The sequence below is a fragment of the Trachemys scripta genome, chromosome 1 (assembly GCF_013100865.1).
Source record: "Trachemys scripta elegans isolate TJP31775 chromosome 1, CAS_Tse_1.0, whole genome shotgun sequence".
NCBI classification, from domain to species: Eukaryota; Metazoa; Chordata; order Testudines; family Emydidae; genus Trachemys; species Trachemys scripta.
Genome location: NC_048298.1, coordinates 343,872,264 through 343,935,532, shown reverse-complemented (window position 1 = coordinate 343,935,532; position 63,269 = coordinate 343,872,264). Strand labels below are relative to the sequence as shown.

The 63,269-nt window shown below is 44.7% G+C and overlaps 2 protein-coding genes across 2 annotated transcripts; both read left to right on the top strand.

Annotated features, from left to right (window-relative positions):
• Positions 1-2,766: 2,766 nt before the first annotated feature.
• Positions 2,767-3,714, top strand: LOC117873163 (olfactory receptor 52E4-like). The gene has a single exon (XM_034762246.1). It carries the CDS (start codon positions 2,767-2,769, stop codon positions 3,712-3,714), a length of 948 nt encoding a protein of 315 aa, XP_034618137.1.
• A 26,490-nt stretch (positions 3,715-30,204) lies between these two features.
• Positions 30,205-31,152, top strand: LOC117873156 (olfactory receptor 52E4-like). Its single transcript, XM_034762233.1, has one exon. The coding sequence runs from the start codon at positions 30,205-30,207 to the stop codon at positions 31,150-31,152; it is 948 nt and encodes a 315-aa protein (XP_034618124.1).
• The last annotated feature ends 32,117 nt before the right edge of the window (positions 31,153-63,269 follow it).

The window sequence follows — 63,269 nt, the reverse complement described above, 5'->3', positions numbered from 1 at the left end:
TGTGCAAAGGTAAAATCCTTCCCCTGCTCCAACTCACCAACTCAGTATTTTCCACTACTAAATCAAATGCCTCTGAGAAATCAAGGTTCGTTGCATCTGCGTGGTTCCCTTGATCCACCAAATGTGTACCCTTGATCAACCAATGTGTACTCTCATAAAAGGATGAAATCAGGTTTATTTGACAAGATCTGTTTTTCATAAACCCTGTTGGTGAATAGCATTACTTACATATCTATACTTTTTTTAACTAATCCCATACCCGCTTTTCCATTGTTTCTTAACCTTGTGAATTCTTTTATAAAAAGAACTTTCCTTTTATATTTCAGTACTTTACATATAACACAGGGATTGACATAAATATTTTCGAGGATTTATCTTATTTAATAAACTTCTTTTTGTGATCCATAGCCCTGCAATACATGGCATTTCCCCTGTTGTCTTAAAGTTCCTTATCAATTTTCTTAACTTTCGATTTCTATTGTTGGCTCGCTATTTTCCCTTTTTCCTCTGTTACATATTGCTTCCCTCCCTCTAATTGTTGCCTTCACTTTACCACAAAACTGAGTTTTTACCCAAAGTTGTTCACTTTGTTGACTCTGGAATCGTGAGTTTTCTGATATCTAATAAATTGTTATCAAAGATTTACCAATAATCATTCATATTTTTCTGTCTAAATTTTTCCTCCCAATCAGTTTTGCTAACAATTTTCCTCAGCTTTAGGGAATTAGTCCTCTTGGAGCACTAAGTGTGTATAGATAGTACTGGTTGGGAACTGTCCATTTGAATGTAAATCAGTTTCCTTGTTTATTTTCCTGTCCTATATCATGTGGTCTCTTCTTTGTCTCTTGTATACACTAAAGAGTCCCAGACTTTTAGCTCCTTAATAGAGACTGGGTGACCAAAACTGAATACATTCCCAAACATGTTATGCTCCATCCCATATCTTACGGATCTGAACATTTCTTTTATTTTGTCCACTACTGTGAATGAGCAGGTGTTTTTCTTGAGCTGCTATCAGTGGTGTCCAGGTCTTTTCCCTCAGGTATGTTCTAGTTGGGATGTTTCTCTCCGCACATATCTCTGCAAAATTTAGTTTTTTTCCCCTCTCTGATTTTAGCAACTGGAAGAATGGGGTCAAGTATCAGAGGGGTAGCTGTGTTAGTCTGAATCTGTAAAAAGCAACAGAAGGGCCTGTGGTACCTTTAAGACTAAGGGTACATCTACACTACAGGGGGGAGTCGATTTAAGATACACAAATTCAGCTACGTGAATAGCGTAGCTGAATTCGACGTATCGCAGCCGACTTACCCCGCTGTGAGGACGGCGGCAAAATCGACTTCTGCGGCTTCCTGTTGATGGCGCTTACTCCCACCTCCGCTGGTGGAGTAAGAGCGTCGATTCGGTTATCGATTGTCGTGTCCCGATGGGACGCGATAAATCGATCCCCGAGAGGTCGATTTCTACCCGCCGATTCAGGCGGGTAGTTAAGACCTAGCCTAACAGAAGTATTGGGAGCATAAGCTTTTGTGGGTAAAAACATCACTTCTTCAGATGCAAGTAATGGAAATTTCCAGAGGCAGGTATAAATCAGTATGGAGATAATGAGGTTAATTCAATCAGGGAGGGTGAGGTGCTCTGCTAGCAGTTGAGGTGTGAACACCAAGGGAGGAGAAACTTTTGTAGTTGGCTAGCCATTCACAGTCTTTGTTTAATCCTGAGCTGATGGTGTCAAATTTGCAAATGAACTGGAGCTCAGCAGTTTCTCTTTGGAGTCTGGTCCTGAAGTTTTTTTGCTGCAGGATAGCTACCTTTACATCTGCTATTGTGTGGCCAGGGAGGTTGAAGTGTTCTCCTACACGTTTTTGTATATTGCCATTCCTGATATCTGACTTGTGTCCATTTATCCTTTTGTGTACTGACTGTCCAGTTTGGCCAATTTGCATAGCAGAGGGGCATTGCTGGCACATGATGGCATATATAACATTGGTGGACGTGCAGGTGAATGAGCCGGTGATGTTGTAGCTGATCTGCTAAAGGTTGCCATCTTACAGCAAAAAACTTCAGACCAGACTCCAAAAAGAAACTGCTGAGCTCCAGTTCATTTGCAAATTTGACACCATCAGCTCAGGATTAAACAAAGACTGTGAATGGCTATCCAACTACAGAAGCAGTTTCTCCTCCCTTGGTGTTCACACCTCAACGGCTAGCAGAGCACCTCACCCTCCCTGATTGCACTAACCTCATTATCTCCACACTGATATATACCTGCCTCTGGAAATTTCCATTACTTGCATCTGAAGAAGTGAGGTTTTTAGCCACTGGATGAATGGGGGAACTCCCTTCATTATGGACTCGCTATCCTGATTCTAATTGCATTAAGGAACAATGATGGATAACCAGTATCCACACTTGTGTTTTCTGTTGGTGCCTTTTAAGGTTCCCCCACCACAACGTGTATGAATTATTAATGCAGGGAGAACAATACAAATATGGAATTGGATTTAGTAGGGTAATTATTTATAGTTACTTTCTCTGAATAATGAAAATGTCATATTCAGTGTGTGAAGAGTGATCAATCTGCTTCTACCATGAGAACAGCCTCCACTACCGCATGCAGTGTCTCATATTAACGTTGTCTCTCCATTCAGGCATTTCTACTGTGACCATCACCCGAGATCCTGGGAACACACAGAAAGTCAGGGGAGCATATGGTAAATGCAGAAGACACTCTTATGCCTCTGAGTTGGACACTTTCTCCCTTACGCCATGTCAAATTCTAACAGAACCAACTTCACCAACCCCTCCACCTTCATCCTACTTGGCATTCCTGGCCTGGAGGCAGCCCATCTCTGGATCTCCATTCCCTTCTGTGCTATGTACACCATAGACTTGTTGGGGAACTTCACCATCCTGTTCATCGTGAAGAGGGAGCCAAGCCTCCACGGGCCAATGTTCTATTTCCTCTGCATGCTGGCCATCACCGACCTGGTCATATCCACATCCACTGTACCCAAAATGCTGAGCATCTTCTGGTTCAATTCCAGGGAGATCAGTTTCAGTGCCTGCCTCACCCAAATGTATTTTGTTCACTGCCTCTCAGGGATTGAGTCTGGGATCATCGTGGCCATGGCTTTTGATCGCTACGTGGCCATCTGCGATCCCCTGAGACATTCCACCATCCTGACAAACCCCATAGTGGCCAAGATCGGCTTGGCTGTGGTGCTGCGCAGTGGCATACTCGCATTACCCTATCCGTTCCTAGCGAGGCGGTGGCCATATTGCAGAACCAACATCATACCCCACTTTTATTGTGAGCATATAGCTGTGGTGAACCTGGCCTGTGCTGACATCCGCATCAGTAGTTACTATGGCCTGTTTGATCTTCTCACTGTGATTGGAATGGATGCGTTTTTTATCGCCGTGTCCTATACCCAGATCCTCAGGGCCATCTTCCGCCTCCCCACAAAGGATGCCCGGCTCAAAACTTTTGGGACCTGCATCTCTCATGTTTGTGCCATCTTAGCTTTGTACATCCCAGATTTATTTTCCTCTCTCATGCTGCGGTTTGGCCACAATGTGCCACTGCATTTCCTCCTTCTCATTACCGGTGTGTACCACCTCATTCCCCCGGTGCTACACCCCATCATTTACGGGGTGAGGACCAAACAGATAAGGGACAGGCTGCTCCAGCTCTTTGCTTATAAAAAGACCTAAATGTTTTCTCCTTGTGCTCTGGGTCTCAGACTGAGCTCTGTGCAGAGCTGGCTGGTCCATGGTGCTGGGGCCTCTTCCGTGAATCACTGACTGGACAGACAGGAGACATTGAACCCTTCCCTGTCCTTACTGGGCTGTGTCAATGTGAAGAACTGGGGAGTCAGTCTATGTACACTGTACTCGTTTGCCACCTTTCTAATTGCTGGTAGCTGGATCCCTGAAATTGCAATCTTGCCTCATCTCTTCTGTCAAGCCTCAACCCTGCTGTGTGTCTTCTTCCCAAGGTGCTGCCCCTGTCACTTTCTCCTGTCTTCCCCTCCCCTTGTCAAATGCGACCCAGTCATCTCTAAAACCAATATGTTCTCACATCTGGCAAGTCACTTAAGGGTTAATTTTTTAATGTTTATTCTTTCTTTGTTTCTAACTCTGTGGAGAGAGAGTTCCCATCAGGACTCCTGGCTGACAAAGCCCTGCCTGGGATGATTTACTTGGGGAATAGTCCTACTTTGAGCAGGGGGTTGGACTAGATGACCTCCTGGGTTCCTTCCAACACTGATGTTTTGTGAGTCTATGATTCCTGGGATCTATCTCAGCTCTGGGAGGGGAGTGGGGTATAGTGTGTTACAGCAGGAGGCAGATGCATCTGGGGTGTATATAAGAAGATCAGAATGGCCCTTCCGGGTAAAACCAATGGTCCATGTAGCCCAGTAGCCTGTGTTCTGAGAGTGCCCAGTGCCAGGTGCTTCAGAGGGGTTGAACAGAACATGGCAATCACCATGTGATTCCTGTGGAACAGGTCAGCAGAAGGGGACAGAATCCCCGAGTCTGGGCTGTCTCAGATTCAGCTGGCAGGAGTTCAAGCCTGTTGCCCCAGTAGGAGCGTCTGGAGGAGGGGAAGAGCCCAGGCTGCCCCGGATGGAGTGGCAGAAGAATCTGTCAGTTCCGGTTACCCAGAGCCCTAGCCGCAGCCACAGAGCGGAGGCGGAGGGAGAGAAACCCTACTCATTTCTGTCTTCTCTATCTTCCATACTGCTGCCAACCAGGGGTTGTCTCATTTCCCCGGTCCTTAGATGAACCTCAGGGGGTAGTTTTTATATCTCCCCTCCCAGTCCTTTGGGGCTGCTCACTTCCCTCCTCTCCCTTACCCTTTCTGGAGATATAGGCAGGTTCACAGCACCACTGGTATTGTCGCCGCACCAGTGGTCTGCTCCCTCTATGCCCATTTCCGTGGGCTACAGGATCGTAACAGGGGCCCCGCCAGAGGATCATCATGGGTCTACGGCATCGTCCCACACTGTTCTACAGGATGAGCTTCATCGTTTTCTGGTTCACACCAGCAAATTCAAGGGTAAGGAGAAGCTCCCTCTCCAGCGATGGGGAGACTTCCATCTCGTCTTCTGGGCCACGAGGGCTGTTTTGGAGGAGTGGCAGGAAATGGTGTAGACGATGGTGTGGAGAGGAGGGGTTTAGATTTATTAGGAACTGGGGAAACTTTTGGGATAGGGGGAGCCTGTACAGGAAGGATGGGCTCCACCGAAACCAAAGTGGAACCAGATTGCTGGCACTTAACATTAAAATCTTGCAGAGCAGTTTTTAACCTAAAAGATGGGAGAAAGCCGACTGCTGCAGCGGAGCACGTGGATCCGACTGAGACTTCTCTTAGAGGAGAGTCTAGTGATAGAGATTCTGTAGGTTCTAGTCAGGAGGAGAGGATGGAAGAGGATAATGTCAGGGCCAGATCAGATGAGAAACATTCACATAAAAGAGAATCGGACACATCAGAAAAGGGCAGACAAATAAACACTGACAAGTATTTAAGTGCTTGTACACAAATACTAGAAGTCTAACTAATAAGATGTGTGACCTAGTGTGCCTCTCGTTAAAGGAGGATATTGATATAATAGGCATCACAGAAACCTGGTGGAGTGGGGACAATAAATGGGACACAATCATTCCGGGGTACAAAATATATTGGAAGGACAGAACAGGTCCTGCGGGGGGAGGAGGGGTGGGCGGGGGCAGGGAAGTGGCAATATATGTGAAAGAAAATGAGGAATCAAATGAAGTAAAAATCTTAAATGAATCCACATGTTCCATAGCATCTGTATGGGTAGTAATTTCATGCTCTAATAAGAATATAACATTAGGGATCTATTATCGACCACCTGACCAGGACAGTGATAGTGACGATGAAATGCTTAGGGAAATTAAAGAGGCTATCAAAATTAAGAACTCAATAATAGTGGGGGATTTCAATTATCTCCATGTTGTCTGGGAACATGTCACCTCAGGACGAAATGCAGAGACCAAATTTCTCGATGCTTTAAATGACTGCTTCATGGAGCAGTTGGTACGGGAACCCACAAGCGAAGAGGCAACTCTCGAATTTGTCCTGAGTGGAGCGCAGGATCTGGTCCCAGAGGTACCTGTAACAGGACTGCTTGTAAAAAGTGACCATAACATAAAAATGGGAGTTGCTGAGGTCATGCCAGATCGCCTGCTGCACCTCCAGGCCAGTGTGGAGGGGATGACATTGAATCTGTTCAATGTCTAACCCCTGAATGCAGACCCGGAGTGGGTGTGTTTCTATCAGCAGGTGTCTGCCTTCCTTGGCACTTTGGATCCTCATGAGTGCCTGGGCCTTGTTGGGGATTTTAATACCATCTTTGAGGACCAGAATCACACAGGGATTGAGAGCAGCCAGGCTGCTGCAGGCATCCTCAGAGAGATCGTCAATCATCACTCCCTGCTGGATGTCTTGCACGAGCAACACCCAGATGAGAATTCCATCTTTACCTACGTCCAGGTGGAGATCGATCAGTTGCACCACTCCTGGTTGGACGGCGTGTATGTTCTTTGTTTCCCTCTTGCCCAGCCCACTCCTCCAGCATTTGACTGGGCCAGTTCTCACCCACCATTTAGTGGCCACAATGGACTCTTTCATCTCGGAGCTCACCTGGAGCTGTTCACCCTTCAGACGCCCCTGCACATACTCCAAGAGATGGGGCCACCTTATTGCCTACTGCTTGGGCTTTCCTTGAAAGGGTCCTACAAGAGGGTGCTCCCCACCCACCCCTCACCCCAATGCCTCTGGAATTCTTGATAGGGCTCCTGCCCATGAGTCCCCCCGGTTCCCTCCCTTTCATAACCTGACCCAGCTGAACACGCTGCAACTGGTACATTTCTGAATTTCACCAAGGGAAAAACTTTACATGCTCATGGTCCAAACACTTCACTTCCTCAGATGCCCTGATACCAAGTGGCAGGACCTAGTACCACCTTCAGAGGGTAACCAACTCCGGTGGGCCACAAAGTACTCCACCCTGATCTCATTGCCCACTGGGAATATCGGTTGATGGCTCCTTCATGGAGCCATGATCAGAGGCATGTACTTGGCACAGTTCAGCCCCATTCCAGATGCCTGTCCATTTTGTGGCATGAGGCAGATCCTGGCACACGCCTATCTAGAATGTGCAAGGTTGCAGCCCCTATTCCAACTCCTCCACAACTTCAACGGGAGGTTCTGACTGCCCTTTTCCCTACACCATTTCATACATACTACCTGCTTTAGCTCAACATCCTGGATGTGGCCTGCAGGTCGCTTGTGCTACAAGTGAAATATACTCTAATATAAATCTGTAAACTTATTAATAAAACAAAAAATCAAACCCTAAGAAAATGAGAATCTTATAAGAAAATATATATAGGCACCAAATAGGTTAGACTGCAGGTTACCATAGCTGCAGGCTGCTAGTTGGTAAAGGCCAGGGACTTAGAATTGATAGAGAAAGGGAGGCACGTGTGTGTGTGTGTGGGGGGGGGGGGTTAACTTACAAAGGAAAGAGAGAGCTGGGCCGAAATGCACCAGGAAAGAGAGAGAGAAAGAGAGAGAGAGAGAGAGAGAGATGGGGCAAAACCCACTAGAACAGTGACTCCCTGTCTCTGCCGTTCTTGGGAGCATTTTCCAAGGGAGACACAAACTCCCTTTTCCAAGGGAGACACAAACTCACACTTGGAGTTGCAGTTAGCAAGAGATGTTAAGAGTAACAAGAAGGGTTTCTTCACGTATGTTAGCAACAAGAAGAAAATCAAGGAAAGTGTGGGCCCCTTACTGAATGAGGGAGGCAACCTAGTGACCGAGGATGTGGAAAAAGCTAATGTACTCAATGATTTTTTTGCCTCTGTCTTCACGCACAAGGTCAGCTCCCAGATTGCTGCACTGGGCAGTACAGCATGGGGAGAAGGTGACCAACCCTCTGTGGAGAAAGAAGTGGTTCGGGACTATTTAGAAAAACTGACGTGCACAAGTCCATGGGGTCGGATGCGCTGCATCCGAGGGTGCTAAAGGAGTTGGCGGGTGAGATTGCAAAGCCATTAGCCATTATTTTTGAAAACTCATGGTGATCAAGGGAGGTCCCAGATGACTGGAAAAAGGCTAATGTAGTGCCCATCTTTAAAAAAGGGAAGAAGGAGGATCCTGGGAACTACAGGCCAGTCAGCCTCACCTCAGTCCCTGGAAAAATCATGGAGCAGGTCCTCAAGGAATCAATTATGAAACATTTAGAGGAGAGGAAAGTGATCAGGAACAGTCAGCATGGATTCACGAAGGGGAAGTCGTGCCTGACTAACCTAATTGCCTTCTATGATGAGATAACTGGCTCTGTGGATGAGGGGAAAGCAGTGGATGTGTTATTCCTTGACTTTAGCAAAGCTTTTGATACGGTCTCCCACAGTATTCTTGCCGCCAAGTTAAAGAAGTATGGGCTGGATGAATGGACTGTAAGGTGGATAGAAAGCTGGCTAGATCGTCGGGCTCAACGGGTAGTGATCAATGGCTCCATGTCTAGTTGGCAGCTGGTTTCAAGTGGAGTGCCCCAAGGGTCGGTCCTGGGGCCGGTTTTGTTTAATATCTTTATTAATGATCTGGAGGATGGTGTGGACTGCACTCTCAGCAAGTTTGCAGATGACACTAAACTAGGAGGCGTGGTAGATACACTAGAGGGTAGGGATCGGATACAGAGGGACCTAGACAAATTAGAGGATTGGGCAGAAAAAAACCTGATGAGGTTCAACAAGGACAAGTGCAGAGTCCTGCACTTAGGACGGAAGAATCCCATGCACTGCTACAGACTAGGGACCGAATGGCTAGGTAGCAGTTCTGCTGAAAAGGACCTAGGGGTCACAGTGGACGAGAAGCTGGATATGAGTCAACAGTGTGCTCTTGTTGCCAAGAAGGCTAACGGCATTTTGGGCTGTATAAGTAGGGGCATTGCCAGCAGATCGAGGAACGTGATCGTTCCCCTTTATTCGACATTGGTGAGGCCTCATCTGGAATACTGTGTCCAGTTTTGGGCCCCACACTACAAGAAGGATGTGGAAAAATTGGAAAGAGTCCAGCGGAGGGCAACAAAAATGATTAGGGGTCTGGAGCACATGACTTATGAGGAGAGGCTGAGAGAACTGGGATTGTTTAGTCTCCAGAAGAGAAGAATGAGGGGGGATTTGATAGCAGCCTTCAACTACCTGAAGGGGGGTTCCAAAGAGGATGGAGCTCGGCTGTTCTCAGTGGTGGCAGATGACAGAACAAGGAGCAATGGTCTCAAGTTGCAGTGGGGGAGGTCCAGGTTGGATATCAGGAAAAACTATTTCACTAGGAGGGTGGTGAAACACTGGAATGCGTTACCTAGGGAGGTGGTGGAGTCTCCTTCCTTGGAGGTTTTTAAGGCCCGGCTTGACAAAGCCCTGGCTGGGATGATTTAGCTGGGAATTGGTCCTGCTTTGAGCAGGGGGTTGGACTAGATGACCTCTTGAGGTCCCTTCCAACTCTGATATTCTATGATTCTATGATTCTATGATTCTCTCCCTGACCCCAAACAGGCACTGTGTGTGCCAGAAACATTTCCTTCATGGAAGCCCGGTTGGATCAGTTCTGTAACGAGAGCACTTGGGGAAACACAGATGGCAGAGGAGCCACATTTGGGTGAAGAAAATAACTTGTGGCACTTTCCTGGCGTCGCCCATTCCCCTTCCACATCGGTGTAGCAACTTGAGGTTTGTTGTCACAGCCCTGCTCAAGCTCATACACCTGGACACTCACCAGTTAAGCGTGTTTGGGGCCCACAAACAAGACCCATGTGATTTTGAGTCACAGCACTATTCCAGCCCTGCTCCGGCTCTGGGTTTCTAGGACCACTCTTGCAGTGCAGCTTCCATTCTATTTCCTTTCCATCATGTCGCTTGATATCTGCCCGTACTGTCCTCTGGGGTTCTGTGCCTTGGGGAGAGCCAACAGCTGCAGGGGGTCCTTATACTGAACACTGTCCCATATTTTCCACAGGAGTTCGTCCTGGAAGTTATCTCGCTGCTGAGGTTGACTTGGGAAGCAAGGAAGGGTCTTCTACTACAATATAGTTTCCGCCCTGGCCCATATGCAGCTTTCCTGTGTACAGCAATGCTCCCTCCGCCCCTCACAGCACAGTGGCACGGACATGTTAGCCTTACTGAGACAAGGAGCACGGTAGTTCTGCCAATGAACCTGCGCACATGGATTGCCCAGGTTCTGCATGAGAACTTTGAAGAGATCACTGAGGCCAATTACCGCCATGTGAGAGATCATATCAACACCCTATTCTGCATCTAGGCATGCATACAGCCCTCACCCTCCTCGCCCCAAGAGCCTGCACCCAACAACTTCCTTCCCAAAATAAAAGCCACTTACCGGGCACATCCACTGGTGTTTGTTCTTCCCCAAGCACCATCCACTGCGACTGGCTACCTTCCTCCTGGCTTGAAAACAGTTCCTGGATCCTCCTCAGCACCCTCGCTTTCTCTTTCCTCCTCCTCCTCCTCCTCCTCCTTGTTGAACTTGGCTCTGAAGTGTCCATGGTGGTCTTCGGAGTGGAGGTGGGGTTGCCTCCAGAGTGGCAGTTTGCATCTCGCACTTTGCGGTAGACATTCCGCAGCTCCTTCACTTTAACCATGCACTGCAGTGCGTCCCGGTCATGGCCCCTTTCCATCATGTAACTGCCCAAAGGTGTCGTAAGTCTTATGGCTGGAGCGCAGCTGGGACTGGACAGCTTCCTCCCCCCAAACACTGATGAGGTCCAGCACCTCGCCATTGCTCCATACTGGGGATCGCCTGTCGCATGGAGGCATTGCCACCTGGAAAGATTTGCTGAGAGCACGCTACACTTTGCTGATCAAACAGGAAGGGGATTTTGAAAATTCCCAGAGAATTTAAAGGGTGGGTCTGATGGTTGGTCTCCTTAAGGTAGGGCAGTAGAGTTCAAAGTGATGACGAGAGTGTCTAGAACAGGATTTCTCAGTATGAATCAGGAGGGTTCCCGACTTGTAACCTCCTCCTTGTGTTTTCTCCTGATATCCAAATTCCCCACTTACCTCTGGGCTTAGGTCCTCATCCCCGGCGAACCTAGCTTAAAGCCTTCCTCACTAGGTTAGCAAGCCTGCCTGCAAAGATGCTCTTCCTTCTCTTTGTTAGGTGGATCCCAACTCTTCCTAGGAATCCTTCTTCTCAGAACAACATCCCAGAGTCAAAGTATCCAAAGCCCTCTCTCCGACACCACCTGCATAACCACATAGTCACCTCCAGAATTTGACGGTCCCCACCTGGGCTTTTTCCTTCAACACAGAGGATGGATGAGAACATGACTTGTGCCTCAAACACTTTTATCCTTCTTCCCAGAGCCACATAGTCTGCAGTGATCTGCTCAAGATAATTCTTGGCAGTACCATTGGTGCCCACATGGAGAAGTAGGAAGGGGTAGCGGTCCGAGGTCTTGATCAGTCTTGGCAAACACTCTGTCACATCCTGGATTCTAGCTCCAGGCAAGCAGCACATTTCTCTATACATAGTGCAAAACTATGCACACTTCTCTATACATAATGGATAGAGTCCCAGGACGTGCTTCAGGGTGTCAAATCAATGCAGTGTGTGTCATTCTACGGCCCCGATTAAGGCCTTTTGGTAGCAGTACACTAGGTATAATAAATAATAATCTTCATTCAATGCATGTAGAGGTTGTGGTTCAGAGTGAGGAAGTTACTCTGGTCACCCAGTGCCAAGGTCACCCAGCGAATCCATGGCAGAGCTGGGACTCTTTGCTCCCAGCTCACTAGTCTTTGCTGATGCTTTATCTCTAGTTCATGGACTGGGGCCAAATCCTCAGCTGCTGTAAGTGGGTGCAGCCCCATGGAAATCAGGGGAAATTCCCTCACTAGAGAAATAAAGGGAGAGAGAACATCACACCTCTGTGCTGCTGCATGGACCATAAGAGCCAGGTCTGAGAGACACAAATGGATTGGCAGCTAGGGAATCATGGGCGATGTTCCTGGCTCAAGACACTTCCCCTTCTGGTGCCTTAGTTTTCCCATCTGTAAAAGGGGGATACCTCCTGGAAGTAGTGAGCAATAGTCTGTAAAGCACCTATCTATGGTTTCCATGTGACACCGTGTCTCAGTGTGACAAAGCAGAGGATGCCAAATTCAGGACAATCAGCTGAGAAATACAGCAGACTCAGCCCAGAATGCTGGTTATTCTATCATTAGATTATACCAAGTCAGTAACAAATGTAAACTTCTGTCTCACCACACTGGTTAACTAGAAGCCAAAAATACAGTCTCCTTGGGCATCGGAGCCCTTGGCTCACCACTCGAACACTGGGCACCATGATGAGCAGCTAGTGAAACCCAATTTCACCACATTTAGAGTCCTTCTATTCTCAAGAGATCAGCCACTTGGACAGGCCAATATATGGCTCAGATCATCAGTCCTTGTTCAGAGCTTACCTTTTGAAAAGCCAGTCCAGAGAAATGAAGACAAGATGGAGATGTATCAGGGGTCCTTCCATATCTTCTCCTCCTTGCATGGAATTTTACAGTCCCAAACAAAGCATGCAGTCCACGTGCCTGGAAAATCATGGTCCCAAATTGGAGTGCAGGGTCACACGAGCGTATCAGGTATCCTTACATGCTTTGATGACAGAGAAGAACAGCCATTGATCATATTCTTAGAGAGGTGTATTGCTTCTATGGACCATTGTGAGAGGTAAGTGTCCTTGATGGTCTATCAACACATAGCTGTGTGGCCCTATCTACCAGAGCGGTGCTTCCCAGGAACACAAACACATGTGTTTGATAAAAGTCCATGGCCAATATTCAAGATTTCACACAGAAAGATGATATATAAATTAGGAGAGAAAATATCATATTGCTTCCATATAAAACCATGCTACGCCCACATCTTGAATCTTGCATGCAGATGTGGTCGCCCCATATTAAAAAAGATATATTAGAACTGTAAAAGGTTCAGAAAAGAGCAACAAAAATGATTAGGGGTATGGAACGGCTTCTGTATGAGGAGAGATTAATAAGATTGGGATTTTTCAGTTTGGAAAAGAGTCAGCTAAGGGGAGATATGATTGAGGTGTATAAAATCATGACTGTTGTTGGGAGAGTAGACTGAGCTCCGTGACAGTCTGGCTGGCGATAGGGTGCTGGGCCCTTTTCCCTGAATCACTTACCAGATATACAGAAAGACTTTAAACTCTTTCCTGACCTCACTGTGCTGTGTCAGCATGACAAGCTGGGGAACTGGTCTATGAACAATATAATAGGCTGCCACCTTTCTTATTGTTGCTAACTGGACCCCCCAAAACCAGCCCCTTGCCTCACCTCTTTTGCCAAGACTCCACTCCTGTTTTGCCTCTTCTCCCCCAAGTACCTGCCCCTGCCGCTTGCTCCTTTCTTTGACTTCCCCATCACTTGCTAGATTATTTCCATGTCCTCCCCTCACCCCAAGCTGCAAGAGAGACATTTCAGTTTTTGATAGGGGTGGTAACTTTAACAGTGAGACAAGGGGCTACTTAGACTATTGAAAACTATTTTTTGGCAGAAGCACTGTATCTAATTCCTACATAAAAGAAGGAAAATTTATTAAATATGAGACCCCCTCAGCCCTAATACTAACATGTCCTGAAATCCTTAGACAAGTCACTTAAAGGACACTGGTTAGGTATAAAATTTTAATGTACATTCTTATTTTGTTACTACCTCCATGGAGAGAGGGACCCAGTCAGGACTCCTGGGTTCTATCTCAGCTCTGGAAGATGAATTGGTTCCAGTGGGGGACAGATAAATCTTGGGACTACATAAGAACATTGGAATGCAGATATTGGGTAAAAACAATAGTTCATCTAGCCCAGTATCCTGTTTGCCAAGAATGGCCAATATCATGTGCCTCAGAGGGAATGAACAGAACATGGAAATCATCAAGCGATTCATGTCGCCCGCACCCAGATTCTGGCAAACAAAGGCTAGAAACATCATCCCTGCCCATCTTTGCTAATAGCCATTGAAGGACCTTATCTAGCCCTTATTGGAACCCTGTTACAATCTTTGCCTTCACAACATCCTCTGGCCCAGAGTTGTGCAGATTGACTGTAAAGAAATGCTTCCTTTTTTTTTGGTTACAAAACTGCTGCCTATTAATTTCATTGGGTGACTCCCAGTTCTTCTGTTAAATGAAGGAGTAAATAACAATTCCTTATTCTTTTTTTCCAAACCATGCATGATTTTACATACCTCATATCCCACCTTTGTCATCTCTTTTCTAAGCTGAAAAGTCCCAGACTTTTAAATTTCTCCTCATATGGAATGTGTTCCACAATCCTAATAATTTTGGTTGCCTTTCTTTGAGCCTTTTCCAATGCCCCAGAAGAGGGATCTGAGAGGGGAGGTGTTGTTCAGCTCTTCAAAACCAGAGAAACTGGATGAGTCAACAGAAGCTAGGGCAGGAGAGAGGCACAAAGGTGGCAGAGCGGACTCTTGGGTTGCAGGGCTATGGCTGCAGCACAGAGACAGATTCCAGATGCAGGAGAAGACATGAGTTGCAGGAGGGACAAAGTATGCTCCAGGGATGTGTGGACAATGTAATTGCTATTGGAAAACATAATCCCAACTATACATATAAAATAATGAGGTTTAATTTAGCTGTTACCACTCAAGTAAGAGAGTTTGGCATCATTGTGTATTGTTCTCTGAAAACATTCACTGAATGTGCAGCAGGGAATCAGTTATAAAGTGAAAGATAATAAGACTGAAAATACTGTATTGCCGCTATATAAATCCATGGTACACCCACACCTAAAATACTGCCTGCAGATCTGGTCATCCCTTCTCAAAAAGATGTATTGGAATTGAAAAAATTATGGAAAAGGGCAACAAGAATGATTAGGGGTATGAAACAGCTTTCCATATGAGGAGAGATTAATAAGACTGGGTCTTTTCAACTTGAGAAAGAGACGACTAAGGGGGGATATGAGAAAGGTCTATAAAATCATGAATGGTGTGGAGAAAGTGAATAAGGAAGTGTTATTTACTCTTTCTCATAACAGAAACACTAGGAGTCACCCAATTAAATTAATTGGCAGTGGTTTAAAAGAAACGAAAGGAAGTATTTCTTCACACAACACACAGTCAACCAATCTTTGCCAGAGGATGTTGTGAAGGCCAAGACTATTAGGGCTTTCAAAAAGAACTAGATGAATTCATGGAGGATAGGTCCATCAATGACTATTAGCCAGGATGGGCAGACATGATGTCCCTAACCTCTGTTTGCTGGAAGCTGGGAAACAATGAATGGGGAATGAATCATTTGAGAATTATCTATTCTGTTCATTCCCTCTGAAGCATCTGACATTGGCCACTGTTGTAAGACAGGATTCTGGGCTAGATGGACCTTTGGTCTATAAGTTCACTGAGGAAGGAAATGGTGTGAAGATGTTGTGTTCTGTTCTGTTTTCCTGAATCTGGGTATCTCTTCTGCTGTCTAAAGTAGAGGAATTGTTTTAGCAACTTGTGAATGGGTTTCCAGGGGGTTCCATTCTGAGATTGCTCAATTAGGGCAAACTGCAAAGAATGGGGCAGACAATCCCCCAAACGGTTGGTTATTCTAATACTTGGATTTAACAAGGCAGCAACAAAACAGCTTTCACAATGCTTTACTGCTTACACAGAAGCCAAAATCCAGGTCCCTTAAAACCACCCAGCCCTGGGCTTCCACCCAGACAGGCAAGTCGAGTATGATGGTGGTTATTGAACATCTTGCTCGTCATATAATAAAGTTCTAGCAATCCCAAAGGATTATACACATCACCTCCCAGGTGAATGAATATTTCAGATATTACTCAAATACTCACTTAGAGCCAATTCTTATTAACTAAACTAAGATTTATTTTAAAAGAGAGATTATTGGTTAAAAGATATACATAGAGACATAATTAGAGTTTTTAAGTCAGTTTCATAGTAGAGATGGCTGGCTTCAGAGTTCCACAGAGCTCTTTCAGAATTAGTCAAGAGATTATAGTCCAATATTAAAATATTCATGATCAGGGCGATCAGGGTGTAACTGGAGACCAGAGTCTTGTGACTCAAGCTTCCCCTGATGATGATTATGCAGATTTGAGATAAAAAGGATCAGGTTCCAAGAGCCCTTTATACAGTTCCTGGCAGCAGAGCAGAACTTGGGTGAACAATAGGCTTTTGAAGTAACCTATTTCCTAAACATCACTGGTAATTAACTATCTGGATTAAAATAAGGTTATTATCCATTAAGCAGTTTATAGAGAGTTCAGAAGAAACTTTAAAGAGACATAATGAAAATGAGATTATTGCACCCAAGTTCCATCTAATAATATTTCCTTTTCATCTCTGAATAAACCCAATACAGCTCCAGGCAGGAATTGTTTGGTTACACTTCAAACCTCTAACAAGCTGTCGATAAACAGAGACTACTAGAGTCACTAACTTCTTCCAGTTCTTTAATAATACAAGTCTACATTTCAAAGCTGTAGCCTATCTCAGATGGAATGGTCTTAACTACCATTTACATACTTTTCTAACCTGTCTCTAAAGGGTGAATCTGGGTCAATAGCCTGCAAGTTGCTTATCTCTTTCTGGCCATGTGTCACACAACCCCTTTTCCATGGCCTGGGGCTGTTTGCTTTTGTGACCATGTGATCCAAAAAGGAGAGCCTGGAAACAGAGTGCGCCCAGGGGGAGCTCTGGGAACAGTGGTCTGAAGTAATTGGAGTGTCTGGGGGAGCCAAGCCAAAGATAGTGTCAGGGCCTTGGTGCTTGGCGTGCAGGTTTCTGCTCCCAGAGGGAGGCAATAGAATGGAAGCTGCACTGCGAGAGTGGGCCTAGAAACCCAGAGCCAGGGGCAAGGTCTGAACAGTGTTGTGCCTCAAAAGCACATGGGTCTTGTTTGTGGGCCCCAAACACGCTCAGGTGGTGAGTGTCCAGCTGTACGAGCTTGAGCAGGGCTGTGACAGGAAACCTGCAGCTGCTACACCGATGTGGAAGGGGAGTGGGCCGGGCCGGGAAAGTGCCACAAGATATTTCCTTCACCCATATTTGGCTCCTCTGCCATCTGTGTTTCCCCAAGTGCTCTCGTTCCAGAACTGATCCATCCGGGCTTCCCTGAAGGAAATGTTTCTGGCACACACAGTGCCTGTTTGCGATCAGGGAGAGAGTTTGTGTCTCCCTCAGAAAGTGCTCCCCAGAACAGCAGAGACAGGGAGTCCCTGTTCTAGTGGGTTTTGTCCCATCTCTCTCTCTCTCTCTCTCTCTCTTTCTCCTGGTGTATTTAGATCCACTTCTCTCTTTCCTTTGTAACTCACCCCCCCACACATGTTTCTCCCCCTCTCTGTCATTTCTAAGTCCCTGGCCATTACAAACTAGTAAAGTAAAGTACAAGCTGGTTAAAGGCCTTCTGACACTCTTCAGTCCACTGAACTGCATTTGGCTGGGGTTTTTTTGGTTAGGTCTGTTAGTGGGGTGGTGATTTGGCTGTAGTGTGGTACAAATTGCCTGTAATATCTGGCCAAGCCTAAGAAGGATTGGACCTGTTTCTTTGACTTTGGGACAGACCACTTTTGGATAGCATCCACTTTGGCCTGTAGGGGGTTGATAGTTCCTTGACCCACCCGGTGTCCAAGGTAAGTCACTCTATTTAAGCCTATTTGACACTTTTTAACCTTAACAGTTAGTCCTGCCTGCCTTATGCGCTCGAAGATTTTTTGTAGATGCTCCAGGTGTTCTGCCCATGAATCAGAAAAAATGGAAGAAGTGAGGTTTTTACTCACGAAAGCTTATGCCCAAATAAATCTGTTAGTCTTTAAGGTGCCACCAGACTCTTTGTTGTTATCATGAAGGTAGGCGACTGCAGATTCTCCCAATCCTGCTAGAAGACCATCTACAAGTTTTTGGAAGGTGGCAGGTGCATTTTGCATCCTGAAAGGGAGCACATTAAATTCATACATTCCTGCATGGATGATGAAGGCTGACCTTTCCTTGGTGGGTTCATCTAGTGGTACTTGCCAGTACCCCTTGGTTAAGTCTAAGGTAGAGATGGGCACGTCCCAGTTTCTCCAATAGCTCATCTGTGCATGGCATTGGATAGTTGTCAGCGTAAGTTACAGCATTTAGCTTACGATAGTCCACACAAAAGCATATCTCCCTATCTGGTTTGGGAACTAGAACCACTGGAGATGCCCATGCACTATCAGGGGGCAGATTATGCCCATCTGTAGCATGTCCTGGATCTCCCGTTCTATAGCAGTTTTGGTGTGAGGAGCCACCTGGTAAGGTTGGGCCTAATTGGGCAAGCATTACCTGTGTCAATGGAGTGGTGTGCCCTTTCAGTTCATCCTGGTGTGGCTGAGAAAATCGGTGAAAATATAGTGCACAGCTCCTTGATCTGCTGTTACTGCATACGTCCAAGGGTCATGGACAAGTTCACCTCTTCCAGGCCACTGTCACTTTTCCCCTCATAGTAGACACATTCAGTTCATTCAGCGTCATCTCCTCCCTGGGCTGTAAACTGACAAACCTTTAATTCTCTGGAATAAAAGGGCTTTAGAGTAAACATGGTACACCTTACGCTTTAGATTTGAGGTGGGGATGCTATGAGATAGTTAACAGCTCCCAGGAGCTCTTGCACCATAAATGGCCCTTCGTACAATGCTTCCATCTCATGGGCCTGGAGCACCTTCAAGACCACTTTGAAGGAACGCTCTCTGGCATGTTTATCATACCAGGCCTTTTCCTCTTCCTGAGCATTTTTTAGGTTTTCTCTAACAAGTGCTAAAGAGTGTCGGAGGGTGTTTTGTAGGTTGTTTACAAAGTCCAGGATGCTAGTTCCTGGAGAAGGTGTAAACCCCTCCCATTGTTTCTTCACCAACTGTAAAGGCCCCTAAACCTCACGGCCATACACATGTTGACATCGTGAAAAGCCCAAACTGGGATGTGGTACAGCCCTGTAGGCAAAGAGCAACAGCTGTAACACTAGAACTCAATCGTTGGAGTGCTCATTTATGAATGGGTGGTTGGGGTGCCAACCAAGTGGTTCACCCCATGAGCTTCCCAAAGGCTTTTCATGTTCCCTTCTGGGAAATTAGTTCTAAAATCCGTAAGGAAGTCGGAGGGCCAGCCTACCCCAGCAAAAATGTTTGTTAATACCTGGCACACAGTTTTAGCCTTGGTTTTGCTTAGAACTACTGCTTCCGGCCATAGGGTGGCAAAATCCATTAAAGTCAGTATGTACTGATTTCCTCTCTTGTGTTTTTTGGGAAAAGACCCAGAAAGTCCACAGCTACTCGCTGAAATGGAACCTCACCATTCCCTCCCAGTGGAACAAAATAATCTGTCCAAGCAGAAGGCATGGGTTAATAAATATACTTGGAAACACCTACCTGTAATAAAAGATTTGATGTTATTGGTAAATATCATGATTCAATGTTTGTTGCTAATGGTAAACCTTAAAACAAAGAGTTTGGTATTGATGGTAAATCCTATGAAAAGTTGTAACATGCATGATTCTTGGGAAAGGCTTTTGGACATACTAGTTTTGGGATATATATATAGTGATTTATATATCCATTTAATATGCTATAGGTCATTGAGCCCTGGTATGAATAACGCATGCTTGACATGGATATGTGCATTTCAAGTTGGCAACAGGAACAAGAACTTAAGGTCGAGAACTATTAGAATTATATGCGCAAAAACAATCTTGTTATGTTGCAAGAAAAATATGGAGAATGAGCAGAAAAGGAAACAACACCACTTGGACTGATATAAAATTGTGTAAGAATTGAAGGAAATGGCATGCCTTGGATCATGGCGGCCTGCCAAGTATTGTCTATTTACAGTTGTGTGCGTAGAAGTCCTAGGAAACAAAGGCAGGCAAAGAACAAATGACATGACTGACATGAATGCCTATGATTTGTGCAAATTGGAGTCATTTATTCAGCCAGAAACCTGTGTGGATATAGATGTGGTTTTCGCCAGCTCCCCGCATCTTATCATCTTATGATCGAAAGGAATTTCGACTGGCCATCAGGACCATTCTGACCTTTCGACTCTAGTATAGTTTGGGGTGTGAATGTGGAGTGAGTAACATTTGTTTTGTAATCAATAAAGAGCATTTAGAGTATTATATACCAGCACTGTGTCCGGAATCTGACTGCTCCCAATCCCATAGGGATACCTCTATTGCAGATCTCACACTAAGAGTAGTAAACAAGAGGCCCTATGGGGATACTGCTTCTCAGCAAATACCTGTAAACAGGCTGAAAGCTTATCGCAGCAGGGAAACTATGATAAACCTGGTCTGCTGTATGGAATTGGAAACTGAGACACAATGGCTCATGGCATTGATGAATATCTCTATTGGAATATCCCCAGTTAGAAAGGCAGAATGGTTAACAATGTGCACAGATACAAAGAGAGGTTTTTCTAGCGACCCAAAAAAGACATATTTTCAGACCTTTGATCACAGGGCTGTTCTACAGAGTGTAAAAAGGTACACAGAACTTTACAAGAACTCCTGTGGGTAACACTACAATTACAATGTTTTGCAAAACTCGGGAGTTCTAAAGAGGGTCTTCGGCACTCTTGCTCCACATTAGTCAGTGACCAAGGTGAAGAAGGTGTGAATTTTTTGCATAGACATACTCTGAGGTTGGGAAGCAGCTCCACAGGGGCCTAGCCAACATGAGAAGTCCCCTTACATCTTTATCTCACCAGACCCTGGCATAGCAAGACCTCAAAGATGACCTTAGACTTAGATACCTACTGAAGGACACACTGAGGGGAAAGGAAAGGAAAACCTGTAGTTAAACACAAGTTAAAATTTAGGAAGGAGTTGAAAGACACAATGGTTATTGAAGAAACCAAACTGTCCAAACAACAGGTGTAGTATAATAACAATACTTGTAAATGCCTACCTGTGATAAAAGATTTGGTGTTATTGTTAAATCTCATAGTCCAAAGTAAGTTGCTAATGATAAATCTTATGAAAAAAAAACCCAGTACTGATGGTAAACCAACGAAAAGGCATAGCAGGCATGATTTTGAGGGAAAGCTTTTGGATATGCTAGTAGTAATCAACAAGAAGCTAAAAGTGGTTTTTGCTTCTCAGCTAACACCTGTTCGCAGGCTCAAAGCTTGTGACAAAAGGGAAACAATAACATACCTGGTCTGCTGTCTGGAGGGGGAAACTGAGGAACATCTCATGGCATTCATGAATATATGTATTGAGTTACAACTAGTTGAAAAAGCACAATGGTTAACAATACTGCACAGAAAGCACACTTGCTGATTTTGAGATCACTGTGCTGATCCTACAAAGTGTTGAAGGTTACACAGAAGTTTGCAAGAACACCTGTGGATAACACCACAATGTTTTCAGCACTTGGGAGTTGTACTGTCAAAAAGTAAAGATAGCCTTGAGCACACTGCTTCTGCATCAATCAGTGACTAACACTCTATGACGGGCTTTATGGAAATATGATTATGTATATGTGTATATATGTATATATATAACATAACTAGAATGTGTTTTATGCTACATATGCCATGTAACATATCTCTGTAAAGGTCATGATCTGCTGAATCTAGTAATCCTATTTGTATGCATGTGCCATTTTTGTATTCAAAGTTATGTATATTGGCTGTATACATGTTTGATTCTAAGTAGGCTGTAGTGAATCAGTTGGTCGGGTTCCTGAGAAAAGACTGTTCTCAGTAAGTGCCCAATCAAGAAACACTAAAGCCAACAATGAACTTGGAGACACCAATCCACATCTTCACAGGAATGTGGTTTGGCTGGTAAGGAAATGAGTCATGTATGGACATGTGACTTGCCCAGGTGACTCCAAAACTCCATTTTGTAGCTGGACTTTGCATAGGAGAGAGGAGGGGGTCTACACCCACAAGCGAAAGTCTATTTAAACCCAGGGGAGACCCCTCCATTTTGTCTTCAGCTGGCTAAAGGGAGAAGCTCTCCACCCTCAAAAATACCTGAAAGAAACTGGAACAAAGGACAGTGACTGCAAGGAGTGTGAGTGATTGCTGGACCCAGACTAACAGGAGATTAGTCTGTAAAGGGAAACCATACTGGAACTGGTGAGGAATTTATCTGTATTCAGTTGGATTAGACATAGACTGGCATGTTTTATTTTATTTTACTTGGTAATTTACTTTGTTCTGTCTGTCACTACTTGGAACTACTTAAATCCTACTTTCTGTATTTAATAAAATCACTTTCTACTTATTCATTAACCCAGAGTATGTATTAATACCTGGGGTGGGGGGAACAGCTGTGCATATCTATCAGTGTTATAGAGGGCAAACAATTTGAGTTTACCCTGTATAAGCTTTATACAGGGTAAAACAGATTTATTTGGGTTTAGACCCCATTGGGAGTTGGGAATCTGAGTATTAAAGAGAAGAACACTTTTGTAAGCTGCTTCCAGTTAAGTCTGCAGCTTTGGGGCAAGTAATTCAGACCCTGGGTTTGAGTTGGAGCAGACGGGCGTGTCTGGATCAGCAAGATGGGGTGCTGGGGTCCTGAGATGGCAGGGAAAACAGGAGCAGAGGTAGTCTTGGCACATCAGGAGGCAGCTCCCACGGTGGGTTCTGTGATCCAAACCGTCACACACTCCTGCAGTAGTCTAAGGGGAGAGGTGTGACATTCTGTGCCCCAAAGCAACACCCTGGGACCCCCATATTTACCATGGTGATATGATTATGATGTGACACTGGTCTCCATCTTGTGGCTGTTCATTTCCAGTAACTGTGCTGGGGGATTTTGCTTGGAATAATGAAGCCCCCTCTACATGGCAGAAGCTATAAAATGGAGAAGCGACATCATCACTTGGCCTCACTCCTCAAACAACTCAACACCAAAGACCTTAGAACCTGGAACTGAACTGGGGAGGTGGTCCCAGGCTGACGGGATTTCTAGCATGTGTATGGAAGATTGGTGGACTGTTTGTCCCATCAGGGTGACACACTGTTTGATTCAAAGCCTGTCTAGAGTGAAGAATTTAGATTGTGATGTTTATTTCTCAGATTTCAACTTTGCTCTTTACACTAATACTTATAATCACGTAAACAATCGATTTTTCTGTAATTAATAAATCTGTTTTATATTGTTTTACTTAGTACAAGATGTTGTTTGAAACATAAAAGCAAAATCTGCTCAGGCTGATGTATTGCCCTCTCCACGTTGAGGGAGGGGCAGACTGGGAAATAAACTTATACTTGTCAGGCTTTTGGCCAGGGCAAGACACTACAGCTCTTGGGTTCTTGGCTGGGGAGCTGGGGGGAACTGGATGGAGCCTCTCTATTGTTGGTTGATGAGTGGTTAGTGAAAACATACATGTAACCTCAGCTGGGTGTGTCCCTGTCTGTGTATGGCTGGGTAAGTGCAAGACCCAAATGGATTGCAGCTTGTCATATCCTCACAGTGTGAGAGGGCGGCCCAGATTGGTATGCCAGAGGCTTGGCGATCCCCAGTTCCATGTTGCAACCCATGAAATTCCGTTCCACCCCGCCCCAGTGAACCGGACCTGCAAGACAGAGAGTCCATTTCCCTATTGTCATGTGCTCACTTATTGACAGAGATACCATGGTTTGGAAGGGAAGTCAGCACATTTGGGTTCTGTCAGCCCGTGTCTGTGTGACCTTGGAAAAATCATGTCTCCCCGTGCTTCAGTTTACTGATCAGTGAAACCAAGGGGGATGGTTCATAGTGACATTCCTTTGCTAGGTTTTGAAGATCCGTCAATGAAAGGTGCTACACAGTATAATGATAGTTACTGATGAGAAGTACTGATCTCTGATCCCTTAGTGAAAGCCCCATGTAGTCGCTGTAAGTGAATGTAGATCCTCTTAGTCAACTTTCTCCAGAACTCTCTGTGTACTATCTACCCATCTATCCTGAGAATTTACAGGATATCAGATCCTCAGGAGAGTTAGGCATTATCCCTAGATTTGTACTCATCAACTATAATTTTTAAATATATACACACAAACTTACAGAGCAGCCAATTCCTCACTGACTCAGCACAGAGCCCGTGAGTTCTCATCTCCCTTAGGGAAGGTTCCTTAATAACTGTTTACTCCTAAAGCTGGATAATTAGCACAGAAGCGGAGAGTTGCTTGTCTACAGCCTGTTTACATTCAGATCCTCCCTTCTCCTCTAGAGTCTGAGCGAACCCCACTGGGATTACACAGAGCTATATTATAAACTGTGCACACTGTGTCGACTCTCGGCATCGGATGCTGCTGCAGATGCTGGATTCAGAGAGGTATAGGTCACAGATACCTGAGAGGGATTCTTAGGGAGGCCACTTCCATCTCGTTATTCACAGGTACAAATCTCTTGATGAGGAGCTCACCCGATCGATAATCCTTCTGCAACGTGGGTGTGGTGGGATAGAGAGTAAGTCTGTGGTCCTTTCCACTCGGCACAACTGTGAAACATCCCAGGGCCTTTGCCATAAATGATGAATTTACTAAAGAATCACTGACCAAAATCTCACTCTTTTCTGTGCAACCCTGCGCATCCCACCTGATGGCCTCCAACCCCAAGGCGGTGCATTTCAGTGGCACAGTTAATCCTTCAGGATGTAAGGTGTTAGTAGATGTGCAATAAAAGGCCAAATTCTGAGAGTACGGCCCATACTTTCCTCAGGCACCAATGAGGCAAAACTCCCCTTCGAGCAAGACGTGAGTACAGATGTCAGGAACCAACTGTATGTTAATGCAATGATACTGTCACTCTCTCATCTTGCATATCAGGGCTCTGGCTTTTAATGGGGCAGAGGGATAGGGGCTGTTACCTGACTTTTATCTGCTGGAAAGCTTGGAGGTGCTAGGGCTCCTCACTAGAAAAATAGTTAATTTTTTTCAATATGGATAATGCACATTTCTCCTAGCTTCATTCAAGAAGTCTGCTGAACTGTTATACCTGAAACTTTCTTAAAAAACAATTCTTCCTGAAGTAGACACCCAACATGTGATATTTCAGTCCAAACTCCAAAAATTGGCAAACTTATAAGCAACTGAAAATGAGGTCTTCTAATGGAAGGTGTCAGACAGCCTTAACTACAGGTGATGCCACCAGCACCACCTACAATGGGCAATCCATTTGTGAATCCTATTCTTCTGTGCTGTTGACTCCAATAACTTTGGTAGCAAGGAGTTCTACAGGCCAAATAGGAATTATGTTAGCAATCACCTTTTCTCAATGTTATGTGTTCAGACTTTCAATTTAACTAAATGTTCCCTTGTTCATGTTATGATACAAATTACATATAAATGCCTGGTCTACTTTCTTTATAAATAGCTCCATAGGGTTTAAGTTCAGAAGGGACCATTTGATCATCCAGTCTGACCTCCTGTAAAACACAGGCTTATTAAATTTCACTCAGTTACCTCTGTATTGAGCCGAAAGACTTGTGTGTGATTAACACCGGGTATACGCTAGGATTTTACATCATAGAATGATAGAGCCATAGAGTTATAAGGGAACTCAAAGGACAGCTAGTCTATCCCCCTGACAAGATGCAGGATTTGTTTGTCTTAGTCATCTAAGACTGATGGCTATTCACACATCTTTGGAAAACCTGCATAGAGGGAGCTTCCATGACTTCTCTGGGAGTCTGTTCCATTGGCCTCCTGTAGTTGAAGTTCGGAAGATTTTCCTGAAATTTAATTTAAATCTGCTATGCTGGAATTGAACCCATTGCCTCTTGTCCTGCCCCTCTGTGGTAAGACAGAATAAATTTCCACCACCTCTTTATGGCAGCCTTTCACGTGTTTGAAGACCACTATCCTATCCCCCATTAATCTCCTCTTTTCCAAGTAAACATATTAGTTTCTTTGGTTTGCTCATACGGTTGTATTCCATCCCTTGCATAACATTTGTTATTTGCCTATGGATCCTTTCCAGGTTCTCTACATCCTTTCTGTTAATTGGTGTGCAAAATTGGACACATTACTCCAACTGAGACCTAACACACACCGAGTAGAGGAATACTATCTTGTACCATGACTTGCATGTGATATTTCTGCTAATATAACTGAACATTGCATTTGTCTTTTTTGAAACATTTTTTCTAATGTTCAGCCTAAACCTCCCTTGCTGCAATTTAAGTCCACTGCTTCTTCTCTTATCTCAGAAGTTAAGGTGAACACTTTTTCTCCCTCTTTGTAAAAACGTTTTAGGTATTTCAAAACTGTTATCATTCCCCCCCTCAGTCTTCTCCTTTTCAGACTAAACAAGCCTATCTCTTTCATTCTTCCTTCATAGGTCATGTTTTCAAGACCTCTAATCATTGTTTTCTCCATTTTCCCCAGATTATTTTGAATGTTTATCCAATTCTCAAAGACTTCCAACCCCTCCCAAATTTTATTATCTGCAAACATAAGTGTACTACTCTCTATGACATGATATAAATCATGATGAAAACATTGAAAAGAACCAGACCCTGAACTACTCCCTGCGGAACCCCACTTGTTATGCCCTTCCAGCATCACTGTAAACCATTGATAACTACTCTCTGGGAGCGATTATCCAACCAGTTATGCATCCACCTTATAGTAGCTCCATCTAGATGGTATTTCCCTAGTTTCCTAATGAGAAAGTTATGCAAGACTGTATCAAAAGTTGTAATAATGTCTAAAGAACCACATCTACTGCTTCCACACATCCACAGGTCTTGTTAACCTCAAAGTATGCTATGAGGTTGGTTTGACATGTTTTGTTGTTGAGAAATCCATGCTGACTATCACTTATTGCTTCATTATCTTCTAGATGTTTGCAAATTGATTCCTTAATAAATTATGATATTATCTTACCTGGTACAGAAAGTAAGCTGACTGGTCAGTAATTGCCTGAGTTTCCCTTATTTCCCTTTTTATAGATAGGCACTATATGGTCTCTTTTCCAGTCTTCCGGAATCTCCCCTGTCTCCCATGACTTTTCAAAGATAATAGCTAATGGCTCAGATCCTTCCTAAGTCAGTTCCTTCAGAGTATTCTAGGATGCATTTCATTCCGCGCTCGTGACTTCAAGACATCTAACTTGTCCAAGTAACTTTTAAATTGTTCGTTCCCTATTTTAGCATCTGAACCTACCCATTTTCACTGGAATTTTCTATGCTAGGTGTCGAAACACCACTAACTGTCTTGGTGAAAACCGAAACAAATAAGTCATTGAAGACCTCTGCCATTTCCACATTTCCTCTTATTGTTTAGTAATGGACCTACCCTGTACTTGGTCTTCCGCTTGCTTCTAAGGTATTTGTAGAATATTTTCTTGTAACTCTTTTGTCTCTAGTTATTTTGATCTTTTGTGCTTTGGCCTTTCTAATTTTCCCCTATATACATGTATTATTTGCTTATATTTCTCCTTTTTAATGTGACCTTGGTTCCACTTTTTGTAGGATCCTTTTTTGATTTTTAGATCATTCAAGATCTCCTGGTTAAGTCATTGCAGTCTCTTGCCATACTTCCTATCTTTCCTACACAGGGGGATTGTTTGCTATTGTGCCCTTAATAATGTCTCTCTGAAAAAATAGCTGTCTTCTCTTGTTTTTCCCCTTAGACTTGCTTCCCATGAGAACTTGCCTACCTACTCCCCTGAGTTTGCTCAAGTCTGCCTTCTTGAAATCCATTGTCTTTATTTTGCTGTTCTCCCTCCTACCATTCCTTAGAATCATAAACTCTATCATTTCATGATCACTTTCCCCCAAGTTGCCTTCCACTTTCAAATTCTCAACCAGTTGCTCCTTATACGTCAAAATCAAGTCTAGAACAGCCTCTCTCCAAGTAGGTTTCTCCAGCTTCTGGAACAAAAAATTGTCTCCAATACATTCCAAGAACTTATTGGATAATCTATGCCCTGGTGTAGACAACATGAGATGAATTCTTCCATCGACCTAGCTACCACCTCTCAGGGATTACCTGTGCTGAGGGGATAACTCTTCCATCTGTGTAAGTAGTGTCTATAGTGAAGCACCATGGCAGCACCGCTGTATCATTTTACGTGTAAACAACCCTTCAAGCAGATCTTCCAGAAAAACATCCAGTCAGGATGTGTCAACATGGGGAATTAGAGAATCCAACACTTCCTTTTTCAGTGTGTCCCAATTGTTAATCACCCTCAGTGCTAAATATTTGACCCTAATTTCAAGCTGGAATTTACCTGGCTTCAGCTTCCAGCCCTTTGGACTCGCTCGGACTTTGCCTGTTAGATTACATGATTTTCTCCCCATGAAAGTCTCCACTTGATAATATTTTTGATAAGTTAAGGGCTCTATACCTTCAGTTCTAACAGTCCGTCTTTTTCTCTATCCTCCAAGAATTTTTGTGGCTTGTTCCTGCACCCTCTCCAAGTTTTCAACATCTTTTTTCAAATGTGGATCCCAGAACTGGATGCAATTTATTTCACCAATCCCATGTGCAAAGGTAAAATCCTTCCCCTGCTCCAACTCACCAACTCGGTATTTTCCACTACTAAATCAAATGCCTCTGAGAAATCAAGGTTCGTTGCATCTGCGTGGTTCCCTTGATCCACCAAATGTGTACCCTTGATCAACCAATGTTTAGTCTCATAAAAGGATGAAATCAGGTTTATTTGAGAAGATCTGTTTTGCCTAAACCCTGTTGGTTAATGGCATTACTTACATATCTAGACTTTTTTTAACTAATCCCATACCCGCTTTTCCATTGTTTCTTAACCTAGTCAATTCTTTTATAAAAAAACCCTTTCCTTTTATATTTCAATACTTTACATTTAACACAGGAATTGACATAAATATTTTCAAGGATTTATCTTGTTCTTAATATATTTAATAAATTCCTTTTTGTGATCCATAGCCCTGCAATACATGGCATTTTCCCTGATGTCTTAATGTTCCTTATCAATTTTCTTAACTTCTGATTTCTAGTGTTGGCTCGCTATTTTCCCTTTTTCCTCTTTGTTACATATTGCTTCCCTCCCTCTAATTGTTTCCTTCACTTTACCACAAAACTGAGATTTTACCCAAAGTTGTTCACTTTGTTGACTCTGGAATCGTGAATTTTCTGATACCTAATAAATTGTTATCAAAGAATTACCAATATTCATTTATATTTTTCTGTCTAAAATTTTCCTCCCAATCAACGTTGCTAACAATTTTCCTCAGCTTTAGGGAATTAGTCCTCTTGGAGCACTAAGTGTGTATAGATAGTACTGGTTGGGAACTGTCCATTTGAATGTAAATCAGTTTCCTTGTTTATTTTCCTCTCCTATATCATGTGGTCTCTTCTTTGTCTCTTATATACACTAAAGAGTACCAGACTTTTAGCTCCTTAATAGAAACTGGGTGACCAAAACTGAACACATTGCCGAACATGTTATGCTCCATCCCATATCTTAGGGATCTGAATAGTGTTTTGTTTTGTCCACTGCTGGGAATGAGCAGGGGTTTCTCTTGAGCTGCTATCAATGGTGCCGGTGTTGTTTCCCTGACATATGTTCTAGTTGGGATGTTGCTCTAAGCACATATCTTTGAAAAATTTTGTTTTTTTTTCCCTCCTCTCTGATTTCGAGCAACTGGATGAATGGGGAACTGCCTTCAGTATGGAATCCCTATCCTGGCTCTTATTTCCTTAAGGAACAATGATGGATAACCAAATTGTTAGTCTCTAAGGTGCCACATGTACTCCTGTTCTTTTTGAGGATACATACTAACACGGCTTCTACTCAGTATCCACACTTGTGTTTCCTGCTGGTGACTCTTAAGGATTCCATATCACAAAGTGTAGGAATTATTAATTCAGGGAGCACAACCAAAATATGGAATTGGAATTAGTAGGGTAATTATTCATAGTTATTTTCTCTGAATAATGAAAATTTAATTTTTCAGTGTGTGAAGAGTGATCAATCTGCTTCTACCATGAGAACAGCCTCCACTACTGCATGCAGTGTCTCATATTAACGTTGTCTCTCCATTCAGGCATTTCTACTGCGACCATCACCCGAGATCCTGGGAACACACAGAAAGTCAGGGGATCATACGGTAAATGCAGAAGACATCGTTCTGCCTCAGAGTTGGACACTTTCTCCCCTACACCATGTCAGATTCGAACAGAACTGACTTCACCAACCCCTCCACGTTTATCCTACTTGGCATTCCTGGCCTGGAGGCAGCCCATATCTGGATCTCCATTCCCTTCTGTGCTATGTACGCCATAGCCGTGTTGGGGAACTTCACCATACTGTTCATCATAAAAAGGGATCCAAGCCTCCATGGCCCTATGTTCTATTTCCTCTGCATGCTGGCCATCACTGACCTGGTCATGTCCACATCCACCCTTCCCAAAATGCTGAGCATCTTCTGGTTCAATTCCAGGGAGATCAGTTTCAGTGCCTGCCTCACCCAGATGTACTTCGTTCACTCCCTCTCAGGGATGGAATCTGGAATCCTCGTCGCCATGGCTTTGGATCGCTACGTGGCCATCTGCAACCCCCTGAGACATTCCACGATCCTGAAAAACTCTGTTGTGGCCAAGATAGGCCTGGCCGTGGTGCTGCGCAGTGGCATACTCGCATTACCCTATCCCTTCCTGGTCAGGCTGTGGCCATATTGCAGAACCAACATCATCCCCCACTTCTATTGTCAGCATATAGCTGTGGTTAAGCTGGCCTGCGCTGACATCCGCATCAGTAGTTACTATGGCCTGTTTGATCTTCTCTTTGTGATCGGAATGGATGGGTTTTTTATCGCTGTGTCCTATACTCAGATCCTCAGGGCCATCTTCCGCCTCCCCACAAAGGATGCCCGGCTCAAAACTTTTGGGACCTGTATCTCTCATCTTTGTGCCATCTCAGCTTTGTACATCCCAGATGTATTCTCCTCTCTCATGTTCCGGTTTGGCCACAATGTGCCACTGCACTTCCTCGTTCTCATTAGCGGTGTGTACCACATGGTGCCCCCTGTGCTGCACCCCATAATTTACGGGGTGAGGACCAAACAAATCCGGGACAGGCTGCTCCAGCTCTTTACTCATAAAGAGATTTAAATGTTTTCTTCTTGTGCTCTGGCTCCCAGATTGAGCTCTGTGCAGAGCTGGCTGTTCCATGGTGCTGGTGCATCTTCCCTGAATCACTTACTGGATAGACAGAGAGACATTAAACCCTTCCCTGTCCTTACTGTGCTGTGTCAATGTGATGAACTGGGGAATCAGTCTATGTACACTACACTGGGTTGCCACCTTTCTGATTCCTGGTAGCTGGATCCCTGAAATTGCAATCTTGCCTCATCTCTTCTGTCAAGCCTCGACCCTGCTGTGTGTCTTCTCCCCAAGGCCCTTCCCCATCTCTTGATCCTCTCTTCCCCTCTGCTTGTCATCTGTGACCCAGTCATCTCTAAAACCAATATGTTCTCATATCTTGTAGCAAGTCATAAGAACATAAGAACAGCCGTACTGGGTCAGACCAAAGGTCCATCTAGCCCAGTATCCTGTCTACTGACAGTGGCCAATGCCAGGTGCCCCAGAGGGACTCATCTCACAGGTAAAGATCAAGTGATCTCTCTCCTGCAATCCATCTCCACCCTCTGACAAACAGAGGCTAGGGACACCATTCCTTACCCATCCTGGCTAATAGCCATGAATGGACTTAACCTCCATGAATTTATCCAGTTCTCTTTTAAATGCTGTTATAGTCCTAGCCTTCACAACCTCCTCAGGCAAGGAATTCCACCAGTTGACTCTGCGCTGTTTGAGTCTCTCCTGATATGGGACCTGTTCCAAACCCCTAATCATTTTATTTGCCCTTTTCTGAACCTTTTATAGTGCCAGTATATATATATTTTGAGATGAGGAGACCACATCTCTATACAGTATTCAAGATGTGGCCGTACCATCGATTTATACAGGAGCAATAATATATTCTCTGTCTTATTCTCTATCCCCTTAATTCACTTAAGGGACATGGGTTAGTGTTAAAATTTTAATGTTTATTGTTAATTTGTTACTAACTCTGTGGAGAGAGAGACCCCATCAGGACTCCTGGCTGAAAAAGCCCTGGCTGGGATTATTTAGTTGGGATTTGTTCTGCTTTGATCTGGGGATTGGACTAGATTACCTGCTGAGGTCCCTTCCAGCCCTTATATGATTCTATGATACCTAGGATCTATGTCAGCTTTGGGAAGGGAGTGGGGTATAGTGGGTTACAGCAGGAGGGAGATACATCTCGGGTATAAATAAGAAGATCAGAATGGCCATACCGGGTAAAACCAATGTTCCATGTAGCCCAGTAGACTGTCTTCTGACAGTGCCCAGTGCCAGGTGTTTCAGAGGGAATGAACAGAACATGGCAATCAGGATATGATTCATGTGGAGCAGATCGGCAGAAGAGGGAAGAAGCTCTGAGTCTGGGCTGTCTCACATTCAGCCGTCAGGAGTTCAAGCCTCCAAACCCAGTAGGAGCGGGTGAAAGAGTGGAAGAGCCCAGGCTGCCCCGGATGGAGTGGCAGAAGAATCTGTCAGTTCAGGCTGCCCCGAGCCCTAGCCACAGAGTGGAGGCGGGGGGAGAGAAGCTCTACTCATTTCTGTCCCCTCTATCTTCCATACTGCTGCCAACCAGGGGTTGTCTCATTTCTCTGGTCCTTAGATGAACCTCAGGGTGCTGTTTTTTGTCTCCACTCCTGGACCCTTTAGGGGCTGCTCACGTCCCTCCTCTCCCTTACCCTTTCTGGAGATATAGGCAGGTTCACGGCACCACTGGTATCATCCCCGCACCGGTGGTCTGCTCCCTCTATGCCCATTTCCGTGGGCTACAGGATCATAAGAGGGGCCCTGCTAGAGGATCATTATGGGTCCACAACATTGTCCCACACTGTTCTACGGGATGACCTTCACCATTTTCTGGTGGACACCCACAATTTCAAGGGTAAGGTGGGCTCCCTCTCCAGGATTGGGGAGACTTCCATCTCGTCTTCTGGGCCACGAGGGCTGTTTTGGAGGAGTGGCGGGGAATGGTGTAGATGATGGTGTGGAGAGGAGGGGTTTAGATTTATTAGGAACTGGGGAAACTTTTGGGATGGGGGAGCCTCTACAGGAAGGATGGGCTCCACCGAAACCAAAATTGGAACCAGATTGCTGGCACTTAACATTAAAATCTTGCAGAGCAGTTTTTAAACTAAGAGACGGGCGAAAGCCGACTGCTGCAGTGGAGCACGTGGATCAGACAGAGACTTCTCTTAGAGGAGAGTCTAGTGATAGAGATTCTGTAGGTTCTAGTCAGGAGGAGAGGATGGAAGAGGATAAACTATGGGCCAGATCAGATGAGAAACATTCACATAAAAGAGAATCGGACACATCAGAAAACGGCAGACAAATAAACAGTGACAAGTTTTTGAAGTGCTTGTACACAAATGCTAGAAGTCTAAATAATCAGATAGGTGAACTAGAGTGCCTTGTGATAAAGGAGGATATTGATATAATAGGCATCACAGAAACCTGGTGGAGTGAGGACAATCAATGGGACACAATCATTCCAGGGTACAAAATATATCAGAAGGACCAAACAAATCTTGCAGGGGTGGGGGGTGTAGCATTATATGTGAAAGAAAATGTAGAATTAAATGAAGTAAAAATCTTAAATGAATCCACAAGTTCCATAGAATCTCTATGGATAGTAATTCCATTCTCTAATAAGAATATAACATTAGGGATCTATTATCGACCACCTGACCAGGATAGTGATGGTGAAATGCTAAGGGAGATTAGAGCGGCTGTCAAAATTAAGAACTCAATAATAGGGGGGATTTCAATTATCCCTATATTGAGTGGGTACATGTCACCTCAAAATTTCTGGATACTTTAAATGACTGCTTCTTAGACCAGCTGGTACAGGAACCCACTAGGGGAGAGGCAATTCTCAATTTAGTCCTGAGTGGAGAGCAGGACCTGGTCCAAGATGTAACTATAACAGGACCGCTTGGAAATAGTGACCATAACATAGTAACATTTAACATTCCTGTGGTGGGAAGAACACCTCAAAAGCCCAACACTGTGACATTTAATTTCAAAAAGGGGACCTATGAGGAGGTTAGTTAAGCAGAAATTAAAAGGTACGGTGACTAGAGTGCAATCCCTGCAGGCTGCATGGACACCATAATAGAGGCCCAACTTAAATGTATATCCCAAACTCAAAAACACAGAACAAGAATTAAAAAAGAGCCACCCTGGCTTAACAACCATGTAAAAGAAGCAGAGAAAGATAAAGACAACTTTTAAAAATTGGAAGTCAAATCCTAGTGAGGTAAATAGAAAGGAGTGTAAAAATTTTATAAGAAAAGCCAAAAAGGAGTTTGAAGAACAGCTAGCCAAAAACTCAAAACGTAATAACAAAATGTTTTTTAAGTACATCAGAAGCAGGAAGCCTGCTAAACAACCAGTGGAGCCCCTGGATGATCGAGATACAAAAGTAGCATTTAAAGATGATCAAGTCATTGTGGAGAAACTAAATAAATTCTTTCCTTCAGTCTTCACAGCTGAGGATGTTAGGGAAATTCCCAAACCTGAGCCATCCTTTATAGGTGACAAATCTGTCACAGATTGAAGTGTCACCAGAGGTGGTTTGGAATTAATTGATAAACTTAACAGTAACAAGTCACCAGGACCAGATGGCATTCACCCAAGAGTTCTGAAAGAACTTAAATGTGAAACTGCGGAACTATTAACTATGGTTTGTAACCTGTCCTTTAAATCGGCTTCTGTACCTAATGACTGGAAGATAGCTAATGTAACACCAATATTTAAAAAGGGCTCTAGAGGTGATCCCGGCAATTACAGACCGATAAGTCTAACGTCGGTACTGGGCAAATTATTCGAAACAAGAGTAAAGAATAAAATTGTCAGACACATAAAAGAATATAACTTGTTGACCAAAAGTCACCATGATTTCTTGAAAGGGAAATTATTTTTTACTGATCTATTAGAGTTCTTTAAAGAGTGGTCAACAAACATGTGGACAAGGGGGATCCAGTGGACATAGTGTACTTAGATTTCCAGAAAAGGGAAAAGGTCCCTCACCAAGTGCTCTTATGTAAATTAAGATGTAATGGGATAAGAGGGAAGATCCTTTCATGATTTGAGAACTGGTTAAAAGACGGGAATAAAAGATAGGAATAAATGGTAAATTTTCAGATCATACTAAACTGCCCAAGATAGTTAAGACCAAAGCAGAGTGTGAAGAACCTCAAAAACATCTCACAAAACTAAGTGATTGAGCAACAAAGTGGCAAATGAAATTTAAGGTGGCTAAATGTAAAGTAATGCACATTGGAAAAAATATCCCCAACTATACATACAATATGATGGGGGCTAATTTAGCTATTACTTATCAGGAGAGAGATCTTGAAGTCATCGAAGATAGTTCTCTGAAGACGTCCACCCAGTGTGCAGCATCAGGCAAAAAAGCAAACAGAATGTTAGGAATCATTTAAAAAGGAATAGAGAATAAAATGGAGAATATCTTATTGCACTTATATAAATCCACGGTACTCCCATATCTTGAATACTGCATACAGATGTGCTATTCTCATCTCAAAAAAAGTATACTGGCATAAGAAAAAGTTCAGAGAAGGGCAACTAAAATGATTAGGGGTTTGGAAAGGGTCCCATATGAACAGAGTTTAAAGAGGCTAGGACTTTTCAGCTTGGAAAAGAGGAGACTAAGGGGAGGTACGATAGAGGTATAAACAATCATGAGTGATGTGAAGAATGTGAATAAGGAAAAGTTATTTACTTGTTGCCATAATATAAGAACTAGGGGCCACCAAATGAAATTAATGGGCAGCAATTTAAAAACAAATAAAAGGAAGTTCTTCTTCACACAGCGCACAGTGAACCTTGCCTGAGGAGGTTGTGAAGGCTAGGACTATAATAAGGTTTAAAAGAGAACTGGATAAATTCCTGGAGGTTAAGTCCATTAATGGCAATTAGCCAGGATGGGAAAGGAATGGTGTCCCTAGCCTCTGTGTGTCAGAGGGTGCAGATGGATGGCAGGAGAGAGATCACTTGATTGTTACCTGTTAGGTTCACTCCCTTTGTGGCACCTGTCATTGGCCACTGTTGAAAGTCAGGATACAGGGCTGGATCGACCTTTGGCCTGACCCAGTATGGCCGTTCTTATGTTCTTAAGTTCTTATTAACCGGGAGGCAGGACATCCTGGTCTACAGGTGGGCCCACAACTCTGTGAAAAGCCCTTCAGGCGGGTCATTGATTGTTGCAAAGGGCTGGATGGGGATTTCCTGCCCATGAGGATCCTCCTCAGCCCTCAGAATGAAGCCAACCATCTTTTCAACATTGAACACCAGAGGCTCTAGGGCGGGTCTCCACAGGTTGCCAGATGATCTCCTTCTTTGTGACTTAGGATATTCTGTGGTTTGCCTGCAGGAAACCCACATGGATCCAGCCGCGGAGACTAGTTGGTGGCTGGAGTGGCGGGTTTGGGTATATTTTAGATACCTCTGCACTCATTCTGCTTGGGTGGCCACCCTGTTCTCCCCCTACCTACAGCCTGAGATGTTGGGAGTTGCTGAGGTCATGCCAGGTGGCCTGCTGCACCTCCAGGCCAGTGTGGATTGGCTGATATTGAATCTGTTCAATGTCTAACCCCTGAGTGCAGACCTGGAGTGCGTGTGTTTCTATAAATAGATGTATGCCTTCCTCAGCACTTTGGATCCTCATGAGTGCTGGGCCTTGGTGGGGATTTTAATACCATCTTTGAGGACCAGAATCTCACAGGGATTGAGAGCAGCCAGGCTGCTGCAGGCATCCTCAGAGAGATCGTCAATCATCACTCCCTGCTGGATGTCTTGTACGACCAACACCTGGCTGAGAATTCCATCTTTACCTATGTCCAGATGGAGGTCGATCGGTTGCACCACTCCTGGTTGGACAGCATGTATGTTCTTTGTTTCGATCTTGCCCAGGCCCACTCCTCCAGCATTTGACTGGCCCAGTTCTCACCCACCATTTAGTGGCCACGATGGCCTCTCTCATCTTGGTGCTCACCTGGGGCTCTTCACCCTTCAGATGCCTCTGCACATACTCCAAGAGGTGGGGCCACCGTATTGCCTACTGCTCGGGTTTTCCTTGAACGGGTCCTACAAGAGGGTGCTCCCCACCCACCCCTCACCCCAATGCCTCTGGAATTCTTGATTGGGCTGCTGACCCATGTGTCCCTCCGGTTCCCTCCCTTTCATAACCCAAACCAGCTGAACACGCTGCAACTGGTTCACTTCTGAATTCCACCAAGGGAAAAACATTACATGCTCATGCTCCAAACACTTCACTTCCTCACATGCCCTGATACCAAGTGGCAGGACCTAGTAGCACCTTCAGAGGGTAACCAACTCCGGTGTGCCACAAAGTCCTCCACCCTGACCCCATTGCCCACTGGGGATATCGGTTGGTGGCTCCTTCATGGAGCCATGAGCACAGGCATGTACATGGCACAGTTCATCCCCATTCCAGATGCCTGCCCATTTTGTGTCACGAGGCAGACCCTGGTGCATGCCTGTGAAGGCTGCTTCCCCACTCTGAACTTTAGGGTACAAATGTGGGGTCCTGCATGAAACTTCTAAGCTTAACTACCAGCTTAGATCTGGTCCACTGCCACCACTCCCAAATGAGCTAATTCCCTTCCCTGGGTAGCATTGAGAGATTCTTCACCAATTCCCTAGTGAATACAGATCCAAACTCCTTGGATCTTAAAACAAGGAGAAATTAACCATCCCCCCTCCTACCTCCCACCAACTCCTGGTGGATCAAGATCCAACCCTTTTGGATCTAAAAACAAGGAGAAAGCAATCAGGTTCTTAAAAAGAAGGCTTTTAATTAAAGAAAAAGGTAAAAATCATCTCTGTAAAATCAGGATGGAAACTAATTTTACAGGGTAATCAAACTTAAAGAGCCCAGAGGAATCCCCTCTAGCATTAGGTTCAAAGTTACAGCAAACAGAGATAAACACTCTAGCAAAAAGGTACATTTACAAGTTGAGAAAACAAAGATAAAAACTAACATGCCTTGCCTGGCTGTTTACTTAAAAGTTTGAAATATGAGAGACTTGTTCAGAAAGATTTGGAGAACCTGGATTGATGTCTGGTCCCTCTCAGTCCCAAGAGCGAACAACCCCCAAAACAAAGAGCACAAACAAAAGCCTTCCCCCCGACCAAGATTTGAAAGTATCTTGTCTCCTTATTGGTCCTTTGGGTCAGGTGTCAGCCAGGTTACCTGAGCTTCTTAACCCTTTACAGGTAAAAGGATTTTGGAGTCTCTGGCCAGGAGGGATTTTATAGTACTGTACATAGGAGGGCTGTTACCCTTCCCTTTATAGTTATGACAATGCCTATCTAGAACATGGAAGGTTACAGCCCCTATTCTAACTCCTCCACAGGAGGTTTTGTCTGCCCTTTTCTCCACACCTTTTCATATATATATATATATATAAAGCTGCCAGCTTTAGCTCAACATACAGGATGTGGCCTGCAGGCCACTTGTGTTATAGGTGAAAATTCTCTAATCTAAATCTGTAAACTTATTATAAAACAAATAATCAAACCCTAAGAAAATAAGAATCTTAACAGAAAATATATATATAGGCATCAAGTAGGCTAGACTGTAGGTTACCATAGCTGCAGCCTGCTAGTTGGTAATGGCCAGGGTCTTAGAATTGACAGAGAGAGGGAGGCACATGTGTGTGGGGGGGTGACTTACAAAGCAAAGAGAGAGCTGGACCTAAATCCACCAGGAAACAGAGAGAGAGAGAGATGGGACGAAACCCACTAGAACAGGGACTCCCTGTCTCTGCCGTTCTGGGGAGCATTTTCCAAGGGAGACACAAACTCTCTCCGTGACCCCAAACAGGCACTGTGTGTTCCGGAAACATTTCCTTCAGGGAAGCCCGGCTGGATCAGTTCTGGAACGAGAGCACTTGGGGAAACAGAGACGCAGAGGAGCCACATAGATTCATAGATTCATAGATTATAGGACTGGAAGGGACCTCGAGAGGTCATCGAGTCCAGTCCCCTGCCCGCATGGCAGGACCAAATACTGCCTAGACCATCTCTAATAGACATTTATCTAACCTACTCTTAAATATCTCCAGAGACGGAGATTCCACCACCTCCCCAGGCAATTTGTTCCAGTGTTTAACCACCCTGACAGTTAGGAACTTTTTCCTAATGTCCAATCTAGACCTCCCTTGCTGCAGTTTAAACCCATTGTTTCTGGTTCTATCCTTAGAGGCTAAGGTGAACAAGTTCTCTCCCTCCTCCTTATGACACCCTTTTATATACCTGAAAACTGCTATCATGTCCCCTCTCAGTCTTCTCTTTTCCAAACTAAACAAACCCAATTCTTTCAGCCTTCCTTCATAGGTCATGTTCTCAAGACCTTTAATCATTCTTGTTGCTCTTCTTTGGACCCTTTCCAATTTCTCCACATCTTTTTTAAAATGCGGCGCCCAGAACTGGACACAATACTCCAGCTGAGGCCTAACCAGAGCAGAGTAGAGCGGAAGAATGACTTCTCGTGTCTTGCTCACAACACACCTGTTAATGCATCCCAGAATCATGTTTGCTTTTTTTGCAACAGCATCACACTGTTGACTCATATTTAGCTTGTGGTCCAGTATAACCCCTAGATCCCTTTCTGCCGTACTCCTTCCTAGACAGTCTTTTCCCATTCTGTATGTGTGAAATTGATTTTTCCTTCCTAAGTGGAGCACTTTGCATTTGTCTTTGTTAAACTTCATCCTGTTTAACTCAGACCATTTCTCCAATTTGTCCAGATCATTTTGAATTATGACCCTGTCCTCCAAAGTAGTTGCAATCCCTCCCAGTTTGGTATCGTCCGCAAACTTAATAAGCGTACTTTCTATGCCAATATCTAAGTCGTTGATGAAGATATTGAACAGAGCCGGTCCCAAAACAGACCCCTGCGGTACCCCACTCGTTACGCCTTTCCAGCAGGATTGGGAACCATTAATAACAACTCTCTGAGTACGGTTATCCAGCCAGTTATGCACCCACCTTATAGTAGCCCCATCTAATTTGTATTTGCCTAGTTTATCGATAAGAATATCATGCGAGACTGTATCAAATGCCTTACTAAAGTCTAGGTATACCACATCCACCGCTTCACCCTTATCCACAAGGCTCGTTATCCTATCAAAGAAAGCTATCAGATTGGTTTGACATGATTTGTTCTTCACAAATCCATGCTGGCTATTCCCTATCACCTTACCACCTTCCAAGTGTTGGCAGATGATTTCCTTAATTACTTGCTCCATTATCTTCCCTGGCACAGAAGTTAAACTAACTGGTCTGTAGTTACCTGGGTTGTTTTTATTTCCCTTTTTATAGATGGGCACTATATTTGCCCTTTTCCAGTCTTCTGGAATCTCTCCCGTCTCCCATGACTTTCCAAAGATAATAGCTAGAGGCTCAGATACCTCCTCTATTAGCTCCTTGAGTATTCTAGGATGCATTTCATCAGGCCCGGGTGACTTGCAGGCATCTAACTTTTCTAAGTGATGTTTAACTTGTTCTTTTTTTATTTTATCCGCTAAACCTACCCCCTTCCCATTAGCATTCACTATGTTAGGCATTCCTTCAGACTTCTCGGTGAAGACCGAAACAAAGAAGTCATTAAGCATCTCTGCCATTTCCAAGTTTCCTGTTACTGTTTCTCCCTCTTCACTAAGCAGTGGGCCTACCCTGTCTTTGGTCTTCCTCTTGCTTCTAATGTATTGATAAAAAGTCTTCTTGTTTCCTTTTATTCCCGTAGCTAGTTTGAGCTCATTTTGTGCCTTTGCCTTTCTAATCTTGCCCCTGCATTCCTGTGTTGTTTGCCTATATTCATCCTTTGTAATCTGTCCCAGTTTCCATTTTTTATATGACTCCTTTTTATTTTTTAGATCGTGCAAGATCTCGTGGTTAAGCCAAGGTGGTCTTTTGCCACATTTTCTATCTTTCCTAACCAGTGGAATAGCTTGCTTTTGGGCCGTTAATAGTGTCCCTTTGAAAAACTGCCAACTCTCCTCAGTTGTTTTTCCCCTCAGTCTTGATTCCCATGGGACCTTACCTATCAGCTCTCTGAGCTTCCCAAAATCTGCCTTCCTGAAATCCATTGTCTCTATTTTGCTGTTCTCCCTTCTACCCTTCCTTAGAATTGCAAAGTCTATGATTTCATGATCACTTTCACCCAGGCTGCCTTCTACTTTCACATTCTCAACGAGTTCCTCCCTATTTGTTAAAATCAAGTCTAGAACAGCTTCCCCCCTAGTAGCTTTTTCAACCTTCTGAAATAAAAAGTTGTCTCCAATGCAGTCCAAGAATTTGTTGGATAGTCTGTTCCCCGCTGTGTTATTTTCCCAACATATATCCGGATAGTTGAAGTCCCCCATCACCACCAAATCTTGGGCTTTGGATGATTTTGTTAGTTGCTTGAAAAAAGCCTCATCCACCTCTTCCACCTGGTTAGGTGGCCTGTAGTAGACGCCTAGCATGACATCTCCCTTGTTTTTTGCCCCTTTAAGCCTAACCCAGAGACTCTCAACACTTCCATCTCCTATGTCCATATGGGTGAAGGAAATATCTTGTGACACTTTCCTGGCGTGTAGCAACTTGAGGTTTGTTTTCACAGCCCTGTTCAAGGTCGTACACCTGGACACGCACCAGCTAAGCATGTTTGGGGCCCACAAACAAGACCCATGTGCTTTTGAGTCACAGCACTGTTCAGGCCCTGCCCCTGGCTCTGGGTTTCTAGGCCCGCTCTCGCAGTGCAGCTTCCGTTCTAGTGCCTCCATCTGGGAGCAGAAACCTGCACACCAAGCACCAAGGCTACAAGAAGGATGTGGAAAAATTGGAAAGAGTCCAGCGGAGGGCAACAAAAATTATTAGGGGTCTGGAGCACATGACGTATGAGGAGAGGCTGAGGGAACTGGGATTGTTTAGTCTCCAGAAGAGAAGAATGAGGGGGGATTTGATAGCAGCCTTCAAATACCTGAAGGGGGGTTCCAAAGAGGATGGAGCTCGGCTGTTCTCAGTGGTGGCAGATGACAGAACAAGGAGCAATGGTCTCAAGTTGCAGTGGGGGAGGTCCAGGTTGGATATCAGGAAAAACTATTTCACTAGGAGGGTGGTGAAACACTGGAATGCGTTACCTAGGGAGGTGGTGGAGTCTCCTTCCTTGGAGGTTTTTAAGGCCCGGCTTGACAAAGCCGTGGCTGGGATGATTTAGCTGGGAATTGGTCCTGCTTTGAGCAGGGTGTTGGACTAGATGACCTCTTGAGGTCCCTTCCAACTCTGATATTCTATGATTCTATGATTCTAAGGCCCTAAGGCTACCTTTGGCCTGGCTCCCCCAGACTCTGCAATTACTTCAGCCCACCCTTCCCAGAGCTCCCCCTTGGGTGCACGCTGTTTCTAGTTTCTCTTTTTTGAGTCATATGATCACAAAAGGAAACAGCCCCAGGCTTTGCAAAAGGGGTTATGTGACACATGGCTAGAAAGAGTTAAGGAACTTGCAGACTATTGACCCAGATTCACCCTTTACAATCAGGTTAGAAAAGTATGTAAATGGAAATTAGGACCATTCCATCTTAGATAGGCTAGAGCTTTGAAATGTAGACTTGTATTATTAAAGAACTGGAAGAAGTTAGTGACTCTAGTAGTCTCTGTTTACTGACACCTTTTTAGAGGTTAACAGTGTAACCAAATGATTCCTGTCTATAGCTGTATTTGATTAATTCAGAGATGAAAAGGAAATATTATTAGATGGAACTTGTGTGCAATAATATCTTTTTCTATATGTCTCTTTATCATTTCCTGTGAACTCTCTATAAACTGTTTAATGGATAATAACCTTATGTTAATCCAGGTATTAATTACCAGTGATGTTTAGGAAATATAAGGTTACTTCAAAAGCCTATTGTTCACTCAAGTACTGCTGTGCTGTCCACGAACTGTATAAAGGGCTCTTGGAACCAGAAACTTTTTATCTCAGATCTGCTTAAGCATCATCAGGGGAAGCATGAGTCACAAGACTCTGGTCTCCAGTTATACCCTAGACTGACCTGATAATGAAGATATCAACATTGGACTATAATAAAGATATCTTATCTCCTAGAAGTGGAAGGGACCTTGAAAAGTTATTGAGTCTAGCCCCCTGCCTTCACTAGCAGGACCAAGTACTGGTTTTGCCCCAGATCCCTAAGTGGTCCCCTCAAGGATTGAACTCACAATTCTGGGTTTAGTAGGCCAATGCTCAAACCACTGAGCTATCCCTCCCCCATCTTGACTAATTTCTTGACTAATTCTGTAAGAACTATGTGGAACTCTGAAGCCAGCCATCTCTACTATGAAACTGACTTAAAAACTCTAATCATGTCTCTGTGTATACTTATCTTTTAACCAATACTCTCTTTTTAAATAAATCTTAATTTAGTTAATAAGAATTAGCTCTAATTGAGTATTTGGGTAATATCTGAAATATTGATTCACCTGGGCAGTGATGTGCAGAATCCTTTGGAATTGGTAGAGCTTTATTATATAATGTACAAGATTGTCAATAATCATCAGCATACTTGACTTGGCTGTCTGGGTAGAAGCCCAAGGCTGGGTTGCTTTAAGGGAACTGTGTTTTGGCTTCACTGTAAGCAGTAAAACATTGTGAAAACAGTTTTGCTGCTGCCTTGGCAAATCCAAGTATTAGAATAACCACCCATTTGGGAGATTGCCCCGTTCTTTGCAGTTTGCCCTAATTGAGCAATCTCAGAATGGGGGCCCCTGGAACCCATTCACAGGTTGCTAAAACAATTCCTCTAGTTTACACAGCAGAAGAGACACCCAGATTCAGCTAAACACAACACAGCACAATATCGTCACACCATTTCCTTCTTCAGTGAACTTAAGAACGGCCATGTTGGGTTAGACCAAAGGTCCATGTAGCCCAGTATCCTGTCTTCCAACAGTGGCCAATGTCAGATACTTCAGAGGGAATGAACAGAACAGATAATTATCAAGGGAGCCACTCCCCATCAACCTTTTCCGTCTTTCAGGAAACAGAGGCTAGGGACATCATGTCTGCCCATCCTGGCTAATAAATAAATAATAAATTAATAAAGATATCCTATCTCTTAGAACTGGAAGGGACCTTGAAAGGTCATTGAGTGTAGCCCCCTACCTTCACTAGCAGGACCAAGTACTGATTTTGCCCCAGACCCCTAAATGGATTGAACTCATAATCCTGGGTTTATTAGGCCAATGCTCAAACCACTGAGCTATCCTTTCCCCCTCAATAGTCATTGATGGACCTCTCCTCTATGAATTAATCTCATTCTTTTAAAAGCTGTAACAGTCTTGACTTTTACAACATCCTCTATCAAAGAGCTTCACAGGTTGACTGTGTGTTGTGTGAAAAAATACTTCCTTTCATTTCTTATAAAATGCTGCCAATTAATTTCATGGGTGACCCCTAGTTTTTGTGTTATGAGAAGGAGTAAATAACACTTCCTTATTTACATTCTCCACACCATTCATGATTTTATAGACCTCTGTCATATCCCCCCTTTGTCATCTCTTTCTCAAGTTGAAAAGACTCATTCTTATTAATCTCTCCTCATATGGAAGCTGTTCCATACCCCTAATCATTCTGGTTGCCCTTTTCCATAACTTTTTCAATTACAATAGATCTTCTTGATATGGGAATACCAGTTCTGCATGTAGTATTTTAGGTGTGGGTGTATCATGGATTTATATAGAGGGAATATGATATTTTCAGTCTTATTATCTTTCCCTTTCTAACTGATTCCCTGCTGCACACTGAGTGGATGTTTTCAGAGAACTATCCATAATGACTCCAAGATCTCTTTCTTGAGTGGTAACAGCTAATTTAGACGCCATCATTTTATACATGCAATTGGGATTATGTTTTCCAATAGCCATTACATTGTCCACATTGTCCACACGTCCCTGGAGCATACTCATGGCTTTTCCTGCATCTAGAATCTGTCTTTCCTCTGCAGCCATAGCCCTGCAACCCAAGAGTCCCCTCTGCACCCTTGTGCCTCTCTCCTCCTCCAGCTTCTCCTGACTCATCCAATCTCTCTGGTTTTGAAGGGCTGAACAACACTTACTCTCTCTGATTCTTCTTCTGGGGCATTGGAAAAGACACAGTGAAAGGCAACAGAAATGATAAGGGGTATGGAACACCTTCCATATGAGGAGAGATTAGAAAGCTTGGAAAAGAGAGAATGAAGGTTAGATATGAGGTCTGTAAAATCATGCATGGTGTGGAAAACATGAATAAGGAAATGTTATTTATTCATTCACGTAACAGAATAACTAGGGGTCACCCTATGAAATTTATAGGCAGCAGATTTATCTGCCCACTGCAGGCAAACCCCTCCCCTTCCAGAGCTGAGATAGAACCCAGGAGTCCTGACAGGGTCCCTCTCCCCACAAAGTTAGTAACAAAGAAAGAATGTACATTACAATTTTATACCTGAGGGAGGTCTCATATTTGATTAATTTTCCTTCGTTTATGTAGGAATTAGATACTGTGCTTCTGCCAAAAAAACCCTAGAGTTTTCAATAATCTAAGTAGCCTCTTGTCTCACAATTAACATTGACCACTTGGTGACAGAGAGGGGGTGACAGAGGGTACTCCAATCTAGGTTCCAGTTTTTTCAGGAATTCATTCCTGGCATGCTTGTGAAAATGAACTGTATCAGAATCATAGAATATCAGGGTTGGAAGAGACCTTAGGAGGTCATCTAGTCCAATCCCCTGCTCAAAGCAGGGCCAAAACCAACTAAATCATCCCAGCCGGGGCTTTGTCAAGAGTGACCTTAAAAACTGCTAGGTAAAACCTCCCTTGGTAATCCATTCCAGTGTTTGGAAGCCGAAGAAAGGAGCAAGTGACAGGGCCAGGTCCTTGGCAGTACAGGGAAAGAAGAGGCAAAACAGCGGTGTAGTCTTGGCCAAAGAGGTGAGGCAAGGGGCGGGTTTCTGGGGGTCCAGTTAGGAGCAATTATAAAGGTGGCAGCCCATTATATTGTACATAAACGAGTTTCCCCGCTTGTCATGCTGACATAGCACAGTTAGGTCAGAAAAGAGTTTAAAGTCTTTCTCACTCTCCGGTAAGAGATTCAGGGAAGAGAGCCCAGCACCCTGAGTATAGGTGAATGTGTGGTTATGCAGATGATGTCGGAGAGAGGGCTCTGGATTCTTTGACCATTGGATGTTGTTCTGGGAAGAAGGGTTGCTAGAAAGAGATGGGATCCACCTAACAAAGAGATGGAAGAACATCTTAACAGGCAGGCTTGCTAGCCTAGTGAGGAGGGCTTTAAAGTAGGTTCACTGGGGGATGGGGTCCTAAGCCCAGAGGTAAGTGGGGAAGTGGGATACCAGGAGAAAGCACAAGAAGGCGGGTACAAGATGGGAAGCCTCCTGATTCATACTGAGAAAGTATGGCAATTGGCTAGTTATCTTAGGTACATATATACGAATGCAAGAAGCCTGGGAAACAAGTAGGAAGAATTGGAAGTCCTGGCACAATCAAGGGACTCTGATGTGATTGGAATAATAGACTTGGTGGGGCAGTTCACATGACTGGAGCATTGTCATAGGGCTCCGGGGAGGCTCCGGCAGCGGGGCTTGGGTGGTGATTTACCTGGCTCTTTAAAGTGCCTCCAAGCCCTGGTGCCGGAGCCCCGGGGTAGCGGTGGCAGGGCTCCAGCGGTGATTTAAAGGCCAGGGGCTCTGGCCACTGCAGGGAGGCCCGTGCCCTTTAAAGCGCCGCCCAACGGGCTTAGGAGGCGATCTAAAGGGCCCAGGGCTCCGGCCACTGCAGAGAGTCCTGGGACCCTTAAATCGCCAACCTGGGGAAGGGGTCCAGTCCGGCACAGCGTACTGCCTCTTGCTGGTACATCATACCATACCATATCGGCTTACCTTAACCTCTGACTGTATGTAAGGGAGCACTATGATTGCTCAGAGCTCCAGTATGAAACTGGAGAAAAGCCTGTTGAGAGTCTCTGGGTTAAATTTAGAGGTGAGAGCAACAAGGGTGATGTTGTGGTGAGTGCGTTTCTATAGATTACCGGATTAGAAGGATGAGGTAGACGAGGATTTCTTTGGACAACTAACTGAAGCTTCCAGATCACAGGCCCTGGTTCTAATGGGGGACTTCAATCACCTTGACATCTGCTAGGAGAGCAATACAGCTATGCACAGACAATCCAGGAAGTTTTTTTGGACAGTGTTGGGGACAAATTCTTGGTACAAGTGCTGGAGGAACGAACTAGGGGCCGTGCTCCTCTTGACTTGCTGCTTAGAAACAGGGAAAAATTAGTAGGGGAAGTAGAACTGGGTGGCATCCTAGGCATCAGTGACCATGACATGGCTGAGTTCAGGATCCTGACAAGAGGAAGAAAAGAGAGTAGCAAAATACGGACCCTGGACTTCAAAAAAAGCAGACTTGACTCCGCTAGGGAACTGATGGGCAGGATCCCCTGGGAGGATAATATGATGGGGAAAGGAGTCCAGGAGAGCCGGCTGTATTTTAAAGATGCCTTATTGAGGGTGCAGGAAGAAACCGTCCCAATGTGCAGAAAGAATAGCAAATATGGCAGGCGACCAACTTGGCTTAACAGTGAAATTTTCAGTGAGCTTAAACTAAAAAAGGAAGCTTACAAGAACTGATAATTTGAAGAGACGATGAGGGAGGAGTATATAAATATTGCTACTGCATGCAGGGGAGTAATCAGGAAGGCCATGGCACAATTGGAGTTGCAGCTAGCAAGGGATGTGAAGGGTAACGATAATGGTTTCTACAGGTATGTTGGCAACAAGAAGGTCAGGGAAAGGCTGGGACCCTTACTGAATGGGGGAGGCAACAAAATGACAGATGATGATGTGCAAAAAGCTGAAGTACTCAATGCTTTTCTTGCCTCGCTCTTCACAGACAAGGTCAGTTCCCAGACTGCTGCACTGGGCAACACAGTATGGGGAGGAGGTGAGCAGCCCTTAGTGATGAAAGAACAGGTTAAGGACTATTAGAAAAGCTGGACATGCACAACTCCATGGGTCCAGATCTAATGCATCATAACAATAGTCATGATTTTATAGCTCTCAAGGGTGCTGAGGGAGTTGGCTGATGTGATTTCAGAGCCATTGGCCATTATCGGCGAACAGCAGAGGCTAACAGCGGGAGTTTGCCTGGGAGCTGTCCGAGAGGAGGTACGCTAAGTGCTGCATTAGGGGGGCTGTGTTGGTGAGTATCTGAGTGTCTGCTGCTGGGACAGTTGGTCAGTTTGACCGTGTGCTTGATTGCTTGCTTGTTTGTTTGAAAAGTGTGAATTGGGAGTGCTTTGTTCCAGCTGGGCCTTGAGTGGGCCTGACTGGTATATAAGGGCAGTCAGCAGCGAACCAGCTGAGCGGCGAACAGCAGAGGCTAACAGCGGGAGTTTGCCTAGGGAGAGCGCTCTGAGGCTTTCATCTGCAGGTTTCTCCGAGTAGTTCCTGCAACTGTTGAGGAAGCTCCTAAGAGGACGGTGACATGGAAGGTGAGCGATCAGCTGTTGTAACCTGCACAGGTTGTGCCATGTTTGTCTTTCTTCCGCAGGACAGAAGCGACTTTGTCTGTACAAAGTGCAAGCTGGTCTCCATACTGGAGGAGAAGGTTCGAGGGCTGGAGAAACAAGTATCGACTCTGCGTTGCATAAGGGAAAATGAAGATTTCCTGGACAGACGTCAGGAGATGCTTCTACGGCCACAATGTTCTGAAGATTCAGAGCAGGCGGAGCAGGGACAGAAGGATTGTGAGGAGGTTTGGCAGCATGTGACCTCCAGAAGAAGAAAGAGGAGCGTCCATGCACCAGCAATGGAGATACAGGTGAGGAATCGTTTCCATGTTCTCTCTACAGGTGCTAATGCGGAGAGTGGACTAGATGGCCCATCTGAGGGAAGGGAGCAGAAGGAGACTCCACCGATTGGAAGGCAAAAGATGCACTGTCCTAGGGATGGGGGTTCCACGACCACCACTCCCAAGAGGAGGAGGAGGGTGGTGGTGGTCGGGGACTCCCTCCTCAGGGGGACTGAGTCATCTATCTGCCGCCCTGACCGGGAAAACCGAGAGGTCTGCTGCTTGCCAGGAGCTAGGATACACGATGTGACGGAGAGACTGCCGAGACTCATCAAGCCCTCGGATCGCTACCCCTTCCTGCTTCTCCACGTGGGCACCAATGATACTGCCAAGAATGACCTTGAGCGGATCACTGCAGACTACGTGGCTCTGGGAAGAAGGATAAAGGAGTTTGAGGCGCAAGTGGTGTTCTCGTCCATCCTCCCTGTGCAAGGAAAAGGCCGGGGTAGAGACCGTCGAATCGTGGAAGTCAACGAATGGCTACGCAGGTGGTGTCGGAGAGAAGGCTTTGGATTCTTCGACCATGGGATGGTGTTCCAAGAAGGAGTGCTAGGCAGAGATGGGCTCCACCTAACGAAGAGAGGGAAGAGCATCTTCGCCAGCAGGCTGGCTAACCTAGTGAGGAGGGCTTTAAACTAGGTTCACCGGGGGAAGGAGACCAAAGCCCTGAGGTAAGTGCGGAAATGGGATCCTGGGAGGAAGCACAAGCAGGAGAGCGCAAGAGGGGAGGACTCCTGTCTCATGCTGAGAAAGAGGGACAATCATTGAGTTACCTTAAATGCCTATACACAAATGCAAGAAGCCTGGGAAACAAGCAGGGAGAACTGGAAGTCCTGGCACAGTCAGGGAACTATGATGTGATTGGAATAACAGAGACTTGGTGGGACAACTCACATGACTGGAGTACTGTCATGGATGGATATAAACTGTTCAGGAAGGACAGGCAGGGCAGAAAAGGTGGGGGAGTTGCGTTGTATGTAAGAGAGGAGTATGACTGCTCAGAGCTCCGGTATGATACTGCAGAAAAAACTGAGAGTCTCTGGATAAAGTTGAGAAGTGGGAGCAACAAGGGTGATGTTGTGGTTGGAGTCTGCTATAGACCACCAGACCAGGGGGATGAGGTGGACGAGGCTTTCTTCTGGCAACTAGCAGAAATTGCTAGATCACAGGCCCTGGTTCTCATGGGAGACTTTAATCACCCTGATATCTGCTGGGAGAGCAATACAGCGGTGCACAGGCAATCCAGGAAATTTTTGGAAAGTGTAGGGGACAATTTCCTGGTGCAAGTGCTGGAGGAACCAACTAGGGGCAAAGCTTTTCTTGACCTGCTGCTCACAAACAGGGAAGAACTAGTAGGGGAAGCAAAAGTGGATGGGAACCTGGGAAGCAGTGACCATGAGATGGTCGAGTTCAGGATCCTGACACAAGGAAGAAAGGAGAGCAGCAGAATACGGACCCTGGACTTCAGAAAAGCAGACTTTGACTCCCTCAGGGAACAGATGGGCAGGATCCCCTGGGAGAATAACATGAAGGGCAAAGGGGTCCAGGAGAGCTGGCTGTATTTTAAAGAATCCTTATTGAGGTTGCAGGAACAAACTATCCCGATGTGTAGAAAGAATAGTAAATATGGCAGGCGACCAGCTTGGCTAAACAGTGAAATCCTTGCTGATCTTAAATGCAAAAAAGAGGCTTATAAGAAGTGGAAGATTGGACAAATGACCAGGGAGGAGTATAAAAATATTGCTCAGGCGTGCAGGAGTGAAATCAGGAAGGCCAAATCACACTTGGAGTTGCAGTTAGCAAGAGATGTTAAGAGTAACAAGAAGGGTTTCTTCAGGTATGTTAGCAACAAGAAGAAAATCAAGGAAAGTGTGGGCCCCTTACTGAATGAGGGAGGCAACCTAGTGACAGAGGATGTGGAAAAAGCTAATGTACTCAATGATTTTTTTGCCTCTGTCTTCANGGTGTTGGACTAGATGACCTCTTGAGGTCCCTTCCAACTCTGATATTCTATGATTCTATGATTCTATGATTCTATCTTTGAAAATTCATGGCGATTGCGGGAAGTCCCGGACGATTGGAAGAAGATAAATATACTGCACATGTTTTTTAAAAGGGAATAAAGAGAACCCAGGGAACTACAGACCGGTCAGCCTCATTTCAGTCCCTGGCAAAATCATGGAGCAGGTCCTCAAGGAATTCATTTTGAAGCACTTGGAGGAGAGGAAGGTGATCAGGAATATTCAACATGGATCCACCAAGGACAAATCATGCCTCACCAATCTGATTGCCTTCTATGAGGAGATAACTGTCTCTGTGGACATGGGGAAAGTGGTGGATGTGATATACCTTGACTTTAGCAAAGCTTTTGGTACGGTCTCCCATAGTATTCTTGCCAGCAATTTAAAGAAGTATGGATTGGATGAATGGCCTATAAGGAGACAGGCTATGAGAATGGGGGAGGCTGCCATATGTGGAGACAAAGGACGGCACATATGATAAAGGACATTAAAATAAAGAATGGAACTGATTACTTTCAAATGGACAAACAGAGAACAATTCCTGACGAGTAATATCTCTATATACTTAATGCTTCAAAATGGCTAATTCCCCAAAGCACATACAAATTATCAGCAAAACTGATTGGGAGGAAAATGTAGACAGAAAAATTGAAAGGAAAATTGAGAGTCCTTTACAAAGAGTTTATTAGATAGTTAAAAAGCCACATTTCCACAGTCAAGAAAGTGGACACCTTTTGCTAAAAACCCAGTTCAGTGGCAAAGTAAAGGCAGCAATTGTGGGGTGGGGGTGGGAAGCAATATCAGAACATAAGATGATAAGAATGGCCCTACTGAGTCAGACCAAGGGTCCATCTAGCCCAATATCCGGTTTTCTGACAATGGCCAGTGCCAGGTGCCCTAGAGGGAATGAACAGAACAGGGAATCATGAAGTGATCGATCCTCTGTTGCTCATTCACAACTTCTGACAAACAGAGGCTAGGGACACCATCCCTGCCTATCCTGGCTAATAGCCTTTGATGGACCTATCCTCCATGAATTTATCTAGTTCTTTTTTGAACCCTGTTATGGTCTTGGCCTTCACAACATCCTCTGGCAAAGAGTTCCACAGGTTGACTGTGCATTGTGTGAAGAAATACTTCCTTTTATTTGTTTTAAACCTGATGCCTATTAATTTCATTTGGTGACCCCTAGTTCTTGTGTTATGTGAAATAGTAAACAACACTTCCTTATCTACTTTCTCTACAATAGTCATGATTTTATAGATCTCAATCATATCTCCCCTTAGCCATCTCTTTTCTGAGCTGAAAAGTCCCAGTCTTATTAATCTCATAGACTCATAGACTCATAGACTTTAAGGTCAGAAGGGACCATCATGATCATCTGGTCTGACCCCCTGCATGCTGCAGGCCGCAAGACCCTTCCCTGGACTCTGCCGTTGAAGTCCCCAATCCTGTGTTTTAGTGACTTCAATCGGCTGAGACCCTCCTGCTAGTGATCCCTGCCCCATGCTGCGGAGGAAGGCGAAAAACCTCCAGAGGCTCAGCCAATCTACCCTGGAGGAAAATTCCTTCCCGACCACAAATATGGCGATCAGTAATACCCCGAGCATATAGGCAAGAGTCTCTAGCCTGACCCTTGTTGGCCATTATGCTATTCATGTACCATTGCTTGGTTTTCCTCGGCTACTATGTTTTACCATTAAACCATTCCCTCCATAAACTTATCCAACTTAATCTTAAAACCAGACAGGTCCGTCGCCCCCACCGTTTCCCTCGGAAGGCCATTCCAATATTTCACCCCTCTGACGGTCAGAAACCTTTGTCTAATTTCAAGCCTGAACTTCCCCCCGGCCAGTTTGTATCCATTCGTTCTCGTGTCCATATTTGTACTAAGCTGGAATAATTCTTCTCCCTCCCTTGTATTAACCCCTCTGATATATTTGAAGATAGCAATCATATCCCCCCTCAGCCTTCGCTTTGTCAGACTAAACAACCCAAGCTCCTCTAATCTCTTTTCATACGACAGGTTTTCCATTCCTCTGATCATCTTAGTCGCCCTTCTCTGCACCCGTTCCAGTTTGAGTTCATCTTTTTTAAACATTGGAGACCAGAACTGCACACAGTACTCCAAATGAGGTCTCACCAGCGCCTTATACAATGGAAGCAGGACCTCCCTATCCCTACTAGATATACCTCGCCTAATACATCCCAAGACCGCATTGGCTTTTTTCACCGCCACGTCAAATTGTCGACTCATAGTCATCCTGCGGTCCACAAGGACCCCTAGGTCTTTCTCCTCTTCCGTTACTTCTAACCAATGCGTCCCCATCTTGTAACTAAAATTTTTATTAGTCATCCCCAAGTGCATCACCTTACACTTTTCACTATTAAATTTCATCCTATTTCTGACACTCCAATTCACAAGCTCATTCAAGTCTCCCTGCAGAATATCCCTATCCTCCTCCGAGTTTGCAACTCCTCCCACCTTCGTATCATCCGCAAACTTTATCAGCCCACTCTTGCAATCGGTCCCGAGGTCAGTTATAAATAGATTAAATAAAATGGGTCCCAAAACCGAACCTTGAGGCACTCCACTAGTAACCTCCCTCCAACCCGATAATTCACCCTTTAATACGACCCGCTGCTTTCTCCCCATTAACCAATTCCTTATCCACCTCTGGATTTTCATATCGATCCCCATGTTTTTCATTTTAACCAATAATTCCTCATGGGGTACTGTATCAAACGCTTTACTGAAATCCAGGTATATTAGGTCCACCGCATTTCCTTTATCTAATAAGTCAGTTACTTTCTCAAAGAAGGAGATCAGATTCGTTTGGCACGATCTGCCCTTCGTAAAACCATGCTGTAGTTTATCGCATTTGCCATTAACCTCAAGGTCCTCAACTAGTTTCTCTTTCAGAATGTTCTCCAGCACCTTGCACACTACTGATGTTAAACTAACAGGCCTATAGTTACCCGGGTCACTTTTTTTCCCTTTCTTGAAAATAGGAACCACATTGGCTATTCTCCAGTCTAACGGGACCACCCCCGAGTTTACAGATTCATTAAATATAGTCGCTAATGGGCCTGCTATTTCCCGCGCCAATTCCTTTAATATTCTCGGATGAAGATCGTCCGGTCCACCCGACTTAGTCCCATTAAGGCGTACTAGTTTTGTTTCTACCTCGGATGCGGTAATCCCCCATCCTGTATGCCCCTCTGTAACGGTGCTAGTATCCCTAATACCTCCATTGGCCTCATTAAACACCGATGCAAAATATTCATTGAGATATTGCACCATGCCTAGATTATCTTTAATCTCCTCTCCGGCTATAGTCTTCAGCGGTCCCACTTCTTTCTTTGCTTTCTTCCTATTTATATGGCTGTAAAACTTCTTACGATTGCTTTTAATTCCCCTCGCTAAGTCCAACTCTTCCCGGCCTTTGGCCTTTCTCACTCTATCTCTACATTCTCTGACTTCACTAAGGTAAGTTTCCTTACTGATCCCTCCCCTCTTCCACTCTTTGTACGCTTTCTGTTTTTTCCTAATCGCCCCTTTGAGTCGGTCGCTCATCCAGCTCGGTCTAAATCTCTTGCTTAGTAATCTTTTTCCCTTTTTGGGGATACAGGCCTCCGACAGCTCATGCATCTTTAACTTAAAGTAATCCCAGGCTTCTTCTGCCTTTAGATCCCTTAATACGTTTGCCCAATCCACTTCCCTTACCAGTCCCCTTAATTTGTTAAAATTGGCCTTTTTAAAATTATAAACCCTAGTCTTTGACTTAATTTTGGTAGTCCTTCCATTTAGTTTAAACCGAATTAGCTCATGATCACTGGAGCCCAAGTTGTCCCCCACTACCACTTCCTCAACAAGGTCCTCACTACTTACCAGAATCAAATCTAAAATGGCCTCCCCCCTCGTCGGCTCAGCTACCACTTGATAAAGGAATTGATCAGCAAGCACATCTAGGAACATCTGAGCCCTATTATTGCTACTAGCGTTTGTTCCCCAATCTATATCCGGGAAGTTAAAGTCCCCCATAATTACACAGTTTCTATTAGTATTTACCTCCCTTAACACATTAAATAGTTCCTTATCCATATCCTGGGTCGATCCCGGCGGTCTATAGCACACCCCAAGCACTATTCCCGGAGAGGCTCTAGTAGTCCTTTTACCTAGCTTGAGTATCGCCCAGACGGACTCCGTGTTATCAATTCCATCCACTATTATTTCTTTACAGCTTAATTCACTATTGACATACAATGCCACCCCCCCACCTTTACCTTTATCCCAGTCTTTCCTAAACAGCGCATACCCCTCCATACCTGCGTTCCAGTCGTGACTGCCATTCCACCACGTTTCAGTTATTCCTACGATGTCCGGTTTCAATTCTCGGACCAAGACCTCCAATTCCTCCATTTTATTATCTAGGCTTCTCGCATTGGTGTACAAACACCCTAATGTATGTCGTTTAGCCTGTCTCCCATTAGTAGCACTGTATGTTGCGGGCCTCTTTGTGTCCGTCCCCCCTGTCCTTCCTATGTCCAATCTCATCTCCCCGGCTATGTCTCCTCTTATTACACTCAGCTTTTCAATACCGGAAACTGGCGTGGAGATTAACTGTGCATCTCCCAACCATCTCCCCAAACTTCCTAGTTTAAAGCTCTTTTGATAAGATGAGCCAGCCTCCCTCCCAGAAGTCTATTTCCTTCCCTACTCAGGTGAAGCCCATCCCGCGAGAACAGGTGCCTGTCCCCGAAAGCCTCCCAGTGGCCATACATCCCAAAGCCCTCCTTATAGCACCACTCCCTTAGCCAACTATTTATCCTCACAATCCTATCAGCCCTTTGCTGCCCTTCCCTTGGAACAGGCAGAATCCCACTAAAGATAACCTGAGCCTCTATCTCCTTGAGAGTCTTCCCCAGCCTGGCATAATCTCCCTTGATTCTCTCTAACGAGAACCTAGCCGTGTCATTTGTTCCTACATGAAGGATTATCAAGGGGTTCTTACCTGCTCCTTTTAGGATCCTTTTCAACCGCAGGTCCACATCGCGTATCTTTGCGCCCGGTAGACAGCACACCCTTCTGTTCTCCGGGTCCGCCCTGGTCACAGGCCTGTCCAATCTCCTCAGTAAAGAGTCTCCAATTACATACACCTGCCGTCGCCTGGCAACAGTGCGATCTAGTAATCTAGTCTCCGATCCCTCTAGTCCTGACCTGTGTCTGCTCCTATCTTCTCTTATGCTCCCCCTTATTCCTTCCTCTATCCTCTGGTGGCCCATAATTGGTGCTGTCTCCATCAACTCCTCCCCCCTCTCTCTCGGACTAGCCGCTCTTCTCTTCTTCCTCACCCTCCCAGCTTCAGTCACCACCTGCTGCCCCCCTACTTCGTTATCCAAACACTCAAACCTATTCCTGAGTTCTATTCCCCCCTCACTGGCCCTCCTTTTCCTTGGCCTGCTTCTCACAGTCACATGCTTCCACTTCCCTTGATCTCCCCCTTCCATTCCCCTCTCGCTGTCATCTACTACTGCCTCCTTCTGCACCCTAGAGCCTTCCCCTTCTGCCCCGCCTTGCCTATCCTCCATCAGCTGCTCAAATCCCCGCCTAAACTCCACCAGGGTCTCTACCTGCATCTCCAGCCCCTTAACCTTTTCCTCCAGTAACGCTATAAGGCGACACTTCATACACACATACCTTTGTTCCGGGTCTCCTGCTAGGACTATATACATACCACAGCTTCCACATGCAGCCATCTGCATTCTGTCTGCTGCTGCTGCTTGGCTCATGGCTGCTGCTCTCTCTGCCCGCAGCGCCTGGGGAAACAGAGCACACACCACACCCCACCCTCCTGCCTCCCCCTGCAAACTCCCTCTCAAACTCCCCTGTTAGCCGCCCTGTTTGTTTGCTGCCGCTGCTCGCAGCTGTACCGCTGCCTGGCTGGGCGGCCGCTTTTATGGGCCCCTTAATCAGCCAGGCCCCGCCCCCAAATCTCTCCTCACACAGAAGCCTTTCCATATCTCCAATGATTTATGTTGCCCTTTTCTGAACCTTTTCCAATTTAATATATCTTTTTTGAGATGGAGCAACCACATCTGTACACAGTATTCAAGATGTGGGTGTACCATGGATTTATATAGAGGCAAGATGATATTTTCTGTTCTATTATCTATCCCTTTCTTAATTATTCCCAGCATTCTGTTTGCTTTTTTGACTGCTGCTGCACATTGAGAGGATCTTTTCAGAGACTATCCACAGTGACTCCAAGATCTCTTTCTTGAGTGGTAACGGCTAATTTAGACCCCATCATTTTATAGGTATAGTTGGGATTATGCTTTCCAATGTACATTAATTTGCATTTATCAACATTAAATTTCATCTTCCATTTTGTTGCCCAGGCCCCAGTTTTGAGAGATCCTTTTGTAGCTCTTTGCACTCTGCCTGGGTCTTAACTATCCTTAGTAATTTTGTATCATCTGCCAATTTTGCCACCTCATGGTTTACCCCTTTTTTCCAGATTATTAATGAATATGGTGTATAGGACTGGTCCCAGAACAGACCCCTGGAGCACACCACTATTTTCCTCTCTCCAGTCTCAAAACTGACCGTTTATTCCTACCCTTTGTTTCCTATCATTCAACCAGGTACCAATCCATTAGAGCACCTTCCCTCTTATCCCATGACAGCTTACTTTGCTTAACAGCGTTTCCTGATAGACTTTATCAAAGGCTTTCTGAAAATATAAGTACCCTATATTCACTGGATCCCCCTGTCCACATGTGTGTTGGACCCTCTCAAGAATTCTGATAGATTGGAGAGACATCATTTCCCTTTACAAAAAAACATGTTGACTCTTCCCCAACAAATTATGTTCATCTCTGTGTCTGACAATTTTCAGAGTAGCAGCCGTGTTAGTCTGTATCCGCAAAAAGAAGAACAGGAGTACTTGTAAGGTTCCACAAGTACTCCTGTTCTTCTTCTGACAATTTTGTTTTTTACTATAATTCAAAGCAGTTTGACTGGTACTGAAATCATGTTTACTGGCCTGCAATTGCCAGGGTCACCTCTGGAGTCCCTTTTAAAAATTGGTTTCACATTAGCTATCCTCCAGTCATTTGGTACAGAAGCTGATTTAAATGATAGGTTACAAACCACATTTAGTAGTTCTGAAATTCCACATTTGAGTTCCTTCAGAACTCTTGGGTGAATCCCATCTTGTCCTGGTGACATATTACAGATTATTTTATGGATTTGTTCCAAAACCTCCTCTAATGACACCTCAATCTGGGACAGTTCCTCAGATTTGTTACCTAAAAAGAATGGCTCAGGTTTGGGAATCTCCCTCACATCCTCAGCTGTGAAGCAAATAATTCATTTTTCCTCCCACTATGGCCTTATTTTCCTTAGGTGCTCCTTTAGCATCTCTATCTTCCAGTGTCCCCACTTTCTGTTTAGCCAGCTTCCTGCTTCTGGTGTACTTAATTTTTTTTAATCGCTATTACTTTTTGAGTCTTTGGCTAGCAGTTCTTCAAATTATTTTTTGGCCTTTCTAATTATATTTTTGACTTCACTTGCCAGAGTTTATGCTCCTTTCTATTTTCCTCACTAGAATTTAACTTCCACTTTTTAAAGGATACCTTTTTGCCTCTCCCTGCTTCTTTTACTTGCTGTTTAGCTACTGAGGCATTTTTTGTTCTGCTATTGTGTGTGTGTGTGTGTGTGTGTGTGTGTGTGTTTTAAATTTAGGGTATACAATTAAGTTCAGGTGATATTATGGTGTCTTTAAAAATTTTCCATGCAGCTTGCAGGGATTTCACTTTTGGTGCTGTACCTTTTAATTTTTGTTTAACTAACTTCCTCATTTTTGTGTAGTTCCCCTTTCTGAAATTAAATGCTGCTTTGTTGGGCTGCTCTGGTGTTTTCCACACCACAGGAATGTTACATTTAATTATATTATGGTCACTATTACCAGGGCTGGCTCCAGGCACCAGGCAACCAAGCACATGCTTGGGGCGGCACCTGGTAAGGGGCGGCCAATCTTGGGGTGGCGGGGGGCAGCGCGTTGCGGCATTCTGCGGGGGGGGGCGCTCCGGCGGCGTGGTGCGCGTCGCTTGATGGGGGGGGCAGCACAGGGAGCGGTGCTCGGGGGGGGCTCTGGCGGTGCGGGGGTGGCGTGGGGCGCGGCGCTCGGGGGGGGATCCGGCGGCACTCGGCGCGGGGCGCGGGGGGGGTTCCGGCCGGGCAGCAAAAAAGTTACAGCCGGCCCTGACTATTACCAAGCGGTCCAGCTGTGTTCACCTCTTGGACCAGGTCCTGTGTTCCACTTACAACCAAATCAAGAATTGTCTCTCTGTTTGTGGTTGCAGGACATTCCAGGACCAGCTGCTCCAAGAAGAAATCATTTAAGGTGTCAAGAAACTTTATCTCTGCTTCCCGTCCTGAGGTGACATGTACCCAGTCAATAGGGGGATAGTTATTCTTCTTATTTTTTATTTTATAGCCTCTTTAATATTCCAGAGCATTTCACAGTCACTATCACCATCCTGGTCAGGTGGTTGGTAAATATATCCCTACTGTGATATTCTTATTCTGCGTGCACGGAATTTGTGACAAAATGGGGTTTTTCCTTGTTATGTTGTATGTGAACCTATGTGAGTCTTACTGTTTTGTGTGACTACTGTGTGTGCCTCAGTTTCCCTGTGTATTGCACCAATGCCTAGGTAGTGGGAATAAGGGTGTGTGACATTTGCTAAGACCCTGGAGGGCAGGTAAGGAAACTCTATCTGCCTGCACGTAAGAGATGCCCTTCATAACCTGAGACCCAGGAGGGGGATGTGACCAGGTGACACTTTGCCCGGGAAGCGAAAGAAAGACCAGGAGGCAGGACAATTGATGTGTCAGAGATCTGATTACTGGAAGCTGGGTAGTCTGCTGTGGGAGAATCGGGGGGCATAGTCCAGGGCATCCATCCAGGGTTCCCCCGATATGGATTTTGCTGAAACTTACTGAGTTCTGTGCTAACAAGTTCTGTTCTACGCTGTGTTCCTGTCAACTAATAAACCCTTCTATTTTACTATGCTGGCTGAGAGTCATGGCTAATTGTAAAGTTGGGGTGCAGGGCCCTCTAGTTTCCCCAGGTGTCCCATCCAGGTGGACCCATCAAGGGGAAGTGTAGGGTGTGAATGGGCATGCTGAATGCTCCGAGGTCAGACCTGGAAGATCCTAGCCGAGGGGTTTTCTCCCTGGATAGCCTGCCCTGAGAGAAACCACTCTACCCCAGAGTCCTGGCTGGCTTCATACAGAGCAGTCCCAGGGCATCGGGCCTGTGACTCCGTCACAGAATTACTATCCATAGAGATTCCATGGTACAGTTTGGATCATTTCAGATTTTTATTTCATTTGTTTCTATGCTTTCTTTCTCACATAGTGCCACTCACCCACCAGCACGACCTTTTCTGCCCTTCCAATGTATTTTGAACCCTGGTATTAATGTGTCCCATTCATTATCCTCATTCCACCACGTTTCTGGTATGCCTGTTACATCAATATCCTCATTTAATACAAGGCACTCTAGTTATCCCATCTTAAGTAACCAACTCTGATCTCTATGCCTGCTACTTATAATCACTTCAAATATATCTTCTGTAGTTAATAAAGTTGTTTTATATTTTACCTAAAACATGTGTTTTGGTTGAAGTGCTTAGGAAATCTCAGCTCAGATTACACAGGTTGGTGTGTGTCCTCTCCATATCGAGGGAGAGGTGGACTGGGTAATGAACTGACACTGGCCAGGCTTTGGATCAGGGCAGGACGGTGCAGTTCTGGGGTGCAAGGCTGGGGATCTCAGGGGAAGTGGCTTGAGCCTCTCTAGTGTTAGTTATGAGTGTCTGGGAGTTTATTCATGTAACTCAATTGTGTTTGTCCCTGTCTGTGTATGGCTGTGTAAGTGCCATTCCTGCCAGAGGTTTTAGCTTGTCTCAGCATCACAGTGTGAGAGGGATACCCCAGGTTGGTGGGACAGAGGTCCCAGAGTCCTGGTTGCACCCCAGGGACCCCATCACAGGAGTTCTGTCCTTGGGCTAGTCCCAGAAAATACAGGGACTCACAAAAGAACCCCTGGTTGAGCAGGGTGTTTGAAGCCAAGGGGGCTGGCTGGCGACGCTTGGATGAAACAGCAAAGTTCACAGACGTCCACCTTTCACTTTTAAAGAACTCTTTCCTCCTTTCTTTGAACAAGGATCAGGCTCCCTGAGGTAAAACAGGTTTATATCTGCTCTTCCCATCCTCCAGTGGCTCTGGTGTCCCAGTTGCTTCCCTGCTAGCACCCGGGCAATACCCCTTCCTTAGGAGGCTAGCAGCTGTAGCACCATCGTTTGACAAGAACATGGTGGGATGCTGTATGATTGAATATGACCATTTATATCATTGTTGCTAACACTGTTATACAATTGTGAGAAAACTTGTACAAAGTATGTCACTGTGATATTCTATACCTTGGGGGAGTGTCTTGAAACCCCCATATTGCTCATTTGTATATGATTGTGATCTTGCATATAAAGCATGATTTGTGAGGTATCAAGGTAAAGGTTATGATCTGCTGAAAGTCATTTCTCTATCCATATATGTATATCATTATTGCATATGAAGTTATGAGAATTATCATAGAATATCAGGGTTGGAAGGGACCTCAGGAGATCATCTAGTCCAACCCCCTGCTCAAAGCAGGACCAATCCTCAACTAAATCATCCCAGCCAAGGCTTTGTCAAGCTTGACCATAAAAACATCTAAGGAAGAAGATTCCACCACCTCCCTAGGTAACCCATTCCAGTGCTTCACCACCCTCCTAGTTAAAAGGTTTTTCCTAATATCCAACCTAAACCTCGCCCACTGCAATTTGAGATCATTACAGGTATTAATATATACTCTGGGTTAATTAATAAGTAAAAAGTGATTTTATTATATACAGAAAGTAGGATTTAAGTGGTTTCAAGTAGTAACAGACAGAACAAATTGAATTACCATATAAAATAAAATAAAAGATGCAAGTCTATGTCTAATCAAACTGAATACAAATAAAATTCTCACCAGTTTCAGAATGCTTCCTTTTACAGACTAATCTCCTTCTAGTCTGGGTGCAGCAATCACTCACGCCCCTTGCAGTTACTGTCCTTTGTTCCAGTTTCTTTCTGGTATCTTTGGGGGTGGAGAGGCTTTTTCTTTAGCCAGCTGAAGACAAAATGGAGGAGTCTCCCAGGGGTTTAAATAGACTTTCTCTTGTGGGTGGAGACCTCCTCCTCTCTCCTATGCAAAGTACAGCTCCAAGATGGAGTTTTAGAATCACATGGGGAAGTCACATATCCATGCATGACTCTGAGTTTTTACAAGCAGAAGCCATTGCCCATATGGTATCATGAATGTCTTCAGGAAGACTTCTTATGTGGCTGGAACATTCCAAGATTTAAATGCTCTACTCAGGTTATTTAGAAATCAAGCCAGTACAGAGCCAATATTCATAACTTTGAATACAAAAATGATACATGCATACAAATAGGATGAATAGTGTCAACAGATCATGACCTTTACAGAGATATGTTACATGGCATATGTAGCATAAAACACATTCTAGTTATGTTATATATAAACATACATAAACATATTTCTATAAAGCCTTATGGGGGGCACCAACCGTTGCAATGACCTCCCGAGGTCTCTCCCACTGCTAATTTTCTATGATTTTGCAATTGTATAATGAGGCCATCTAGCTGCTTAGCTAAGGAGATTCTAGATGTAGTGATCAAAATTGTCATGCAGAGCATATGTTAGACTCACCTTCAGTGTTCAGTTTCACCTTGAGAATATGGTGCCCTGCAGTTCCAGATAAGGTGCCATGTATGTGTTTAAATAGCCAGATAATAGAAGATGCACCATTTATCTCCTTTGCTGTGAGCTACCAAAGCCTCCCTGTGCTATGCCCAGCATCCCACCTTCCCAGCTAACATGAGGACTTATCCTGTCACCTCACTCAGCTATTGACCCTCTAGCTTCAAAGCTAATCACTTACCCTGCCCCCAAGACCTGGCTCAGGGAAAAGGGCTCCCAGCCCATACTCATTGCAGGAACACTGCCAGCTACAGGCCCCCAGCCAGGAGGAACAAAAGGGAACTG

Coding starts and splice junctions, on each gene's coding strand:
- LOC117873163 (XM_034762246.1), top strand. CDS start 2,767: ATGTCAAATTCTAACAGAACCAACTTCACCAACCCCTCCACCTTCATC.
- LOC117873156 (XM_034762233.1), top strand. CDS start 30,205: ATGTCAGATTCGAACAGAACTGACTTCACCAACCCCTCCACGTTTATC.